At 42.9% G+C, this 72,089-nt stretch overlaps 1 long non-coding RNA gene across 1 annotated transcript; it reads right to left on the reverse strand.

The window, feature by feature from the left end:
- Positions 1–5,999: 5,999 nt before the first annotated feature.
- On the reverse strand, positions 6,000–12,909 carry LOC119258760 (uncharacterized). The gene is made up of 3 exons (XR_005128323.1): positions 12,764–12,909; positions 12,503–12,611; positions 6,000–7,966 (listed from the first exon to the last, which is right to left on the reverse strand). It is a non-coding gene; the product is annotated as an uncharacterized LOC119258760 (long non-coding RNA).
- Positions 12,910–72,089: the final 59,180 nt, after the last annotated feature.

Raw genomic sequence — 72,089 nt, forward strand, 5'->3', positions numbered from 1 at the left:
CGCTGCATTTGTGGTGATCTGTTTTTCTTCAGTGACATCTTGGCGAGGCCTCCAGTTCTCGCACCGTGACTGTAGCTGACCTCGCACTGTCTAGAAAGGCGTCAGCTATTGCATTTCCTCCTGGGAGAAATGTCCTGCTCCCTCCGATTTGCCTCCCCTGAGGACATCAGCTGTCATGACTTTTCTGTTATCCCCCAGAAGACAAAAATGTCCCAATCAACTGTTCTACCAAGACCCCAAATTTATCTCCCCTGTGCCCAAAGACCTCACCTGAGGCTGAGTCAGCCCCAGAGTTGGCCCAAGATCCAGCTGGGTCCCAGGGCCTGGCTGCGGGTCTCAGCAGTGAGGTGGGCAGACCTCAGCCTCTCCCCACCACACCCACCCCCCAACCCCCCTCTGCCCCATCACAATCTGATTCTAGCTCTGCCTTTCGTTATGCCTGAACTTCCTCAACAAATACCACCCAGGAGTCTGTCCCGTTCACCCCCTTAAAGGCCCCACGAAGAACAGTTGTTTTTCAGTCTCTGTTTCCAGGCCAAGAACTGACACTGTGTGAGGTAAACCATTTCTCTGAACTTACACAGAGAGTGATAGAGCTGAGACACGAACCTGTACCTCGTTCCTGCTGCACGGTGCTGTCTGTCCATCCTGACATGGGGAAAATTAAAAGAAAGCATTCAGAAATTGTTCTGAAGCTGCAAAGCACTAAGCAGACATTCATGACTATTATTATCCCTAAATCTTGTTTGCTACTGATATGAATTCTGCCTGGGAAAGATGAACCTATAAGCCAATACTTGCACTCTGATTCAACATTCAGCTCCTTGATGGCCGCTGACAACAGGGCTTGATGCTCTCAGGCTTATTCAAATGCAGGAAACCACCCTTTAAAAATGCCTAGCTCTTTGAATTTGTGCGTTGTGTATTGGGATGTTTGCCAACTGCGGTTTGACCAGAGAGGCCAGGGGGAATCTGAGCTATTGCCGGGTCGGTGTTGGGGTGCTGCCAATGGAGGAGGGAACGGTCCTGAATGTGGGTCTCTGAAGTCTGATGTGGGGTCCCTTCCCTCAGATGATCGGGCTACCCCAGTCTGTGGCCCTGTGAGAAGGGAGTCCTTACCAAGCTCTTCTCCAGCACGTGCTATGGCTTAATGAATGAACTATATTATCCAGACATGGTGAGCTTCATCCGCTGAAAGCTAAAAATAAAAGTACTATCTAATCGGTTGATTGGAAAGAAGATAAAGGATGGATTGGAGTGTTATAGAAGCACTTCACAAGTAGCAATCAGTAACATTTATCAAATGTGTGCTTTATATTAGCCAGAGCATTATCTCATTCAATCATTTTCTTCCTTTAATCTTCACAATAACCTTCACTAGGTAAATACTATTGTTATCTACATTTTACAGGTGTGGGGGGAAAAAAAGGTAGTTATACAACTTTCCCAAGGTCAAGATCACACTCAGGATCTCCCAGTCCAAGACCACTGCTGTTCTCACCAGCGTTGTTGTTAATGGCTGGCCAAAGACAACTCCCCGTGCAGGTGGATGGTGGTCTCCTGAGTGCTACAAGGGCAGGAGGAGTCAGGGTTTACCTGGCCACTCTTGGGGGGGACTCACTAGGTCCTGATCTCTCAGGGTGGACCCCCAGATCCTCTACCCCAGCGGTGTGACTTCCAGACTTTATTTCCATAGATGCTTATTTATTTTTCCATATGGAATGACTCTGAAATTGACTAGAGACCTGAAGCTTCTCAAATGCTAAAGAAAACCTAATTGTGGCTACAGTACAAACTTTCAGATGATTTACAAGTGAAGAAAAATAGCACAAGCAAAGAAAGCGGAATACAGGGGGAAAAAAAAACCTTTAATTGGCAGAGACACATGGCAGATGAGTAACAGGACATGCTGGGAGGCAAGGTTAAATGCTAAAAAGGGAGCTTCTCAGGGGAGATCCTTATCAAGCTTCCTTTCATTCTGGGTTCTGAAAGCTAAAATAAGTACCCTGGGCTCCAGACTGTCTTCTTAAAGGGCAAACAGAGATACTGAAGTGTTGTTAGTACCTTTGGCACATGACCGGAAGGGAAGATCCTGCTCCTTCTGGAGGGATGAGCCCACCGTCAGGGCATCACAGACAGCACTAGACAGCAGTAAAGGTGACACTTGACATCTCAGGGAATCAACTTCCCAGTGCAAAACCTCCATGTAGTCATGCTGAGAGAAGGTGAGACAATGTGTAAGGGACACCGCTGTCCAGAGTGCAGCTTGGCAGTTAGTTATTCATTTGACCTAACTTTTATAAAAACTGTGTCTTGAGTATTTCAGACTGTCAGTCTGAAGTGCAGTGACCAAGCCTGGTAATCTGAGGTGAGTATCATGTGTTGAAATATTTCCGGTCAGTCTGTCAGTCTTGTGGCAGGCAAGAGCCCCAGCAAGGGAAGGTGGGTGTTCCCCCTTAACTTACTTCCCTGGAAAAAACTACAGGAATCCTGGGTCTCCTGAAGGAGGTGGTAAAAGTGACGACACAGGTGTCATGCCGAATAATCGTGGTGCCCCATGCAAAATATCACCACAGAGTTACTAGATTATCAAGCAGCATGAAGGTGAGTGCATGAAAGTTAAAAATGTTCCTTTCAAAATAGTTTATTAATTTCAACATGTAAAAAGATAATAGTGAGGCAAAATTAGTTACATACCTAGAAATTGCAAAACACTGATATTTTAGTGTCGTGATTTTATACAATAAAAATACTTTATTAATGTGATGTCTTCACTATTATACTTTTATACTTTGCTTTTCTGAAAATTCATTTCTTCCCTCATCATCAGCTTTCATTCATTATTTGTAAAATGAAATCAAAACCACAAAGAGATATCAGCTCAGATGTGGTAGCATGACTAAGTATCAAAAACCCAACAATAACAAATGTTGCGAAAATGCAGAGATACAAGAACGCTTGTGCACTGTTGTTGGGAATGCAAATTGGTACCATAATCATGGAAAAAAGAGGTTCCTCAAAAAATTAAAAATAGAACTACTGCATAATCTAGCAATTTTTTGTCTGGGTGTATATACAAAGGAATTAAAATCAAATTCTCAAAGAGGTATCTGGGCTCTCATAGCCACTGCAGCATTATTCACAGTAGCAAAGATGTGGAAGAAACTAAATGTCCCTTAAGAGAAGAATGAATAAGGAAAATGTGACATAAATTCATAGAGTGGAATACTATACAGCCTTAAAAAAGAAAGCTTGTCATTAGTAAGAATGTGGATGAACCTTGAGGACATTAGGCAAAGTAAAATAATTCAGGCATAGAAAGGCAAGTGCTTGTGATTGCCGTGTGATGTGCAATCTGAAGTGGACAAGCTCATACATAATAGCAGACTGTAGATGGTGGTGGCCAGAGACAGAGTGGGGAGAAGGAAATGAGAGGTATTTAGTCAGGGGAAATTAAGTCTCAGTTGTGTAAGATTAAAGGTACACTATGGTGAGGAGAGTTGACAACATTGTATTGCAAAATTGAAATTTCTAAAAGGATTGGTTTTAAAGCAACACATACACACACACTCAATGGTAATGTACAATGAACATAAATCTTTAGTTTGATCCTGGTGATCTTTTTGCAATGTGCGCATATATCAAAACATCAAGTGGTACACCTTAAATATAGACCATTTTTAAAAGTCAAAGATATTTCAATGAAGTTGTCAAATAAAAACCAAAAAGGGTACTTTATTTTTAATTTAATTAAATAAAAGGCAAATTAATTCTCTGTGGAGAGATCATTTGTAGAAGATACTGTAGGTTATTTCAATGACTTCGCAAAATGGGACTGCACACAGGAGGATAACCACACACTCAACTTGGTTGGCCCAGGACCCACGAGTCTGCCCCCTGGAAAACTTCTTAGTTCTGGGAAAACTGAGGTTTTCTGACCTTTGCAAGCCAAAGAATGGCTCTAACCTAGATGATCTGTGTATTTCGAAGGTTTCTCTTGAGACTCCTGTTATAATAAAGCATAATTTAAAAACTGGACTCCATTTAAAACACAAGATTATATGATGGTATTTGGATGTTGCTCTGACATTTCCTACAACTTGTGGAGGTCAGAACCTGAAAGTTACTTTATGATTTATCCATGATTCAAATCATTTGTTCATGTATCTGTCACTAGACGTGCTAGAATCTCCCTCATCAATGCTGACCCATTAGAGCTTCCTCAGTGGTCTTGCATGATGGTGCAGATCCCACTCCACATGCTCAGTCCTGCACCTCTTGCCTGTCCAGAGACCCTCTCCTAACACTAGAAATATTCCCGGTGAAGAGTTTTAGTGGATTTTGAATTCACCATTCATAGTCAATATAAAATGTGGCAATAAAAAAAAATTGCTACATCTTCAGATGAGTTTGCAATAAGAATTGATTAACATCAGGAAAGCCTGACATTTAGAAAGCAAATTTCTAATATAAAAATAGGGGGGGAAAGAAAATTTATATTAGGAAGTTGGAAAATTTGCATATCAAAATATAAATAAAATTCTAGCATTTATTTCTTCAATTTGATTATGTGTCCTTATTAAGGAAACATTTCAACTATGATAATTATTTTTTAAAAAATTATTAAATAAAGTGAGACTAAAACCAGTTTTCCAATATTACACAAGACTAAACAAGATCTATAACATTTAGCATGGTCGCTCATATTCTCACTAAACTTGGTTTTAGTAAATAACTTGTTAAAAGTATTTTTGAGCTGGAAATAGAAATCATTTGAAAACTATGTATATTGCTTTTTAGTGCATTTTTGCAAAATAAATGATAATTAGTTAAAAAAAATACAGTAGTGTATCAGGATCTAGCCTCAAGTATTCTCTCCTAACAGTGTTGAAATTCCAGAAACATCTAAGCTTACGTTTTCTCTCTCCTATTAGACCATATAATCAAAGAAATCGGTTTTCATTTCTGATTCTTTTTCTTCCCCTACAGCACATGGTACAATATCCTGCACGTGGCAAATGATCAGTAATTATCTGTTGAACAAGTGAAAGGATAAATGCATGACTGCATTGGGCTGATTTGCAAGTCATGATTGAGAACCCAGCTGCCAATTCTTTTTTTTTTTTTTTAAGATTTTATTTATTTATACAAGAACTGGGATACAGGTCAGAGGTGTGGGAGGGTGAGCGAATTCACCAGAGACAGAGCGGGGAGCAGAGCAGGCAGATGGACCGAAGACACTGCTGAGGGCAGCAGCGGGCGAGACAGGAGAGGTCTGCTGCGCCATGTGGGTTTCTCCCTGGCCAGCCAGGAAGCGAACCCGCCCTGCAGAGGCTGGGGACAGCTTCACAGCGTGGCGCTCAACCCGCTGCACCACCGGGCAGGCCCCCAGCTGCCAGTTCTTATAAAGAAATTGTTTTCACTTTCCCAGGCTATTTCACTGAAAGTCAGCTAAGATCATGGCACCCAGAGGACCTCCCTTCGACTTCCTCGCTGCTCAGCCATCCTGTCATCAACTCTGCAGAATTCCCTTGGCCCAGGTGGTGCTTCCAAAATACATGTTAATTTAATGCAGGAACACTCCCATAATGAGGCAAGATTTGAATACTTTCCTAGCAAACAACAACCATTACAAATTAAATGAATATGCTCCCCAAAGAAACAAATAAATTACCAAGAAGAATGTAATGGACATATCTTTTTTCCTGCCTTTCATTTATGAAGCTTTTCAATGAAAGTCTTTTCCCTTTTATCTTTGAGTGTTAGTGAATACTCCAAACCGACAACTCTGATAGCTGTGGGCCAGCTAAGATGAAAAGTAAAAAGACATGCATTTGGGACACAGGTGTGAGGTGGGGGCTGTTCTGGAGCATTGTGTAGGCAACAGGTGATGGTTGGAGGGAGGAAACCATTTTTACATTTTCGGTGTGATTGTTTCCCAACTCCCTTTGCCCACACCTCATTCTTAAAGAGAACAAGATACAATGAAGTATTTTTACACACACACAAAATACATATTTCTGCTGGTAAATTCCTGGTAAAGAAGATTTCTATTTTCACCTTTGGTGAATTAGATTACTTGAGTCAACACTCCTACCAGGGACAACTAGATTAACAGCCTTGAAAGCATTAAAAACACTCTCAAATGATGAAATATCAATGTACATAAATGAAAAGACTCAGTTTAGAAAAGAGATAAGGATGTCAGCACACTTAGCAAATTATCCACAATCCAAAATCCTATTTTCTGAGACCCTGATTCTCAAATCATTTCTCCAGATGATCTGTGCAGTTTCATTAAGCCGAACCATGATGACTTAACGATTTTCAGCGTCTCCCCATTGTCCTCAAGGTCAAGAACAAACTCCTCAAAATGGCTTCCCTGACATATGTCTGCTCCCTTTGTCAGTCTCAGCTAACCTTTCTGATATCAGCAAGTGGTACCTTGTACAGTCACTATCCCTAGCTCCCTTGCCTTTGACCTCCTAACTGGTCTCTCAGAACTCTGCTGGAACATCACCTACACACAAGGCCGTTCTAGAAGCTCCTTCTCTACAGGATCAGGGTGCTTGTGCCCCGTATGCATGCTCAGTCCTGTCTGCACCGGCTTTTGCTCCTCTGCTCCACAGCCTGCACTTGATCGTGGGCTCTCTGCTCTCATTCAGCTGCACACTGACTGTCACACAGCAGAGGAGAAATAGTCACCGAAAAGGTCAAAGAATGAAGCAATGAATGAATCAAAGAGACAAAATTATGCAGATTTGTCTTAATGCCATGGACTAAATGCACCCTGGATGCCTGGCTTCCTTCATTTATTCCTCCAGCAATGATATGCTACCTGCTATGATCCACGTGTGTTATTAGATTGAAACATAAATTGCTGAGATGAGATTTTTTTTGACCATTTTCATATGGTCTATCCCCCTATAACCACTGGTGGGAAAAAGTGTCTCTGGGAGAAGTTAGGGTGTCTACACCAAGTCCTGATATATATTAAGCACTGCTAAAATGATTCTCTTTTTGAAATTATATCAAATAGAATGCCAACAGCCCTTGAAGCGATAAAATGTCTGCTGCTTCTTCATCTGGAATCAATTAGTTTATAAATGGTGGTCATTGAAAAAAGCCAGCTTGATCCAAGGCAGACACTGGAAAACACCAATATCTGTAAACCGATGGAGAAAACATCTGCCTAGATTTGCCTCCTGAAAAAGGAATGGTGGCACATATTTTAAAGCTGAAGTACTCTAAGTATGATGCTTTATGGAGGACATAATGAGTCCTGACAGTATGACAGATGTTGTATGTGGATTAAGAGCAGACCCTGTCCCTGTTTAATGAATCCAAACTCCAAGTTCTATAGACATTGCGAGCAAAGATAAAAACACCCCAGAGAGAAGCGAGTGCCTGTCTGAAGAATCCCAAATGGCTTCTATCACAAATAGGTCTCCAGGAACCTCGGACTGGTTTCTGCATAAAGCCAGCAGAAATGAACTTAAAAAGGTGTTTTTCTTATTAAAATCATACCATAATTGCTCTCCAAGTTTCCTTCCAGTCCGCTACCTCATGGACACAGCTGGAAGGTCTAGAAACAGGTCTGTGCACTTTCTTTTTATCCCCCCCTATTCCCCACCAGAATGCTATGAACGCCCTCTTGCAGTGTAAAATGATTGTATCCTCCTAGTGTGAGCAGGAGGCGAGGCAAGCAGATCACTCTCTGTGTTTGAAGACCCTGCAGGAATGATGGGAACTGAGCCTCTGTGGGCACAGACTGGAGTTGATTTGACAGGCCCCCGAGCACAGCCAACCACTCAGTCTGTGACTGAGATCTCAGAGTTAAAATGGTAAGCACGTATCATGCTGCTTGAGTGAAGCGCGTTGTGTAGAATCAGGTGTGAGGTTCAAGTTCTTGCTCTGCCACGTAATCCTTTTACAGCTTGTACCTTGTGGGCTTTAGCTCCTTGGCCTGAAAAAAAGCACAAATAGTCATGAATATTAAATAAGATCATTTATTTGAGACATTTACCCATAGTACCTACCACGAGGTAACTGAGTGACTACTGAGTCTCAATAAATGTGAGCTAAACTCAAATCACCGAAACTGACAGCCCTATGGATCAAGGCGCTCTACGCACAGCAGCCCTCCTTGTCCTGAAGCTCAGAGGGGGAGGCGTGACAAGAGAGACAGTTACAATTAGCAGTGGTCACCTGACTGGGGTGTGAACTGTTTATAACTGTAAAGGATCCACTACTTCTTGCTCCCATCTTTTGTTGACAGAAGGCTTGCCTGGTGATCTGAAAAGGCTTGAAACTGCCCCCTGTTTGCATTCATATTATTAGGATATTATTATGAAGCTCTTTGAGGTCAAACAGTCATTGACGGCTACGCCACCATCACTCCTGACAAACATCCAGCCCTCACTTGCCTTGCATTTTTTATTCTGAACATAAAGTTCTACTCCAGACACACCTGCGCAGGTAACAAAACCTCTCTAAGCGCCTATTCTTTCATCTTAAAACAAATATGATGGCAGAATTATGAGGAATCACTAGGGTGAAGGGGATGAAGTCCCAGGAATGTTTTGGGCACATTCAATACTCAGTAAATGGCCAATATTTTCATGATGGCATTGAAGGCAAGTAAATGTAGATGCAATCTCCGACCTCACAAGCACTAGCCCCTTGAGACTGGGCACACAAAACTTTCTGAGTCCCTGTTTTCTCATCTGTAAAACGGGATCCATCATGGTGACTCCACAGGATTTTTGCAAAGACTATTGACGTAAAGAAAAGCTCAGGGGTCCCTGGACCTGGGTCTTGTTTTCTTCCATTGCCCCCTAATCCTGGGTGTGCTCAGTTCCTTTCCCTGAGGACATCTTTGAGAAAGAACTCAGCAAAGGCAACTTCCTCAGGAGACCCCAAGGACACAGGTGAATGCAGATAAGGCTAAGCCATTTCCTACAACATCCCAGAGTCCTGGATTTTTTTTCTCTCCCTTATCTTATTTGCACTGGTATGTTCTAAAAGGTTGGTTCCACTTGTGTCTGCCTCTCAACTATTCTTCAAGCTACGAAGGTTTGGCTCAGGGTTAAAAAATAATATTACGTTCTGATGGTTTAAGAAGCAAAGCATGCCTGGAAAAATACCCAGAGCAGGAAGGGGAGAGAAAGCCTTCGCGGGCCGCAGATGGGCCTTGCAGCTGGGAGGAAGAGCCTTAGCATCGGGCACAGGAAAATGTTGACTGGGAAGCCCCAGTTTCCCTTAACACAAAGGTCACCCTCGCCTCCGTGTGAACAGAATCATGTTTAAGGTACCATGTTGCTTATGCAGTTTATCATTCCGCCATCCTGAAAGGTTTTCCGCTTGGCAGCATTTTCTCCTCCGCTAATCCAACTTTTCTTGGAAAATGTCATTCCTCTTGAATTTTCATAGTTCTGCCCCTCACTCAGGCACCTGGGATTTCCAGATTAAAGCTACCGATCCGGTGGAAGGAGGAAACCGTGGGCGTTGGGGAAGCAATTCATCACCATGGGTGCCCAAGTGGGTTAATTTCAGAGAAATGCCAGCCAGGTTCTCTTCTGCCTGCTTCACTTGTCTGCTTTATCTTTGTATGCAGGCAAGAGAGTCTATCTCTGGCCTTCTCTCTGGTTTATGAGGAAGGTAAGCTCCTGCCTGTGCCTCCTGCAGTAAAGGGGTCGAGGTGCAGCTGCCTTCTTGCCATGAATGTGGGGCACAGCGCAGGACAGAGGGCACCATATGATCATTGTGGATCACCCTGTGGGCAGATAAGCTGTGAAGGGACTTGGTATTTGCTGAGCTGCCTGCCCAGCTCTCCCCAGGGGAGATGGGTTCAATCAAATGCTGGTGGATAGAGAGCAATGAAGTGAGGAAATGCTCTGACAAGCTGATCCCCAATCTCATGCTTTTTCCCTCGTACCATAGAGTCAGGATCCTGTGGGACAGATATTGTGGGGGGATAATAATCTGATGGCAGGACCTTAAGTTAAAGTGCAGCATAATCCAGTGTAACATTCTGCCCATCTGGATGTGTTTTTGGACTTAAAGCGGACTCGCAGGTGCCACACACCATGCCTCTGAGATCAACATTATTGTGAGCTTGGGAGGAAACACTCACTTTGATGCCATTTGTTTATTCTGAGACTTTGTCCACTGCTCCTTAATGAACACTACGTAGCTTTGTAAGGCATTTGAGAGACTGTAGAGGATTGTAAGTAACTATCAGAGATCCTCTTGCAATGGGTAATGATTTAAAAACAATTAGTCTTAGAAGAGAAGCCAGGCAAGATGTAAGAGACATGATGGAGGATCTTGGGTATTAAAAAGAAAGTAGTTCTTATTATTCACCTGCAAGCAAAGTTGCCAAAACTCATCCAGAGCAGCCCAACGGCCAGCAAGAGCCCCCATCTGAGCACCCCCTGCAACTGCCCTTCAATTCCCACCTTTCAGCTTGATCTCTTTTCTCTTTTTTGTCCAGTTCTATCCAACTTTTCAAACTTACTAAATGGGGCCTCCCTGGTGGCACAAACAGTTAAGTCCCAGCACTATCAAGCTAACTGCAGCCATGGCAGCACCAGCACAAGTTCAATCCCTGGCCAGGGAGCTGACCCACATGGCACAGCAGACCTCTCCTGTCTCCCCACTGCTCCCTTCAGCAGTGTATTTCAGTCAGTCCACCTGCTCTGCTCCCTGCTCTGTCTCTGATGAATGCTCTCACCCCCGACACCTCTGGCCTACACCCCAGCTCTTGTATGCATAAATAAATAAAATAAATCTTAAACAAAAACAACTTACTAAATGGATGTTCTAACACACCAACCCTACAACCCACTTACATGTTTAGTGGATTTTCATTATCTATAGGGGACTGTCCAGGGCAGGAGGGATCCTCGCCAAGCTGATAACAGACTTCCACCCATCTTTATGATACATTTTTATAAATAATTACTACTAAAATGAAACTGAAAAATTGTCTCAAGTAGAAGGATCGTTTCGATGAGATGAATTGCATCAGTGGTGCTCTGTGTGATGTTGGAGAAGCTGCTTCACCTCTCCGGGTCTCATCCTGCACCCCAGCCAAGTGAGGTGCCAGCACATTTAGTAGTTATGTATCACACCCCTCTTATCTTTGAAAAGTGCACTATGATGAAGTCTTGAAACTACATTCCTTTTCTCCAGATTCACCCTGTACTTTCATTGTGTTAACGACTCAATAAACCTTTATTGTGTTAATGACTCAAAATTGCTGTTCTGTGCATTACATACTTGGGAGTATATTCCAGATAAAAATAGTTCAGCCTCTTTAAACCCCAATTTCTCACTATTCTTGTAAGACTAACAGAGAGCCTGCTGAGTAAGTAGTTTCATGAACTATCAGCAGAAATGCCTACAAAACTGAAATCTATTTCTGGTTCATATATCCCTTGGATTTAATAGGAAATTCTCAAAAGGGAGAGAGAGAGGAAAAGCTCCATTGATACAAACCTTATGAGGCGGTGGCTTCAGTGAAGGCAACTGTAGCCTAGAGGTTAAGTGACCTGCCCCGTGTCAGAAACAAGCTGGTCAAATAATGTCCGGAGAGCACTAATGGAAAAGAGCATTCTGGGACCTTCCAGGCCTCAGAATCCCAGTTCCAAAAATGCCAACTGTTCCCAGAGTCTTTCCACAACCCCATGCTCTTGAAAGAAAATTCCCGAGGGCGTATTTACAGGGACACAGATTTGAGGAGCCCCTTCTCTACAGTGACAGCATATGACCAACTCAAAAGAAATTTTGCTGAAACCCCAAAGGGCTCAAGCATAGAGCAAACTCACGCAGATCAATCAAACAGCTAAAAGCTGTCCTGGAAACCACAGGGAAAGAGTTGCAATAAGCACAAAAGATGCTGCTCGCATTAAGTATCTGATTCCAAATGCACAAATTCTCCACAGTGAAGAAAATGATGTAAAATATATATAAATAAATTTTTTTAAAAATACATATATCCTTTCCTCTTTCTCGCGTCAAGACTTCATCTTCATTGTATAGGAGCTTTCTAACAGACCCCTCCCGATATGTGAGCAACTGCACTGGAGGTGTGCCAAGGGGATGTGTCCTCACGTTGCCCTTGAGTGCAGGTGGATATGACAAATGGGATGTGATGACAGTGATGGGATGTCACCCCCGTGATGATGGAGGCAGGCAGCCTTAGTGGACTGGCAGAGGCAGACAACCAGGCTGTGACCCTCCCACGGAGAGCCACATGGCAGGGCTGCGGTGGTGACCTCTTAGGCACACAAGGGCAGCTGACAGCCCACAGTCAGCAGGAAGCTGATGGGTCTTACAGGTGCAAGGCCGGTCATACGGGTGCAACATTCTAGAATGAGCATGGAAATGAGTCCAATTGAGCATACAGCGGGTAATGACACCTGGTTAGCACCTTAACTTCAAACTTGCAAACCCTGAGCACAAGACCCTTCTAAGCCATTCCTGGAATCATGCTCACCGTGGTCTAGACTCTTGCCGCAGATCCCCCTCTAGACCCCCTTAGGAATGGAGCAACGGTGGAGAACAGGAATGGAGGGCAGGAACGTCAACAGTGGTAAGTCCTTTGCCTATATGAAAAGATATAGAACAGATGTAGAAAAGTTGAGAGGAGGGGCCATTTTAGAAAGTATGGCTGTTACAGGACAACAATCAAAACTGACAGAGGTGAGATATGTGGTTCATAGAGAGACAGGAGAGGACCTCAAAGGTCAGAGGTCACCTGCATCACCCCAGGTCTTTTCAGTAAAGCTTCATCACTCCCAGGGTTCAGAGTCTCTTTCACTTGGGTGGAGTTCTGTGGTGAACAAGGAGTAGGAAAGCGCCACGAGCCTCTGATGGCAGAGACTTCCGACTAGCGGAAGCGGAGTAAGATGGCGGCTGCCCGCCCGGGTGGGTACTTCCGGGAGTAAGATGGTGGCTGCCCGCCCGGGTGGGCACTTCCGGGCTCCTCACCGTGGAGGAGATGCTCGACACCTGCCCAGTTTATGTTCTCTGGAGCTTTGGTGTTGGGAGTTGGCTCAGTTTTCAGTGAGGGAAACTCCAATAAACAGCTATCTGTGGTCACTCAGCTCGAAGGCGATGAAATGCGAATTAGATCTAGATCCTCTGACACCAAACCCTGGACTTTCTCTCCAGCACTGATTCCCAACCCACAGAGCTTTGGAAAATTACCAAGGAACTCCAGGCCTCACTCCAGACCAAGTAGCCAGAATCTCTAAATGTGGGGAGTGTGAATTGGGTTTGGTTTTATCTTTTTTTAATTTAACTTTTTAATTCTCCAGGTGATTTTAATATGAAGCTAGGATTGAACATTTGCCTCATGTGTGGCCCATAAGATAACAGTTTCAAAAGTTCATAGTGGAGCCAAACCCAAAGTGGTGTTTGAGGGAGAGGAATGATAGAATTTGCTACTTTTAGCATTCTTTTCTCCTGTGACTCTGCTTCTCCCTACAGCTACACAATCCAATATACACTCGCAAACATAGTTTAGCAGACTCTGGATCACTTAACATTACCTTTCTCACTTCTATAGTTTATCTTCCAAAATTAGCAGCCTAGTAGATCCCATATAGTGTTAAAAAAAAATACAACTAGGTGTCCACTCGTGCACAAGGCTTCTTTTCTTTTTAAGAGATTTATTTTATTTATTCATACATGCAAGAGCTGGGATGTAGGCTGGAGGTGGGGGGAGGTAAGAGGATTCACAAGAGAGAGAGTGGGGAGCAGAACAGAAGGATCTACTGAAATACACTGCTGAGGGGAGCAGCAGGGAGACAGGAGAGATCTGTTGCACCATGCAGATAGCTTCCTGGCCAGGATCGAACTCGTGCTGCAGTGAATGGCAATAGTTTGATAGTGCTGAGACTTAATACTTTGCACCACCAGGGCAGTCTGTAGGCTTCTTTTCTTGACTAAGATCTTTTACTAATAATTCTTGTGATCTTGGGGAAATCTTCTACAGTAAGTTGAATTTCCTACTCAGTAAAATTAGAAGGATGACCTTGAGGCACCTCAATCTCTCCCAGCTCTGAATTTCTGATAATTCATATCATAAAGTTATTTAAATGTTATAGAAATTATGTAGCTATGTGGCAGATAATTTAATAAATGGAAAATATGCTATAAAACATGAATTGCTTAAAACTTTATTTGGATACTGCTGTTTGTTGTATGTGTGAACATGTGTGTGTGTGTTTTCTTTGGGATTGTCAATATTCCACAAAGGAAGAAAAGGACCCTAGAGCATCTGAAGTTCTTCAGGGCACTAGTGAACTTGCCCAGAGATGGAGAGTAAATTCCTAACTTTGAATAGTGTGGAAATCCAATGAGGGAATCAGGAATTATTCTGTATCGTTCCCAACACAGACAGCAGTAACTCCCAGTTATTATGTGAACATGTTCTGTTTGGATCGCCTGACATCCCAAGACTGTCATGAGGATACAGAGGTGAGAGGTGATGACTTGACAGAGGTAAGAAAGATTTTCTAGATGTTCTCTCATTCTATATTTTGTCTAAGACTCAGAGAATGAATTCATCCACTTTCTCTGCTAAGAAGTACATCGAAGCCTGTGTTTGCAATTCCCATAACACAAAATAAGAAGAAAAAGAGGAATTATTCACCAAGAGTCTTGATTTTTCTCAAAGTCATGAGAAGATATGGCCCAGCAGTTCTTGAAATGTGGTCTGTGTATCTGGGATGCCTGAGACCTTTCAGGTGATTTACGGTCCAAACCATTGCCACGGCAACACTAAGACACCTGTCATTCTCTCACATGAAGTTTTCTAAAGGCTGTCACTGGTGCTTCCCCCTGCTCTATCAGCGGACAGTGCACTTGTGTCTGTAGCTTTTGTTTCTGGCAGAGCAGGCATCAGCAGCTATGGCCACAATCACAGGGCATCAGTGGCAATTCTGAAGATTCCAAGGGGTTCTAAAACCACCACTTTTGATAGTCGCTGTTCTAGCTCATCAAAGTAAGTCCATGTATATACATTTGTGGTGGTAGAAAATAAAATCTGTAAGCCAAGCCTCTCTGTTATCACACACCTCCCAACCCATTCTAGGTCAGCCAGCTTAACCTGCACATGCATCATGAGCGCTTTAAAAATTACAGGTACCCCAAACACCATGACCATATCCCCTGAAAGTCTGATTTAATAGATGTGGGGTTTTCAAAGGTCCCAAAATTATTTTGATATGCAGCAAAATTAGGGAAGCACTGTCATTGGGTGTCTGATGTACTCTCAGGGCAATCTGGATGCGCAGGAGAAGGAAGAGGATGCCCTCCACCCTCCTGGACTCCAGGAGGAACTCCCATGGAGCCAGGGAATAGGACAGGGGAGTGTGAGCTATTCTGGGGCCTCCCGCACACAGAAGCCCCTCAGAAACTGTGCACTTCGACTTAAAGCAAATGACAACTTCTGATCTGGATGTAGGGAGCAGGCATCCCTGGGGTCCTACTTTGACACTTTCTCAGGCTTCCTTGGTTTGGCAGTTCAAGGGAAACCTTCCCCATAGCAACCCTCACCCTCCCCTTGAACTTTCTCATCTAAACTGATCAACTAAGGACCCACATGGAACAGGATCTTTTTCAGCCTTCGAGACCAGCTCCCCTGCCAAGACCACGGCGGCTGAATCATCCTATGGCAGGTCTTCAGGGCTGCTCCCCAGAAATCACAGCCAGGCCTGCAAACTTGCTGTCTGTGTGTCAGGAGGTAGAAGACACCTGGGCCCAATCCCACGGTTGCCATGACAGCCGAGTCTAAAATAGACTTTCAGATACAAGAGCTGTTTGGCTGACTCTGACCTACATGTAAGCATAAATATTCTTCGTGTTGGAGAGGAAGTGATCTTCCCTTTTATTCAGGGAGATATTTGGAAGTGCAGGCTGTGGATTTGCTCCATAGGATTTTAAGAAAGTTTGAGAGGGTTCCTAAATCTTGACAATTATAATCACTTGTACCTTTTGCAATTATTTTGTCCAAGATGACACTGATGTCCCTCTTTGCCACCTGATTGCACATTATGTTTGCAGGCATTTGTAGAGAAACGCAATGTTCATGAGCCCTAGGGTGCAAAGGCAAACACTTATTTGTATCTGGGCTCAACCTTTATTCATCCACAATAAAAAGGGTACAGAGAGCTGGGAAGAAATTGGGGGGGGGTGACAGCAAGGAACGGTGGTGACTACAGAGGAGACTCTGTTTCCCTGGAAATAATAGTTGGGCATTAAGTAATCAAAAAATCCCTTGTTTCTTTTCATCTTGTTCCAACTCTTAAATTTTGTTACGTTTGTTCTGTCCTTACACTTCTATTGTCAGTAACAACATTTTCACAAACAAAAATTCTGGCATTTTCCTCTAGAACATTCAGCTGAATATAGTATTGGTAAAAAGCTCAGACTTCAGACTAGTGTGGCAGAAGTAAGACACAGGATAAGTGTGTCATACATACCAGTGTCGTGATAAACAAAATAAAGCCTAACACTCATGTTTTTATATTGAATACATGTTGAAATGAAAAAAGTTCAGATGTCTAAATAAAATATGTTCCTTAAATTGATATCACCTCCTTCTTTTTACCTTTTTAATATGGTTACTGCTTGTCTTAGCCAGTGTTCTCCAGACGACAGAACCAGTAGATCTGTTACCGGTTGACTCATGCAGTTACGGAGGCTGAAACCATCTGCCATCTACAAACTGGAGATGCAGGAGCTGTAGCTCAGCTCCAGTGCAAAGGTCTGGGGACCTCAGGGCGGGAGAAGTTGAGATGAGACATCCCAGCTCAAGGGGGAGGCAAACAAAGGGGTGAAATCATCCTTCCTTTACCTTTGGTTCTACTTAGTTCCCTAGTGGATAGGATGAGGCTACCCACACTGGAAAGCAATCCACTTTATTGAATCCCCTGACTTATGCCAATCTCAGGTGGAAACAGCTTCACAGACATGCCCAGAAATAACGTTTGATGTGACACATGAAATTAACCACTGCATTGCTTCATTTTATACTTAAGTGGCCATTAAACTCTTTAAATTACATACATGGTTTACAATATAGATGCATAAATTGACATCAAAGACAGGAGATGAGAGGGGTGATAAAGAAGGTGGAGGAGGAGCAAGTCTCTGCCTAAATATCACCTTCCTGAGAGACCTGAGGGACCTGCTCTGTGAGGTGGTGCTTACCTCCTCCATCCATAAGGTATCAACACCCTTTTCCATTTTCCTTATGAAACTCCTTGGCACTTGCTACTCTGAGATGACTTTGCCTGCTCATACCGTCATCCTGTCTTCTCTCCCTAGAATATAATAAGGCTCTAGACCTTGTCTGACTTAGTCATCTCTTCATGTCCAAGACTGATGTTGAATAAATAACTTCTGAGTGAATGAATGAATCAATGAGTGAGCGAGTGAATTCTGAGCCTGCAGTCATGAGGAGGCTTCTCTCAGTATCTCATCCTTCTTCTCTTCTCTTTGGGATGCAACTCAAGTCATAAGCCCAGAAGTCTCCTTCCAAATTCAACTCCGACTTTAATCTCTGGGTGACCCCATCACACTTGGGCACCTCAGTGAGCCAACAGCATCCTGGGCTTAGGACCTCACCATGCATCTTGGTGATTGTTCTCAGCTTCTTCTTCTCCACTCTGAGTTCTTCCAGGTTTGGAACCACATCCCTATTGCTGAATTCCCATCGCTCTGAATGCCTCAAAACCTGACATCCTAGCTAGGGAGAAACACAAAATAGTGCACGCCGGGTAATGGGTTTGATGTCTTGCTTTGCTAACTGGTTCATTTTGAAGGTGATTCATGACATTTCTGATGTTCCTTTTCCCTACTTGTTAAATGAAAGTTTCCTGGTTGAATTTTGCTTTGGAGTTGCTTTTGTTTTCAGAAACATGTTCGGACAAGTTCTTTTTGGTTTTGCACAAATGGAGACACACCGTGTCTATCAGCTCGTTCCCTTCTTTCACTTGACAATGCATTGTGATTAAATTTTGAGATCTTTCCATATCTGCAGTATAATGCTAAGTCATCATTTGTGATGGTGCATGTTACTTAATAGTACAGACTGTCATGATTATTAACTGGTCTCCCATTTGATGGGCTTTTAACTTATTTTTAGACTTCTATCATGCCAAAATAAAGGTGCTGCAACTAGAAACCTCGAATGTGTGTGTGAAATGTGGCAAATCCATCAACAACACACAATTCTAGAAATAGAAATACTGAATCAAAAGATTTGTGCATTTTCTGTTTTGATATATGTTACCAAATTATTCTTCGTGAGCTATGCTCTCTGACTTCCCACCAAAAATTCGCAAAGGCATATGTTGTTGTCCATACCTAACAACATCATGTGTTATGAGGTTATTTTGATCCCTGCCAATTTGATAGGTAGGAAATTTTATGATATTATAATGTCAATATGTATCTTCTGATCATGAGAAAAACTGAACGTTTCTATGTGTTTAACAACCATTATCACGTAGTTTTCTATAAATTATCCCATCTTTCATTTTCCTACTAATTTACTATATTGTTGATCTAATCAGTATATTGAAACTCGTTCTATGTTAAGGACATTTTATCTATGATGGCTGTACAAATATTTTTCTTGGATTTTTGCTTGCTCATACAGTAAAATTTATGGTTTGTGGATTTTTTTTACTTGAAAAGAACTTCCCACTGCAAATTTTATTTTAATTCTCTAATATTTTCTTCAAATATAGAATTTTATTTTTATGTCTAAATCTTGGATCCATCCAAAAATTTATTATAAGTTGTGAAAGATCAGCATTAATTTTCCCAGATAGTTATCCAGTTGCCCCTATGCTATTTATGGGATAATTCTTTGTGTACTGTAATCATAATATTCAAGTTTATTATAGTCTCAGTTCTATAGTTGTCTCTGCCCCTCCACTGTTCTCAGAATTATTCTGAGGTACAAATTAAGGTCAATTAGCCTAGCATGAGCTAGGTGCTCCATGACTATATCTCTATTTTTATCAAAAGCCTTGTTGAATTATTTTATCTTAATATATATTCAAGTTCCTCTGTTTATTTAATAAAGAACTATGATAATCACCCAAACAGATAATTGCCATAACATTTATTGGGTAATTATGTAATTACACAAGCTTTGAAGGATTTACCTAGGCAACTGCCTTGCTTGGTGCATGGAAGATTCTGAAATGAATGAGACAGAAATTCTTCCTGCAGAGAGCTCACCGGGCAAATCCACTGGCATTCGTTCAACAGCTAACTTCCATGGTAGGCTAATTGAAACAGAGCCATAATGGAAGTGAAGAGTAGTGTTTGTGAAAGTAGAGGAAGAATTCATTCTCGCCGTCAGAATGGGGGCAGGGCTAAGGTGGGTGATGTCCTTCAATCTGGACTTAAGGATAAGGAGGATCGCAGCTGACGGAGTCAGGAAAGAGCAACATTTCGAAAGAGCCAACTGCTGAACAAAGCAACACCTGTGAGCCTATAAAGGGGACAGAATGGGGAATAACGTGACCCAATTCGAGTGTCTATCCCTCTGCTGTTCTGCCAGCAAAGGATTTTGTGCCAGGGGGATGGCTTCATAGAAGGCTGTTTGCCGAGATCTGGACCAACAGTGCCTCTGCTCCGGCCACTTGGACCCGGTTACATTTGAGGCCCAAAGGATGCTGGGTGACTCAGGTTCTGTGGCTCTCCAAGTGATTGTGAGTCCCTTAACTTCTTTGGTCTCAGCTTTCTCTTCTGTGTCATAGTGTGGCCTGAGCAGGTTACACAAACCCTTCTGCAGTGCCAGGCCCCCAGCTGCTTCTGAAATGAGCAGCAGCCCAATGGTTGTATTAAAGGCACCAAAACAGAGAGAGGGGAAGTGTAGTTGAGAAAGAGAGACAGAGACAGAGAGAGAGAGACAGAAGAGAAAGAAAGGGAAGGGAAGGAGGGAAGAAGAGAGGGAAGAAATTGGGATATCTAGAAAAACAGGATAAAGAAAATGAAAACATCTACATAGTTTTTATCAAGCTGAGATAGTCATTTTTAACATTTTAATCTAATCTTTTTTAAAATGCATATATTGGTAGTTTTTAGCAAAGCTGGCTCATACATTAATACATTCTGTAAAATAAGGACGTCTGCATCAAAAATTTCAACATTTACTCATCAGACTTACCATGTTCTGGGGCCTGGCAGAAATGGTGAACCAAACAGAAAATCCTTTTGTCCCGTTGGGTTCATACTCTAGAGAAAGCAAAAGATAATAAGCAAACGAAAAAGAAGAGATGGTGGCAGCCTGGGGCACATGTGCTGGGGCACAGGAGGGCTCAGGGCCAGGGGGTGCAGCCCAGTAAGAGGGTGCTGTTCTTTTATAGGGTGGTCTTTGTATAGGGAGATGATATTTTACTGGATTTCAAGCAATAATAAACAAAATATGGCATGATTTTTCTGGATTGTTTTATTTATGGTGTACTTCAGCTCTTTGTCTAACTTGCGATTTCTTTTTTTTTAATTCTAAATTAACATTTGACTTTGTCTCTAAAAAAAGAAAGAAAATTACCTTCATGACAACAAAAGAGACAGACAAATGAGCAGACAAGTCTGTGGATCTATTGCAGGTGAGACACAGCGTCTGAGCTAAGCTAAGAGAAGGACCTGGGAAAATACATTAGTTGACATCTAAATCAAGCTTGAGTCACTCACACAAAACAGGTGAGGAAGGATATTGGAAGTAGAGTAAGCCGTGAGCACAAGCGTGTGCTGGTATGTACAGATGGGAGTGGCTAAGGCAAGCCAGGGAAAGAGCAACTAAGAGTTCAGCATTGAGATTGGGGAGTAGAAAGAAAGGTGTAATTATATTAAAAATATGGAGCCCTGGGCCTCCCTGATGGCACGAGGGGTTAAGACGCAACCTATGAAGCTGTCCGCAGCCTCTGCAGCATGAGTTTGATCCCCCTGCCGGCCAGGGAGAGACCCACATCGTGCAGCAGACCTCTCCTGACTCTCCCGCTGCTCCCCTCAGCAGTGTACTTCGGTCAATCTGCCTGTTCTGTTCCCCACTCTGTCTCTGGTGAATCCTCTCACTCCCCGCACCTCTGGCCTGTACCCCAGCTCTTGTATGCTTTAATAAATCTTTAAAAAAATATATGGAGTCCTAATTATCATTGGAAATTTTAACAAAGAAAAAACGTAAAAAAATCAGTGGTGTTCTAGAACTTACTGATGCTGAAGAGCACTGCTTGCTGTCCTGGCAAATGCTGTCTTTTGCTCATCATTATCCCATAAGCAATCACAAAGCTTGACTAGAATTCTCTTCCTAACAAGAAAATTTTTCTTTCAGTGGTTTCTCTCTGACCAAGGGGCTTGCTTCATTTTTAGAGGTGAGTCAATTAAAGCAAAGGTTCATCTTTTGTCAAATGCTTCAACTACTGTTAAAACCTGTGTGTTGTCAAAGCTTTCTCATTTACCTAAATAGATTTTCCATCTAGAGAAATCATGATCTATTAGTAGAAAGCACCAGCATTCTTAGGATCAATTCTGAGCTCTGCCCCAGCTCTAAGACTTATGGGTAGGCAGCACTGGACTGACTCATAGTTTGAAAGCCACAGTCTCGATGTCTTCATGTGTGCATGTGTGCAGGAGGGGAAAGAATCCATCCCCATCTGACAGAACTGTAGGAGGCCAAGCCAGATTGTGGATGCAAACAACCCCCGTGACCCGCGAACTCGCATACCCAGTTTCTTTGATTCTGTAACCTCATTCTCACCACAGCTTGAAAAGAGAATTTACATTCCACTTGTGTTGATGTCTTTGTTACATAAATTCTTCTGAGCAACACTCATTTAGAATTTTGCAGGACTGGATGATGAGATCTCCCACTCCGGGCCACGGCATCTCACAGTAATGCCACATCTGCCATCTTCTGATCTCAAAGATATGAGGGGTGAATCCTAACACTCCATTTCAGGGGGTACTTCTCTTTCTTGATTCGTGGAAAGTTTCTGCCACTACTTTTTTGGTTGCAATTAAAATGAAAGAGAGACTGCCCCTTTGTAACAGAATATGGTTCTGCCATAAACTGTAAAGATGTGCCATCATCTTTGGTGTATTTTCTTTATCCCTCATAAATGACATGTAACTAAAACATCGCTTTTCTAAACCATTTTACTTATGGTGCCAATAATTATCACTGGGTACTTTCTACCCAGAAAACAGTGTGTTTTGTATTTTACATACATCATCAGAAAACTTCATATAGTAGTATTATTGTGTGCCTGTCACATATAGGGTGCCTAAGGCTCAGAGATGGTATGTTATTTTCTCAAGGTCACACAGCAGAAGGGTATCTGAATAGCATTTAGATATGATATTATCTGAGTACAAGACCAGATGGACAGAGAAAGTTTAGCAATGCTAATAATAACATTTGAAAAGTCTTGTACTCAGAGTTGTGGAGCTGCTACAAGCACAGAATCTTTGAAGTAAAAGCTGGGCCAAAATTCCATCTTTATCAATAAGCAGTAGCTCAAACTTGGGCATATTTATTTAAACTTTGAGCTTAAATTCCTCATCTATAAAATAAAAATAACATCTACTCATTTGTAGGTCATTTCTTGGCTGAAAATTCTTTACTTCTGTGCTTCCTTAGACTGTTTTGAATTGTTAATGCCAGGAAAAAAACAATAGTCGTACCTATTAGCTAGTCAGATATCACCGTTATTGTTCATTTTTAAGATTAAATAACAGGTGAGCTAACTAGAAACATTCTCATACAATAAGTGGCAAATCTGCTATTATAATTTTTTCCAGATGTGTCACAGCCCTTGAAACTTACCATAGAAACATATAATATGTCAGAAGAGTGCTTTAAAATTGGAATTAGTTACCTACTATACAACTTAACAAAATACAACTTTATTCTTCTTTCAAATTATAGTTTAATACCACTATCTTGGTTTGAGGATAATTTCTCTCCTGCTGATTCAAGGATCCATTCTCCTTCCATTTTATCGTTCTGCTAGGGTCAAGTGATTTTCAACGTGTTACTACTAAAAGGAAAGGTGGGAACACAACTGATATTCCCACTTCTTAAACTCTGTGGCCCAGAAATAGTGCACACAGCTCCTACACTCATGTCATTGGCTAAAATGCTCCCATGGCTGTTTAACCGGAAAAGAGGCTGGAGGCTGGAGACTCTGGAGGAAATCACCCACATTGGTGAGCTGTCAGCCACTCCGCTCCAGTCCACACCTTGACCAGCATGAGTGTGAACCTCCTCCTCGCTGCACACAGGCACACTCACTATCGAGCTACCTCATTACCTCATTCAGCAACTTGATGTCCACAATGGTCTGATCCAGGTGGCCTCTCCCTCAAGTCAACACCCACTTACCAGATGGAGCAGGCCCCATTTCAACACAACGAAAACCCAGGAAGGACAGGAGACTCCAAGAGCTCACTAGGCTGGGTCATGATGGGTCCAGCTGGTCGGGGAAGTCTCCTTGCTCTGTCTGTGGAGGAAATTCACTGGGATTTGACCCTGGGTATGACCCCTGGAGGATTTCTGTTCCTGCTGTTCGTGACCCTGGCTTGGGCTCACAGGAAATGGTTCATTATCATTATCCTCCATGGTCACCTGGGTGTCAGGGCTGGGAGCATTGGCTGCCGACTTCCAACTTTTGTGACTTTTGGGATCCAAGAGTTGTTTTATTAGTCACAGGGATTCGTGTGTGTTTTCTTTTTTTATAACTTACAGGATAATTATTTCTTTCGCAATGCAATTTCCATGAAAATTTCCTGTTATGGGTTGAATTTTGTCATTTGTCAAATGAACAAAATCCATTTGTTGATGTTTTAACTATCCATGCCTCAGAATGTGAACTTATTTGGTGTCAAGATCTTCATAAGTTAAACTAAGGTCATTAGGATAGGTCTTAACCCATTACACCTGTTGTTTTAAAAAGGTGGGGAAATTTGGAGAGCGGGATGTGGGCCTCACACCATGTGAAGAGGAAGACAGCCGTCTCCAGCTAAGAAGAGAATCCTGGACTAAATCCTTTCCTCAAGTCCTCAAAAAGAACGAGCCCTGCCAGCCAACACCTTTCTTTAATAATCTAGCCTTCAAAATTGTGACATAACAAATTTATGTGTTTTTTGTTTGGTTTTTTTTTTTTTGTTTTTTACAAATTTATGTTTCTTAACCACCCTAATTTGTAGTATTTTGTTATGTCAGTCCTAGCAAACTAATACAGGTCCTTAAAAAGTTGTTTTCTACTAATCAGTTCCATGTACAAAACTTAATTTTTTTTCCAGACACAATAATCAAGTTTACCTTATTTCTCTGCTTCCTAATCCTCATGCCTCTATCTCTCACTTTATCTTATTTGATACCAGGGAACCTCTGAATGGAAAGGCTTTAGTTTCCCTTCATCTGATCTTTGTCCTAGGACTGAATATCTGGGTTGAGCTGTGTAGACTCAGTTGGTCTTTTTATTGCCAACAGTCTTTCCTAGAATTCTCTTACCATTTGGAGTCCAGATGCCATACTTGTTTCAACCCAGCAAGAACCCAAGTGTCTGAGCTCCCTATTTCCATGTTTCTGTCCTCAATCTAATTAACCCTTTCCTGAGCTTATCTCTTTCTTGTAATATATTTCTACAAAGTAAAGCTAAACACACAACTCTATGGTTCTAACTACTTCCCTTAGAGAGTCAGAGCAAACAGGAATGTGGTCTATTTCCAAGCAACAGTCTAATTTCATGAACAATATTCTAGGCAGAAATATCTGTCCTTGGTCCTGCCTAACTAGTAAGTCAATGCCATGTATGTATTTTCAGGTATTTACTAAGGCAAGATTTTATTTGCTATAGCAATTTTTATGTTAGCTATGGTAATAGCAGCTGTGGCAAATCGATCCCAAAAGTTTGTCAATGTAACATAATAGAAGTTTATCCCTTTCTCACATGAAGGGTGAGCAGGTGTTTCTAAGAGTAATGGTTATCATGCTTGCTTCCCATAAAGAATGAATACCTGAATACATTCCTAGTAGAAAGGTTTTCACTTTTGTTGTTTAGTTTTCCCACCAATCCATGAGGTCTCATTGCCTCTGCAAACAGCTGGTAAAAGGAAGAACCCAAAACATGGGGTGTGAGGGAGGTAGAGTTATCCAAATGCCACATGCCACTTCTGTTCCCATTTCTGCTTACAGTTAACCACGTGGCCATTCTTAATGGCAAGAGAAGTTTAGACATTTAGCCTAGCTATGTGTCCAGAGGAAGAGTATGCCCAGATTTCAGTGAGCAGGTATATTCTTTACTATTAGTGCTGTTATTCCCATTTTAGAGATGATGAAACAGAAACTTAGAGAGATAGTATAGCTTGTCCACAACTTCTCAATAATAGACATGAGACTTGAATCCATGGGTGTCTGAATCCCCAAAGAAAAACCAGAAGGGGCCAGTAGGATGGTTAATATTTTGGAAACTAGCCCAAATTTTCTAAATTCCACCAATAAAAATACAAAGCAATCAATTAAATTTGAATCTTAGATAAACAAAAAATAATGTGCAGTATAAATATGTACCATATAAATATTTTAACTAGACATCCTGCAATAAAAGAATGTTATAATAATTGTAAAGTACAAAGCATGAGGAGAGCAAAGAAACATGGAGATGGGCGTGCAAAACAGGTTTTAAAATACTTCATGTGATACCCAAGAAAACAGAATGCTTGAGAATTACAAGAACTCTGTCTTTGACTCAATCCAAGAAGGAATTACCAATGAATGAAAGCTCCTTTTCACATATGCCCTTGCCACTAAAGAGTGTAGGATGAACTGTGAAAACTCTCAGATCTGAGTTTTGCCTCTGGGAGATATTTGGACATAATAACTGTATGTCAGACGATGCTCTGAAAAATTGACGTGGATTTGAGGTGTGGCCCTGACGTAGTACAAACAGACTACAATTCTAACTGCACTAACATTAAAAACAAGTGTCTTCTGGATTGTCAAGAATATAAATTAAATGTCTATGTTGTCTAAAACTTGAGTTTTGTTGTGAAATAACTGAACAGATCAATGGGTCTTTTTGCTGATGAGAATCTCCTTAAATTAGGTCTTACCATGTCAGGTCCAGACGCCATTAGCTTTTCCAATCCCTGCATATATAATTTAATACTGAAGTAAATCTCTCAGGCTCTGTTTTCCACCTGTTATTGGAAAAATGAGGCTCGGAGGATTCCAAGGGCACATTTTTCATCAGATAGTCATCTTGTAAGGCCTCAAATGGAGATTTCTCGAGTCCTAATCTGCACATCTGTCCATCAGAGTAATGAAAGGACTGTTCCACCCTCTCGGTGGCACTTTCCCTACTGCACCAACCTCAGTGACACATAAACAAGAGCAGTAACTTGATACAATGTGGTCATTAGATAAGGAAGATGCAGGTCCACTCACCAGCTGTAGAGGCTTTGTTTCTGGGGTGAAAGTGCAGCCAAAGTTGCAAGAAGACTAAACCTCAGTTTTCCTCCTTTTGGTTCCCCAAACGAGAGACATCTGAACATGATGCTCATCTGTAAGTTAAAGATGGCTGGCAGGGATGCTGTTTTGCTTTTCTGTTTTTGTTTTAGAATACAAGTGAGTTAGAATGGAAGTAAAATACTATCAAATCCCCAGCAGATGCGATCTCTGGCAGTGGCATAAAGCAGACCTTCATCTTTCCATTAGAGCTGATTAAGCAATGAGCCCCAGTCATCAAAAAGTATTCCATTAAGCCCTAAAGTTCTCTAATAATTTAGTCAGTGTGTTTTTTCAATACTTGGAAAATCCACATGAGTTTTCCATTCAAGCCCTGCTGAAGTGACTCATCCTTTTATTTTAGCAACAGTTCAGCAACAAATGGAGAGAAGGTAGATGTTAGGGGATATTGGAGGTGACAGTGTGGAAAGGACCAGAGAATGTGCCAGACCATCTTTCACTGCTGAGCAGTGAACGTTTCATCAGGAAACATATATCTCAGTAATTTAAATGTTAATCTTGGGAAAGAAAGGAAGCTACCTTTGGGTTTAAAAGCAGCCTATTATAGCAGAGCTGGTGCAATGAAGTTGGTGTTAGCTTTATCAGTCGAATGAGATTATTTCAACCAGAAGTTACCGACCCTGGTCTCTAATCATTCTTTAAAAGAATTATTAACAAAAGCTGCAGTTCCCATCTCTGCTTCTTTCACCTGTTTCAATTTATATTGCTTTACCAAATGAGATTTTGCAAGTGGATTTTTTCCAATTATTTACTCATATGGGGGCTGGACATTCTATTATATAAAAATTAAAGCACATGATTCTAAATTATCCAAAATTCTTCCCACATATTATCAGTAGGTGGCTAAAATTGTGTGCTAAATGAAAGTGTTATGGGCAAAATGGGAAATGATTACCTAACTGTTACTATTTAGAAACCAGAGCCACTTTGATTAATTCTCCCGCAGGCGCTCAGACAGGAGCACTCTCTATTGCTCTCATTGTTAGAATCTGCTTAGAATTCATGGATTTTAGACCTTTCATTTTTTTTTCAAAGCTCTTTGCAGATCATTTGGAGGTTGTAGAGTATAGTGCCCTGGAATCAGGCAAACTTGAGTTCAAATCCCAGCCGGATGTTCACATGGCTGGACGTTATTAGGAAAATTGACCTCTTTCTTGCACTATCACAATTTTTGGTGACTTTTTCCCCCTACTTTTGTGAAAAATAAAGTTAATCTATGCAAAGAAGCCAGCAAAATATCTGACATCTAGGAAACTTTTGCTAGATGTTTGTAATAAAAACTATATGGCACTTCAGAATTCATAAAGCAGTTTATACATTATTCCTTCTGCTCATTACTAGTTTGTATAACAATTGCAATCACCAAGGCTGACTGCATCTGAAAATTACAGTTTAGCTATAATAAAATAGTAAAGATGATGAAAGACATAAAAATAATAAAATGTTAGTACAAGGTTTTCACTTCTGTCAATAAAAAGATTTTCTGGGGTGAAAAAATGGCTTCTCAATTCAAACACAAAGAATGAAGGATAAAAACTTGAAAGCATCTTTTTCAATATACGACTGAGACAGAAAATGTAAGAAAAATTCCAAAGACCAAAAATAAAAAGATTGATGGTAGTTAGAGTACTCAGTTAATTATTGAGTTCGAGGTTACAGAAGTAGCATTTGCTGTACTGAGTAACCCAGACCGAGGAGAGTCAGTAGCCCGTTGGGGGAGAAGAGAAAACACACTCACTTGATAAATGATGGGGAAGCTGAGTTGAGACCCATTGTCACAAGTCAGTAACACAATGACTGAAACTTGGTAGAAATGATGGACAAACCATCCCCATCTCTTTTCGATTCTTACCTTAAAAAGTAGTCATCATCATGACCATAGAGAAAATTCTGGTTGTGGCAGAGGAACAGTGACCAGAAGTGAAATATTGTAAATTCTTTATATTTGGGGGATGGTAAAAAGATTTATTAACCATGTATTTTGTATGACAAGACACATTATTATTTTATCAGTGATCACTAAAAGAACAGAAATATGAGCTATAACTTTGAAAGTTGTAGACAAGTACAAGTAGAAATTTTTTGAATCTTCCAACAGTTCAGAAAAAATAATCAGGAGGCAATAAAAAGCAGCAAACAGATTATGGATATAAATTCAAATGCATTACAAATAATTAGAAGACATGAATTAACTGAGTTTTTGCTTGTAACAGAGTATAAAATCTTAATTGTGAAAAATGATATCAATTGATACCAAGTTAATAAGAATTTCAACACGTTAAAGATGATGTACACAAAGACTCAGAAAAAAAAGAACATCCAAAAACAAACAAAAAAAAGAATAGAAGAACACATAAAACATACAAAAACAAGAAAAGAATTAAACAAGACAATTAAAGGAGCAATTTCAAAATTCATCCAACTCAAGAAATTCTGCAAGCACAGAGTAAAGAAAACAGAAAAGGTAAAAATAGCAGAGTATAGCCTAAAACCCCATCATTGAGGAGCTACAAACTGATCTTTAAAGAATTCATAGTTCTATATTTATGGACATTTATTTTACATAAAAAATTTTGGATGGTGGAATTGTTTTTAAAAATGGAGACTGCAGTTAGAGAAACGTACAGTTTCGTGCATGTACGGGGAAAGAAGTAACAGGTTAGTGGGCTAAGTTTCCACCTAAAGGGGGGTGGAGGAGACAGATAAATTAAGTCCAAGAAAACAGAAGGATGTAAATAACAAAGTCAAGAGCAGAAATAGAAAGCAAAAATCAATGGAGAAAATCAATGTAACAAAGCTGAGTCTCCAAAGAGCCCAATACATGAGCGACAGTGCTTGTCAGACAGCTGGGACAGGGAGAAGACAGTCACCAATATGAGGAGAGAGGACGCATTGTAGCCTTTGTTCTGAGAAAGCAAATGGATCCATGGAAAAGAATACAACACTCAGAAAAACATCCCACATATATAATGGATACTCATTTAAAAGATAGAACTGGTATAGTAAGTCAGGAAAAAAATGGAAATTGTTCATGGATGATTTGGGGACAATAGTGTAGCCAATAAAGACACATGCAAAGAAATAAGAAACTATAACCTATACACAAGAAAAATTTACTCTATAGAAACTGTCCTTGAGGAAACTCATTTGATGGACTTTCTGTTTAAACACTTTCAATTAATTGTTATAAATATGTTCCAAACGACTAAAGAAAACCATGACTAAGAATTAAAGTATGAGAATGAAATTTCCTCAAATGTACAATATGAACAAAAAGATAAAATATAGCGAAAAAACAGAAACTCTGGATGAAAAAGTCACCAAAAATACAAATGAAAATTTTCCTACAGGGGTGAGGAGCAAATCTGGATGGCAAGAAGATAGACTCCGCAGACTTGTAGATAGGTCAGGTAAGATAATTCAGTCTGAAGAAAAAAAAAAAAAGAATGAAGAAAAATGAACACAGTCAGCTGTATCATTAAGCAAAGCAACATTTAAATAATGGGAATCCCAGAAGGATAAAAGAGATGAAGAGGTGAAAAATATTTGCTAGCATGATGGCAGATTTCCGAACATGAATGAGAAACACTAATCTGCACTTCTAAGCTCAATGAATGCCAGGTCTGATAAATTCAAAAATATCCACACCTATACGCAACATAGTCAACCCATCAAAAGACAAAGACTAATATAGACTATTGTAAACATCAAGAGAGAAGCAACTCCTCAGGTCAAACAATCCTATATGAGCTTAATAACTGATTTCTCATCAGAAACCTTGCAAGTCAGAAGTCAGTGAGATGACATATTCATCTAGTGCTAATCGAAAAGGACTGTTAACCTAGAATTCTCTACCTAGCAAACTATCCTTCAAAAAGTAAAAACATAGCAAGACATTTGTAGACAAAATAGACTGCGATAATTTTCCAGTAACAGACCTGAAAGTCTGATGATTTGGGGACAATAGTGTAGCCAATAAAGACACATGCAAAGAAATAAACTATAACCCGTACACAAGAAAAATTTACTGTATAGAAACTATCCTTGAGGAAATTCATTTGATGGACTTTCTGTTTAAATACTTTCAATTACTTGTTATATGTTCCAAAAGACCATCTTTATATGTTAACCTAACAGACCTTTTTAGACCTGAAAGTCTAAAGAGAATTTAATGAAATTAAATAAAAGGACAGTAGACAGTAAATTGAATTCACATGAAGAATAAAAGAGCACCTGTAAAGTTAAGTACATAGGTAAGTATAAACAGCAGTTTCTTTTTGTCTTTTGTTTTCTATTCTTATGTGATTTCAAAGAAAGGTATAAATAAACCAATAACTATAAAATTGTGCTGATGCCTTGCAATATAAAGATATAATTTATATGACAGTAATAGCACAGAGGAGGAGGTAGGAAATGGAGATATATTGCAGCAAAAATTTTATCTACTATGGAAAATAAGTTGTTACTACTCAAACAAGATTGTTTCAAATTAAGTTGTTGATTGTAATTGTCAGCACAACCAATAAGAAAACAACGAATGAAAAATAAATGACAAGAAAATAAATGACATTAAAATGGTACTCAGGAAAATACAAAATACTAAGGAAGACAGAAATGAAGAAATAGAGGGGTACAAATGGCTAATGACATAACAAAAATAAATTGCAAAGTAGATGTAAATCATAACTTCACAATAATTTCATTACATTATAATGACTAAAGATTCCTATCACAAGACAGAGATGGGTAGATTATTTTTTTTAAACTACCAATCTGTTATCTAAAAGAGAAACATTTTATACTTAAAGAGACAGATTGAAATAAAAAGGATAGAAAGACAAAATTAACTTAAAGAGAACTGGAGTGGCTACACCTACAATAGGAAAAAAGACAGACTTTAAATTAAAAATTACTACTAGAGACAAAGAGGTACATTAATCAGTAAGTAAAGGGTCAATTCATCAAAAAGACCTAACAACTATATATGGTTCTAACAACAGAGCCTCTAACACCATGACAAAAAGGGACAGAGTTGAAGTAGTTAAAACCAAATCAATGTCAATACTTGGTGATTTCAGTACCACAATTTTTTTTTTTATTTATACAGGAACCAGGGTACAGGCCAGGGTGAGAGGATTCACCAGAGACAGAGCGGGGAACAGAACAGGCGGATGGACCAAGGACACTGCGGAGGGGAGCAGTGGGTGAGACAGGAGAGGTCTGCCGCACCATGTGGGTTGCTCCGAGGCCGGCGGGGATCGAACCGGCACTGTAGAGGCTGCAGACAGCTTCACAGTGCTGCGCTCAACCGCCTGCGCCACCAGGGAGGGCCCCCAGTACCACATTTTCAATAAGTAATAGGAAATCTAAGTGAAAGTTCAGCAAGGAAATAGGTAGCTGAACAGCCCTGTAAAGCATCTGCACCTGAAAGACCTCTGCAGCGGCTCCAATGACAGAGCACACTTCTTCTCAACTAAACATGGAACATTTTCCATGATGGACCACATGTTAGACCACAAAACCACTCTCAATAAACTTAAAAGGATGGAAATCAGGCAAATAATGTTCTCTGACCACAATGGAATGAAATTAGAAATCAACAGCAGAAGGAAATTTGGGACATTCACAAATATGTGAAAATTAAACAACACACTTCTAAATAAGCAATGGGTTGAGGAAGAAATCACAGGGGAAATTAGAAAATTCTTTGAAAGGAACCAAAAGTGAAAACACAATATACCAAGATTTACGCAGAGAAAACAGTGCTTCAAGGGAAACTTATCCCTATGAAGGCTGTGCTAGGGGCTGACACACGACAGGGGAAGTTAAACTTCTGTAGGGAGGGCAAATTGAAGAGAAAAATGTAAGGACTAATCCATTTGAAGATCTAGTGCCCTGTGTAGAGGCAGGATGGCTCAGGGCAGGATCTCTACTATGTGAGCAGACGGGGGAAGGAGTCCTGGAGCCCTCAGTGGCTTTTTCAGGGTTTTATTGGGATTTACCAGGTTCACGGCAGGCAGGGGTGCTGGGGGGGCCCGAGGCTGGCAGGCCTCCCAGCCCCCAGCAAGTCTTCCCTCAGGGCTCTCTGGTGTCCCTTCATGGCCTTTGCTTCTCTGCTCTTTTAGTTCTCCTTTCGCTCTTCCGTTCTGTTGTTCTGCTGGCGGCCCTGTTACGCCACACTTATAAACCCAGTCTTTCAGCCCAGGTGTGCCCACCTACGCCTGCCCACACCCCGCTCCAGGTGCCGCCATCAGGCCTGCATTCAGGACCGCAGGGATCCATCATCAACCTTAATGGCAGGAGAGCAGAAAAGCCTGATACTTTTTATTTACCCTACACCTGAGATCCAGCACTTTCTTTCTTGGCACATACACTCAAAACAATATCATGCATATCACAAAAAAATATGTGTACATGACTTTGACATTAACTTTAGTGGCAAAAATTCAGAAATTAACTGTTTACATCTCAAAGTTTTTCATTTAATAAAAGCAACGAGGTATTGCAAAGAAAGAGAGTAGAGGAAACCTTGTCTACATTTATTTAAATATTTATGCAGATACAGATATAAAAAACAAAAAATATACCTACATTCAAAAGAAAATATTTGAGTATGAAAAATCAAGTTGCAAAGAGAACATTGTCCTAAAGTGATTTTTTATATTGTTTTTTAAAGATCTAATACCAGATTTTTTTTTTTTGGTGGCTGTAAGGGCAGAACTGGGCACAGTGCAGGTTTTCTGATCCCATGCAGACCGGGTAAAGGAGGAGTCAGAGTCCTCAGTAGTTTTGCAGGTTTTTTATTTGGGGTTCACCAGGCATATGGCAGGCAGGGGTGCTGGCTGGGGGCTGGGAGGCTGGCAGGCCTCCCAGCCCCCAGCAAGTCTTCACTCTATCTGGGCTCTCTGGTGTTCTCTGCTTCTGCTTCGGCTTCTCCTTCAGGTTCTGCTGCTGCTGGCTGGGGCTGCTGGCGTCCCCCCGTGACGCCGCCCTTAAAAGCACAGTCTTAGCTAAGCTGAATCCCATCTACATATGCCCACCCCCTATTCCAGGTGCCCGCCATCAGGCATGCATTCAGGACAAGGATCCACCATCTATCCTGATGGCGGAAGGGCAGAAAAGCCTGACATTTTCTTTACCCTACAGTCCACCCCCTCAGGGTTTTCTGCCATATAGTCTATACATATATATACAATTTTCTAAGCAAACAAACAATGCAGCCATGGCCCACAAAAGCAAATACATCAAATATAACAAAATACAACAGAACACAAATAAGTCCAGGCAGGGCCCCAACCTAGTGCAAAAGACAATTATTGGTACCAGCAGATGAGCCACCAAATCTGCTGCCGAAGGCACTGCTCATACGAGGGAGGGGAATCACTCACGGCATCTACTATATCACACCAGGAGCTGTCAGGCTTCCTGGCCTTCTCTGGCTGTAGTCTCGGCTACAAGGCACACACAGCATCCACCCCCAGGATGCACTAGCTCTGGGATTGGCAATTTTATTCTGTTGGGGGTAATCACCAACCCTCAGGGTTTCTGTCTGCAGTCGCTCCAACACTTGGCCTTCATAGCCACCCATGCGACTCACAGACCCCTGCACTCAGGCCAACCCACTGCACAATCACATGGGCCGAGGATCCAAACTCTACATTCGGCTTGGGCTCCACCCCAAGCCACGTTCCCCACCCGTCCCCCAAGGACAGGTTCCTCAGCTCCTCACCCTCACTCAAGAATGAGCAGGGCATCACCCACAGGTGATTTTACGAAACTCACAGGGCTTCAGCATACCCAGGCTGCTTAACAGCCACTTAGGGCTTCTCAACTTAGCATCAATACCAGCTTTTGCCTTCTTAGGTGGCTTTTCTCCTCCACCTGGCTGCTGGGCATGCACAGGCTGCTTTTGGCCATCAAGGCCCACTGGCCACCCCCAGATTCCCATCTCCTGGGGCTTACAAACAAAACTGTTCCACCCCCAGGGTCCCAAAACATATCAACCTGCAAGGTCCTCCGCCTTCTGGCGGGATTGTCAGTCCTAGTCCATCAGTCCATCAGTTCAAGTCCATTGGCCTCTCCCTGCGTCAGCAACGGCCTGCTGCCTCAGGGGTCATTGGCTGGTCCTTTCCGGTGTTGTTGGCTGGTCCTTTCTGGTGTCGTTGCCTGGTCCTTTTGGGCGTCTCCTTCACGCCAGGTCTCGTCCTGTAGCTCGTGGACGTTGTCCACCTTCTGTGCCGCCATGGCGCCTCCAGCATCATCACAGGCAAACAGTCTGTTCTCCTTAGTCCCTCCAGGTCTTCGGAGGGCTCCAATACCCGTCTGCATGGACCCTGCCGACTTACGCCAATTGTAAGGGCAGGAACGGGGCACAGTGCAGGTTTTCTGATCCCATGCAGACCGGGTAAAGGAGGAGTCAGAGTCCTCAGTAGTTTTGCAGGTTTTTTATTTGGGGTTCACCAGGCATATGGCAGGCAGGGGTGCTGGCTGGGGGGCTGGGAGGCTGGCAGGCCTCCCAGCCCCCAGCAAGTCTTCACTCTATCTGGGCTCTCTGGCGTTCTCTGCTTCTGCTTCGGCTTCTTCTTCAGGTTCTGCTGCTGCTGGCTGGGGCTGCTGGCGTCCCCCCGTGACGCCGCCCTTAAAAGCACAGTCTTAGCTCAGCTGAATCCCATCTACCTCTGCCCACACCCTATTCCAGGTGCCCGCCATCAGGCATGCATTCAGGACAAGGATCCATCATCTATCCTGATGGCGGAAGGGCAGAAAAGCCTGATATTTTCTTTACCCTACAGTGGTACAAACACATGTTTTATAAAGTTCATGGAAATTCATGTGAAGGATAAACACCTCATCCAGTTTAGCGATTGTATTTGGTGTGGATGGGAGAGAACCGTGTTGTCAAGGTAGGACTCCCAGAGAATGTCAGTACATCTAGTTCTTAAATCCCTGTGTGAGCACATTCCTTGCATATTTCATATGACAGAAATAATTAATCATTTCATTTTTTAATTTAAATTACAAATTCTTGGGCCTCCCCGGTGGCGCAGCGGTTGAGCGCTGAGTTGCAAAGCTGCCCGCAGCCTCTGCAGCACCAGTTCAATCCCCGGCCGCTCCCCGGCCACCGGAGGAGGGTCCCACATGGCGCGCAGACCTCTCCTGCCACCCGCTGCTCCCCTCAGCAGTGTACTTCAGTCCCTCTGCCTGCTCTGCTCCCTGCTCTGGCTCTGGTGAATTCTCTCACCCTCCTGCGCTTCTGACTGTACCCAGAGCTTTTATAAATAAATAAATAAATCTTTAAAATAAATAAATAAATATAAAATACAAATTCTTTAATAGTTGAACTAAGCAAATGAAAATGAGTCATTCAGTCTCACAACTAATTGTAATGCCTGGAGTTTGGAGAAATTTGGTGAGATATTGGCCATGATTTTCTAAGACACTGTGAGGGAAAGAGAAAGACTATGGAGAAGAAATTCCAGAATTAATCCATGACTAGGGGGAAAAGAGAGAGACAAAGATGTGTGGGAGAAAGTTGTGGGTTCCATCCAGCACTTGTGAAGGTGGTGAAGTCTACAGGACACCCCAAAAGGTGATTATAATTGTCATCTGTAACTAAGAACCTGGCAATGTTTTGTCTCCTGCAGTATCGTGGTACTTCCCGGCGTGGGAATAGAGGATTCCTTGAGACATGTTTTGGGGGTCAGTGGGATACTCTGGGCTGACAGTCACTGGAACTGAGAGGAAAGTGCTCAAGGAAGGCTCACCTCTGCCTCTGAAGGATTATGAAAGAGGATTGAAACTGCTGCTTGGACTAAGCGCTCTGAGCATGTCAGCTGACTTCAGGATGTGAAGATACAAGACCCTAAATTACCTTCAGGGATAAATTAACTCCAAAATAGAGGAACATAAGGACTCCAAAGTCAGGAGGCCTCAGAGAAATTAAGTCAGCTTTACTGGGAAAGTGACCTGACTCGGGGCACCAGCTTTCTCTTTGTTCCCAATATGTGCGGCCCCAAGAAGAGGCATTTACGTTGGTGTGGATGGGGTGCACTAGCCAACATGGATGGACTGCTAGAGGTGGTCAGCGCCACATCACATGGGGGGTTTTTGGTCTCCCATGGGTCCAGGTTGGTAGTGCCTCCCTAGCTTTCAGCTGCTTAGTCACCAGCTGGGAACTGGGGGGTTTCACTGCATCTCAGGGTCATATGCTGCATGATATATGCAGAGAAACATTTCCTGGGTCTCCACTGCCTTATTTGGTCACCTCTCAACCTCTGAAACAACAGGACTACAGGGTCTCAGACTTAGGGCCTATCCTCATGGATAAAACACCATTCCCAAAGAGTTTCCTGACTTTTCACTTTCTGCAAATACTCTCTTTTAACCATCCATGTATTTGGGGGAAAAAACGCTAACTTTATCCTTTGTAATTTGTGCTAATTTGAACCCCTTTAAAACGTGCAGTGATTTGTGCCTATTTTATAACAGGAAGCAAACTTTGTTTCCTTTCAGATTTCTGAGCATAAAAGCAATGTTAATATTACTTTTTTAGTTGGTGCCCTTAAACCACAGGTGGAAAGTTTTGAACTAATTTCTGTAATTGCCTGAGGTTTATGAAGAAAGGCAATGAAGACATGCAAAATTTGACTTGGAAATTACTTTGGCTTAGGAAGCAAGTGTACGCCTTATAACTTTAGAAGATATCTTAAAATCCATGCGAAACAATAATTATTATCCATTGCACTTGAAACAAGTCAGTAATTTGTTTTTCCTATTTGACCAGACTGAGTGAGAATCATTGCTATTATGTATATGTTTTAATATAATTTAAAGTAATTATCTTGGTTAATTTCTTATTGGTTCAAGGTGTTGCTTTCATTTTTTTCCTAATTCAGCAGTCGCTTAATTATATAGAGGAATTATAAGACGGTCTTCAGCTTTTTTGTCATGTCTTTGCCATCATGTGTCTAGTTAGTGTTCATTGTATTGCACTTGCAGACAGAAGCCTGGGTGGCTTTTCCTAGATTTCCCTTTGAAAGTAAACTTTTGTCACTAAGCAGATCACAAATCCACATCGATAAGTCAAAATGGAATATTACACATATGACCCAAGAATGAGCCTGAGTCTGAGCTGAGAAAGAGAATTTAGTGGCTAGAAGAATCATTTAACATTTGAAGAGATGATTTTTCTAGATGTTTTACTCCACATGAAGGAAATTATCCTTCCCACTCCTGGCCACTCTCCACTGTCCTCCAGGAGAAGGTGGTGAGCTGTCAGATTGATGTGCTTGAGCGTGAAATAAAACCTTCATACTCCTTCCTTGCCCTCTTTCTCGTGGAGGCAAGAAGACTCTGAGACACACATACACCTTTGATGCCAGAATCTAGAACTTGACTCACCATTAGACACCTGCTGTTAGGAGTAGGTGAGACTCAGTAACTTCAACATTTACTAGGCTCAGTAACTTAGGCATTTACTATCAGGAAGCACACATATTTTGGTCTCCATATGATAAATCTTTGTCCTATTTGTCTTTTGATTTAGAACTAGAGTAGAGAAAAAGGAATGATTTTAGTGGGGCCATTCAAAGACACTATAATTTTTATGGACAACTTCTAGGCATGTTGTACACTGTTCTGAAGCCCTTATATAACTTATGTAATCTTTGCAACAGCGTTAGGTGACAGATAAATTACAATGCACCCTTTGAAGGTGAGAAAACAGGGCCTCCCCTGGTGGCACAGCAGTTGAGCACTGGGCTGTGAAGCTGCCCACAGCCTCTGCAGCACTGGTTCGATCCCCGGCCGCCAGCAAGGGTCCCACATGGCACGCAGACCTCTCCTGTCTCACCCGCTGCTCCCCTCAGCAGTGTGTTTCGTCAGTCTGCCTGTTCTGCTCCCCATTCAGGCTCTGGTGAATTCTCTCACCCTCCCGCGCTTCTGACTGTACCCAGCGCTTGTATAAATAAATAAATAAATCTTTAAAAAAATAAATAAAGGTGAGAAAACAGAAGCACTGAGATGTTAGATGTAAGGAATCATTAACCTCAATTCACACCATTAATGAAAAATAAAACAAGCAGCCTAAGTTTGATATTTTTTACTCCCCAAGCCCCTGTTGTTAATATTATATAGCTTGCTCTTTGGCAACAAAAGTGCAAGCTAATAAAATGGGACTTTCCTTACTCTAGTCCAGTTTCTTGATATGAAGACCTTCACGATTGTTTAAAATGCAGTCATTCTTGTTAAGTGTGTTTTCAAATCAAACACAATCTTTCTTAATGCTGAATGTCCTTCATTACTTTTATACAAGAAGCGGTCATCCAACATCTAGTTGAGGTATTTATTAAAAATTGAATGTTGATCAGCCAAATGGGGATGTGATTTAGGCTCAAACTTTTATTCAACCTCCTAAAATATTGGAATCTGAATAATATTCATTTATGCATAAAAGCACAATGTACATGAGACCTCCAATCCCAGACCAAAAGTATCAGTGGATCTGCAAAACAGATACTTTGGCTTTAAATTTGAGCAAATTTAGTTTCCAGAATAAAGCTGGTAAGTTTTCCTGCTTGGGTTCTCCATTTTATCTAAAGTATTCCTCTCCTTTTTATCTCAAAAGTGTTATTGAAGCCAGAGCCCCAAGATCTCAAAATAACAAAAATTATTTAGGGAAAGAAGAAAAAATGCAAAGTAAAACAGCTTACTGTTGGAATTTGTTCCAGCAGAGAACACAAGACGATGAACATGAAGTAGAGGGAAGGCAAGAGATTGGACATCCGCGGCTGGGGCGGAGGTCCCTTGCTCTGTTTGTCATCACCAGCACACGTGCCTTGAACTCTGGGACCATGGCAGAGCTGAGGACAGAACTATTTCCCTTGACAGGTCTGTTAGTATGTCCCAGACACTATACCCTATGTGGATTCTCTCATTGAATATGCTCACAGTCCCAAAAGGCTTCATGGGCCCCACCAAAGTCTCTTGTGGGACCAGCAGGCTCAACTCAAAGTGACTGTCATGGTCACCTTTGTATAACGCTGGGCCTTTGCACACACTTGAACTTTGATAAACATTGTAGTGAAGTAGGCACTGGGGCAGAATGAAGAGCTCTAGAACCAAAGTCACAAGAAACTGGAATCTTCCATGGAAATGTGATAGTTTCCTAACCACTGTTAAAACTTGTTAGTTGCAGCTGAAGACAAACTTAAAGGAAAAAAAATAAAGTGGAGGTAAGCAACTCATTATACAAGACACAACCGTTTTGGAAAGAAAAATATTTAACACATATTCCATGTGATATGCCTCCAGATTGTAAAATTACTTTTCTGTATTGGAGTTCACTCAAATCCATCTTGGGTACAATGTGCTTACAGATCTAGTTCTAAAAATACCTCTTTGTATTTTGGAAGTAGTGGGGGTGGGGAGAGGGGCTGAATTTTCTCGTTCTCTGATTGTTCCTTGGTGAATGGCTGTGCTGACCATCTCTATTATGCCAGACAGGTAGCATTTTTGAAAGGCTGAGAGAATCACTTGAGTGTGCCACTGTTCAGCGATCATACTCAGTGAAACATCCTCTTTCCATAGCTGTTGAAAGAGCAGATGTTTCACTTCTCAACAGGTATTTCTGCACTCTTAAATAGCCTCTACAAGACCCTGGAGCTCTTACCAGACTCTGGAAATCCAAGATCAGCCAGAACATAACCAAATGGTCTTCTAGGAAGCTCGACTCTCTGGAAGCTTTGGTGAACTTTGGACGTCTGTTTCTTGTGTTTTTACTGGTTCTCACTGTCATCTTTGTGTATTTCACAGTGGTGCAAGTAGGAATGCATTGAGTGTATTTCACAGGAGTACAGTACAAATGCAAAGTATGGTAAAAGGTGCCACTCATTTAAAACAAACAAATAAAATGCCTGGTGTCTGACAGGTGGCCTCGTCTTGAAGAAAGGGTAGGAAAATCAACCAACACACTTAGACAACAAGAGTGTCAACTCAAGCAGTAGGAGGGTTTGTAGTAATCAGGAGTCCTTAGTAGACTTACACTGCATGTTAAAGTATATTCCAGGAAGAGAGTGATTCTTCTTCCCAAATCTGAAACTGACAGCAGAGAAGAGGCAGCCCTTTTCACTTGCTCATATCCTTCCATATTGAAATTTTAAGAAAATGTTTCAGGGAGATAAGGATTGTATCCCTTACCTCTGAAAATTTTGCCTTTATAGTCTATGTTCTCCAGAGACACACATATATGTGGCTACTTAAACTTAATATTAGATTAATTTAAATCAAGTAAAATTAAAGATTCAATGTGCCCACCCTAGTAGGAACAATTCAAGTGTGTGTTAGTCACATGTGGTGGGAGTGGTCACCACACTGGGCAGTGCAGATACAGACAATGCCCTTCCACGCAGAAAGGTCTTATGGACAGTGTTGATTATAGGCTGAGCATCTTGTGAATGTCAAGTTTGCCTGATGGTCTGCCAAATCTGGTGCTCTCTTGTCCCGACCCGCGGGATTCGTAGGCACGAAAAGAGAAGGGCTGAGGATTGAAATGAGGGGCTCGAGACAACTTGACGCTAGCGTTTACTTCTTTATTTTTCCTTTACCTTTCTTTTACTTTTCCCTGTCTTTCTACCTTCCCTGACCTTCTCTCTGCTCCTCTCGCAATAACCTCTCTCGCAATAACCTCTCTCGCAATGACCTCTCGACCTTCTCGTGGTTCTCTTCTTATATCCTGGTAGCTCCTCCCCTCGGACCTCCCAGTCGCATTTGATTAATAGGAAACACCTGTGGTTTCTCAGCAGGCAAACGGTAAAGCGAAAACTAATTAATGGCACGTGTGTTGCGCAACACGGCGCATGCTCCAGGCGGCTCCGGACACTCTCTTGTCTCTCTTTTTAATCACATTGAGACAAAAATGGAAATATCCAAATGATTAAAATCAAAGATTTCACTCTTCAATTATTCCCTATGAATCAAAATTTCTGTTAAATTATCACTCATCATAGGCACGCTCAACCAGAAAAACCACATCAGCCTGAAAAACGTGTACATCTCTGTGTAAACTCATAGATATCGAGGCTTGTTACAGGAATTAGCCTACCCCATGTAAGAAAGACATTAGCATCACAAAAATAGAGTACATAGCATTGATTTCAGTCTGTGGAGGGAGAGGACTCTGTCAGAAAAAGGTGGAGGGCCTCTGATCTTCACCAATGGGAAGAAAAGGAGATAAGAACTTTTACTGTGTTAAACCGGTTGGAACTAGGAGTTGTTTTTACATTAGGGAGACTACTCTGACTACTGGACCAAGAATGCGGCTCCTAATCCTCTAAAAATAGGTTTGTGCTATTACGAGAGAGCTGGTGTGGATCATTTGGTGATAAGGACATTTTTTCCCATTTGTCAGACCAACCTGCAAAAAAGAGATAAGCAATGAATCTGTTTTCCCCTTTTATTAATTCCCTAGGGTAAAAATCATGGGTTCACAGCGAACATATCTTTTCATAGGGGGAGCAAGAGGCAGAAGGCACGAAGTTGGACTAAACCGCCAAGGCAGGCGGCTCCCCGGTGTCTGGGAAGAATGACTGTTTACCAGCAAGCCAGGGAGTGATTTGCTCTTTGACCATTGCATGCCAGCGCTTAGGGTGTGGGTTAGCCACAGGTACACCCATCAGTGAATAAACTACCAGGAAAAGTCAGGGCAGGATGATGGACACTGGCTTAAGGTGAAGGTCATGTGGGGTGTGGGCTGCAGAGCTGACCTGGGTCTGGGAGAGCACACGGCGAGCTTCTGGGAACTCACAAAAACATGAGGTCACCAAAGCGAGCCTCCCTGTGACTGTTGTTTCGCTTTTCCCAGGTCATAGACCCACCTCGTTATTCACAATTTAAGCTATAAAAAAAATGCAAAAAAAAAAAAAAAATACTGGAAAACACCAATGTATTATTTTAAAGGTTTTTAAAATAAAAGTAGTTTAAAATATTGTGATTTAAGTAATTTTAGATCAAGAAAAAACCCATTTGGTGCAGCTGTGGAATCATAAAAAGAAAAATTTTTGAGAAAAATTAGGTTCTCGCCTGGTTGTGCAATTCTGGGCAGGTCACAAAGTCACTTCTTGGGTCAAACAGAGTCACCACCATCTAACAAGGAGCTTTTGCAGCAAAAGTTAAAGTGATTGCCTTGAACACAAGCCTTAAACTCCAAGCCTCACACACTCATGTGCACACTCACATGCACACACACACACACACACACAAGTGCACACATGCACAGAGGTAGGGTAGAATTGTTCTGGTTGTATTATCTGTTCTGAGTTCTTCTGCCTCCTATCTCCAGCTTTGAGGATTAGAAGGCAAGAACATAATTGTCTTTCCAGACCTGCAAGGCCAGCAGCACAAACACATTTGGGCTGGAGATATGGAACAGTGAAAAGGGGCTCCTGACCTTGACCCTTCTGGTCCCCACAATGCTTGACCCTGTGCATCAGCAGGGACCGCCGCCTGAGTCACAGGCCTGCCCTCCTACCTGCTCTCTCCCCTCCGTACACTGCTTCTCTTTCTTCTCTGATTTCTATACCACAGGGAAGAAATTAGCCTGGTTTTGAAAGGTACCACATCAAGAAGCAAGTTGCTCTGTCAAAAAGAGAAGTCCATTCCCGGTCAAGCTTTGTTTTCAGAAGAAGAAGCCTTAGAAAATTGCGCCAGCAATTACGGGCAGCAAACTCTCAGTAAATGATACTTGATTAACAATTTTTGTCATAGGAAATGCCAGAAAGCTGCAGAACTCTATTCAAAGACTTGACTACTGTTTCCCTTTTTTATTATTTGACTTCAGTAATTTTCACGGGGAAAGCATTTATGAACATAAAATTTGCTTTTGGAGGACACCCAGGCTAGCACACTAGCTTATCATTGGCACTCGAAAGGTGTGAATTTCTTTTTACTTCCTTTCTTCACTGCTTCTTTCATTGCACAATACTGTTGAGAAGCAGAGTGTTTTGACCCTACCAATTTCACATCGGAGCTCACTGTGACCCGCTGTGCCTCCAGATCTCAGCAGTCAGCATGCCAGATGGCTTTGGCTGATGTGACATTGTCCCAAATATACCTATTTATGACTCCCAGGGAATCTTGGAAGCTAGAGGCCTGCTTGTTTTCCTGTCTAGGTCTAGTCAGCATGTGAAAGATCAAAGAGAATTAACTAAATGAAAAATCTATTAAAGTTGCATATTATCTACACCAATAGGAGTCGAGGTGGGTATCTTCTGATCTAGAAACTAATGGGCCAAATCCAAAGACTGTTCCAGAAGGAACTAAAAGCACACTAATGGGATCAAAATGATCAATAAATTAATGTGCATTATAAAATTTACATGGAAAATAATGGATTCTAGTGAAATCGTTTCAGAAAAAAAGAAAACAAATGATTGGAAACGGCTCATATTGTATTCATCCTCTTTATTGTTGCTGCAATAAATTATCACATACTTGGAGGTTTAAAACAAAACAATTGTATCATCTCTTAGGCCTGAAGGCCAGAAGCCCAGGTGGACATGAATATTCCAGTGTTCTGGATCTCACTGCTGAACTCGAGATAGCAGCAAGCTGGAGGTTCTGCGGGAGGATTCACAACCAGGTCCATTCAGGTAGTTGGCAGAATTCAGTTCCTGTGGTTGTAGGACTGAGGTCCACTTTTTCTATATGCTATTGCTGGTGCTTTCTTTTCTGTTTGCCAGCTTCCTTTTTCCAGATATTGAACACAATCACAGCTGCAGGTTTGGGGCAGCTTTGCAGAGTCATTTTGCCTCCCACACACAATGATCGTAACCTGTAGCCTTGATTATGTTGTTGAACCAGCAGCCTGCTCATGTGCTCTCTGCAAGATGGTCATGCCAGGCTGGTTTTGCTGGAGCTGGTGGCTCATAACCACACATCTTGCTTGTAGCTTTGGAACACAAACAGAGAAGAGAGTACTTTTGCTTGAGGATAGCATCAAAAAATTAATCTTCTCTTTCTAGCTGAAAGGAAACTGGAATTTTAGGAAATAAAACCGTAGCATCACTATACTGCCAATCACATCATAATTTGGCTTGGTGAATACTTTCAGCTTAGTGCCTGAATTTATTTTCAATCCCTGCTTCTCAAAGAAAAAAAAATACACTAAATGATCTGTTCTGAATATTTAGATCAATAGCATCTGAAAAGACTAGAGTTTGTCAATTACTGATAACTGCACAAAAAGAATTTTTTTTTTTTAACCAAGGCACTTTGTTTAGATATTCACTGAGTACCATCCTGTGGTCTGCACTGACCCTGGCTTGGGGGTTCACGACGTATGATCTTATATGGAATCTATGTGTCTCGAGTCCTCATGTTTCAAAAGGAAATCCTGATGCTCTGGGGTTTTAATTGTCATTGGGCAGTGGGCTTGCCAATGCACAGCATTTTCAGGGGTTGTGGTACTACAATGTGAGGAAGATCCCCCACTACTCATCAAGAAACCAAGGCTCCGAGTAATTTACCTCTGGCCCTCTAGCTTAGAATTTAACCTCCAGTTTCACCGACTCCAAAGACAATGATCCTTTTACTAAATCAAATCATACTGGAAAATAGAGGTTGGCCTGTTTTGAAGGCACTAAGATGTCACAGGACTCCTTTGGAATATAACCCTGGATATGTTTATTTCTAATTCTTATAAGAAATTAAGGATAAAGGGGTGGGAAGATACAGTCAACCTTCCACCTTCATTTCTCTGTTTTTTTTTTTTAATCAAAGTAAACGTAAGCATGTAGCTAATTGTCCATTTTTCCTGCTTCGTCTATGTTTTTTTTTTTCTTAGAACTGAAATGATGCAGAAAAATGCCTGCTGTGTTCTAGTCTAAAGCAGCAAAACACAGCTGTTGTTCTGTTAGCATATGTACATATAATATTTAATTTTGTGGTGTTGATAAGTAGCATCTATTTATTTTTAAGCAAGTACAAATTCAGAAATGCATACACATATCTGAGGTATATGAGTTGAACTGAATTATTAAGCTTACATATAGGAGGATAAACGTGCCTTTATCTTTGCCTTCGACTGATACCACCTGCTCAGAATTGGGGCAAATAGCCAAGCCCCATGCATTCTTATCTAAAGGAGGCATTTTTTCCTAGCACATTTCTACTTTATTTTTTTTAATTATTTATTTTATTGAGGTGCGGTCACCTTGGTTTTCCACGCTGTATATGAGCAGGAGTACAGGTTCACACCTCTGTAGGTGTATGTCACCACACCACACTTAGTTTCTTGCTCCCAGGAGGTAAGAGACTGACAATGGTGATCTCATATTCTTGCTGTTCTTATGATTCCTATTAACTAAGCGAACAGGTAAGCTAAGTTCAAAGATGGACACAGTTCTCAAAGTGTAGGTACAATTCACAAAATAGAGTTAAAATAGTTTAGTTATACAAGTATATTAAAATATGGTGCAATAAAACAAGCAGCCTGTGTCACTAACTGGAATATACAAATATACAACTGTGGAAGATTTTACAAACATTTTTGAGAGTAGAGAATTTTAAATACATATACAAGTTGAGAGAGCAGCATGGTGAGCTCCATGCATCTGTCCCTCAGTTTGGGGAAAATTGACCCCAAATTGGCTGATCTTATTTCATCTAACTCCACCACTTTGAATCTCCTTTGATTCTTAAATCCCAAGAATAAGGTCATGTCACCGATACAAAATTCAGTACATATTTCTAAATGATAAGATATTTTTAGAAAAATAACCAAGGTCCTCCCTAGTGGCACAGAGGTTAAAGTCTCAGCTCTGTCAAGTTATCACCAGCTACTGTGGCCTAAGTTGTAAGTTTTATCCTCAGCCAGAGGCTGACCTACATGTTGCAGCAGACCTCTCCTGTCTCACCCACTGCTCCCCTCAGCAGTGTATTTCAGTCAGTCTGCCTCTTCTGCTCCCCACTCTCTCTGGTGAATCCTCTCACTCCCCCCAACCACTACCCCATACCTCTGATCTATACCCCAGTTCTTGCATGCATAAATAAATAAATCTTTAAAAAAATGATTAAGAAGATTTTAAGGAACAGCACATCTTCCTCAGCTGAACCAGGAACACACACTCTTGTTTTTAGAGGAAGCTGGTCACCAGACCACCAGCTTCAAGGATATATGCTGTTTTTTAAAGCATCGGAGTTTGTGATACTATTTTGAAAGCAAGACTTGTTTGCCTTCAATTAGATGGAATGAAGATAGTTATTCACTAGTGGCCATTCATCATTTTTGGGAAATTTTCATCTAAGCCTCTATTCTCTACAGGTTCAGAAGGCACTGGGTCAGAAGCCAGGACTACAGAGAGCCATGAGCCCTGGCCCATGACATCCAAGATGTGTTGGAACTCTGGTTCCAGGGGAAACAACCCATAAATATCACTTTCATGTCAGGTGACAACTATGACATCAGATGTGATGGGGCGGGCAGGGAGATTTTTCCTCCTGGCACAGGGAGAGAAATGATTAAGGAGATACGTATTCAATGTACTGGAGTTAGATTTGTAATTTTGTCAATAATTTAAAACCTTGCTTCAGAAAGGATTCACTATATCCCAGTAGTCTTGTTTCCTGACTATATTCAATTCCTCTCTTTGTCCATAAAATTGTACTAACATAATTTTTTGGTCTATTTTACAGCAGTGAATCACAAGTTATCCATTAACAGGACTTCAGCTTAATACATTATTTTCTTTGGATCATCAATGTCCACTCTTGTCAAGTGATTATTTCTCCAAAAGGAAAAGGGTCGTGGAAGTAAGAAACTTTGTGTGCTAGTCAGTTTCATCAGCGCCTCCATACAGTTTCTCTTCAAGGTGGAAGGTGGACTGGCCACCTTGCTCTCACCCCTCAGCCCTCGAGGCAGAACTGACATCACAGCCTTACCCGCCTGAACGGACACCTGGAGTCATAAGCTCCCATCTCCAGCTTCCAGATGAGACAATTCTGAAAACATGCACGACAGCTGGAGATATTTTAAGAAATTCCAGAACTTCAGTCTCAACCCATCCTCCCCTGCAGTTCTTAATCAGACTTGAGGAAGGGCTCCTCCTGCTCGCTCACCAAACATGCTGGCCCCCACCCTCCCTGGAAAAGCCAATTGAACGGTATCCTCCCTCTGGAACACTTCACTGAGGCCAGTTCTTTCCAGTAGCTTTAGGACAGCAAACATCTGACAGCAAACAGCTGACGGAGCCTGAACCTTCGTAGTCGAACTTGCAGAGCTTTTGTCCTTTGGCCTCCTGGAACCTCTCCCTCGGGGTGACCTCACCTCCCCAAAGCATAGTGGGCACCCCCAGCTCTCCACCTACCGGAGCGCTCATCATCTAGCTTGCCCATGGACCTGTGGCAATTCCTAAGTCTTCTGTTTTGTACAGCAAATTAAATTTGCTCCCTTTAGTCTAAAAATGGCTTGATGAATATTTAGATAATCCAAGTATAAACTCACACTAATCAGGAAATTAGAGAATTTGACGAGGAGAAGTGTGTGTTCATCCCTCTTCAGTAGATGATTCTGGGTTTTTGAAATGGCTGAGGACAAGGATAGAAAAGGAAAACCTCAATCCTCTACCCACCAACCCTCAATCTAGGCCCAGTTTCAGTGATTCCACTTCCTTAGAGAGCAGATGTCTCCTCTCCAGTTTTACCACCACTGACCTAGGACATATTCGTGTTACCTGTACACAACAGTGGCCACCAAACACGCCTCCTTTCTTCCTTCTACTGATGCGAGAACAATCTTCCTCAAGTCCAAATCTGACTCTGCCTCCTCCCTTTGTGGAAGAGCTCTTGCTCCAAGTCTACACTTGTCAACATGCATGTGAGAGGCTTCACGGTGAGACCATTTAAGCATTTCATACTCATGGCCAACACCCCTCTGTGACTTAAACCCCAGGGACATTGAGCTACACCTGCCCTCCACCTGGCTAGGCTGTCTGCACCCGTGCCACCTGCTCCAGAACCCCTTCCAAGCCTATGGTTTGGCCAGCTGCCCCCAACCCGGGATGTGCATATAACATCACAGTTCCAGTAAATTCTCACCGTGCAAATCAAAAGTGCCCCCTTGATAGCCCAGCCTACCCCTGACTCCCAGCAAATTCCCTGTTTGGGGTGCACAGGCTTGAGGCCTCATTTCCTTCCCCTTGGCTGCATCACATGTCACTGGGCTCATTTGTCATCATGCACAACTGCTGGAACAATACACAGTTCTTACAGAAACATGGATAAAAGTGTATTAAAAAATGTTAATTTTTACAGTATGTATACACACTATGATCATATTTTCAAGAGTCATTAAAATATTGAAAGAACATAAAAATGACTAAAAGGCTATTACAATTGTATTTTTAAAAAGAATCATGTATAGTTTTCTCTTTTTTTGCTTAGCCCAGATTTTTCTCTTATAAATGAAACTATTTTTTTTTTAAGTCATGATGCTAGTATCAAAAAAAAGTCCAGTTCTGAAGCCTTCCCATCATAATAAGAAGTTCCATTGGGCGGTTCTGGATTCCGTGATGAATGAACATCCATCGGGGCTCCCAGCGCGCTCCCTGCTGCTGTCTGAGCCTGTGGATCAGCTGCGTAATCACTTGCCTAATTTGGAGATCAGCTTCCCAGGGGGAGTTTCACAGCTTGGGTTGTTTAAGAAGAGCTGGGGAGCAGCTAGCACCTCCCGCGGGAGGTGTGCTGGATGCCTCTCCACGGACCCGTCACCCCATTTGACAGCAGTGCTTTCCAGCTCCAATTTGTCTCATTCTCGGCTGTTCTATTAACAAAGAATCCCCGGCCAGCGCATGCCATTCACTGCTGACTGCTCTCTCCTTCCAGAAGCTCAGAGAAGGATTTCAGGAAGGGAAGCTGCGCGGGGCTCACAGCAACATCCATGCAATTGATGAGTCACTTTTTTAATCATAATGTGTGAAGCTAATCATCCTGATGATGCACAGAGAGCATTTGCCTTGAAATCTCGACGTGTTCATCACTGGACCTCGCTACCAGCGCACCATGCCTTGAAATGTCCCTTCAGCTGAGACTCGAGGTTGGCATTGGGCGCGGGCAGCTCCCCTTGTGGAGGGGAGGCACCTTCACCTGGGAGCTGTCTCAGCCCAAGCCTTCCAGAAAACAAAACCCAAGACTTCATCTGGGAGATACAAACCCAGTGTGGTGAGGCCAGGGAGGTCCTCTGGAGTCCTGCCTCCCAGGCATCCTGAGGTAACCCAGGCAGCCCCACGCTGCAGCTCAACAGGCACGTGGGACTTAGGATGTTGGCAAAAATCTTTGCCCTGGAATAGAAGATTGGAGAAAAGACGAGGGAGATTTATCAGCCTCACACCTTCTCATCCTGTTTGCAGGCCCTATTCACCCTGGTCCAGAGAGCAAGGAGCCCCTCCAGCAGCAGCTCAGGACTCTAGACCTCAGGCCCATGTGGGGAGCTTCAGCCCTGAAAGCTGTCCTGGTCTCACTGCAGACAGGGTGGGGTGCATGGGTCCCCAACCCCCTCAGGTGGTCTTCAAAGTCACTGCCCATGAGTGAAGTCAGGACGGGCTGGAAACAACAGGACTGTCCAGGGGACCCCAAGGGGCACATGAAATGTTGGCCCAGTGCAACTTCTCCCTTGCATTTGTTTATAGGAGTCAACTTTAGTGATGATTAAAAATTATTGTTTTAACAGGAAAATATTTCTCTCTTCAAGGTAATGCTATTTTGATAAGAAAGACCCTGGGTTTTTTGATGGGAAAGACCTCCCAGTTCCTGCTGCATACACAAAAACTATTATGTAAATTTAACTTATTATTTGATATCAATTTAAAAAACATAGTGATTCAGTTATTTGAAAACTTTAAGTATGTTTGGAACAAGTTGAATATATGAATCTATACTTAGAACTGTAAATTTGATGAAAACTAGGTATATTTCAAATATGGCCAATGAAAATTTAACATGTAAATTTAAATAAAGTACACCCTGGATTTTAAAGACTTGCTACGAAAAATAAAAGAAAGTAAAGTAGCTCATTAATAACTTTAATATTAATTGCATATTAAATAAGAATTTTGACTACATTGGGTTAAGAAATTACATTATGACAAGTAATTTCACCTTTTTTTTGGACTAGTTTAATATGGCTACTCAAAAAAATTACATTAAAGACTTTTAAATATGTCAAAATTTCGATGCAGAACACAGATGCATTCTTATTTTCCCACAAAGGATGTCTGAATGGGGGTGTGTCATGGTGGAGAATCTGCCTCCATCCAGTGATTTGCTTCTGCTCCCTGTGCCCACACCCCTTCCTGAAAGCCAACAGAACCAAAAACTGGTTTTGAACAACCTACTCTGACCCCAGCCAGGGATACCTTAAGGCAGTGGGCAGCCTGCAACCAGCTCTATTGCCGTGCAAAGGAAGGTTACACAGGTCCCAGAGAAGGTGGCACAGCCCAAGACAAGGCAGCAATGGTGCTGCTGCAGTGACCCCACCTTCGTGCATGTTTTGTGGGGGCTGAGAGGAAATTTTGGGGAAGAGAGAGCTATGCTCACCTAGCCACGACCATGCTCTACTTTCTTTTCAATGAGGAAACTGCAGACAGGTAGGGCGATTCTCAAGGTCATGCAGCCAGCGACAGGCACAGTCAGATACAGAAAACTGGGTCCCTGCCCTTGGGATTGGAAGGGCAGCAGCCGGATCTGCAGGGAAGACGCAGGCTTATTCAGCACGTGGTAAAAGACCAAGGTCGTCAAGATCGCATCCTTGTTTCCTAAAACCGTGCCATCCCCTGCTGGCTCAAAGAAAAACTGGACTGTATAGAATGATTTATAGCGAGGAGGGCACGTGGCCTTTGGAGAGCCATAAAAGTGATTGCTATCCCCTGGCGGGGGCAGAAACCCTGCCTGCCCAAAGACCTGGCTGGCAGGGGGCTCTGCTTGCGGGGCTGAGTGCGGGTGACTCCAGTTTGAGGAAAGACGGCCACCTCTCCCATCAATCTCCCATCAAGCCTTTAGCTTCGAGGGTAATGACCATGACCTTCAGAGGTATTCTCCTTCCAGGGAGCTGATGAGGGCCAGGCCAGAGGCTCCTCTCAGAGAACTCCCAGCACCAAGAGCACCACAGGCGGGGAGGGGAGGGAGCGGCACTTCCCTGAGGTTTCCCAGTCACTGGGTTATATATATATTCCTTTCTGGGAAGTGCTTCTAAACTGGAAAGGCTGTCAAGGTTTAGCTCTGGCGTTGTTTCCTGTTTTCTACCAGCTTTGTTCCAGGTTGCTTTCACTCAGTCTGGATTTTGTTTACAGTGTGCTTTGTCTTTCTTGCCCAACCAGGCAAGCTTGGTAATTAAGGGGCAGTAACAGCTTGCAGATTTCAAAGCACTTTCACAGGCAGTGTTTTGTGTGGTCCTTATAACCACCATGTGAAATGTGCATTTTTCTCCATTTTCAGGAAACCTCCATTCACAAAGTTTTAGCAGCTGCTTCAAGGGCCCTGGGTTACTCTACAGCACATTGGGTGAGGCCTAGACCTCCCCCGGGCTCCCAGCCCAGGCTCCTGTCCTCTGGTGTGATGCTGCCATGGAGGAGAGCTGCATCCCCCTCCCTGCACCTGCCTGGTGCATTCCCACTTTTGTCAAGATGTGAATTGGCTCATTTCGGTCCTGTTCTTTGTTTCATAATCTTCCATCACTTCACATTTGGCCTGTTTCTTGTTTTCTCCCCTTGACGGTTGGGCCACATGTCAGACTTCGTTGCTGGCACTCTTGCCAATATGTCACCCATCAGCCGCCGTAGAGGTGCTGAGGACCACTGCAGGCAAGGCCCAGAGAAGTGACGAGAGGACTGAAATCAGAGCAACTGTTCTGATTCTTGGGGAAGCTCTCCTTGATCACAGAGAAGCAACAGAAGCTCTACGCCCACTAAGGGGACTGGAGAGTTGGGGGAAGAACCAGGAAAACAGTGGCAAAAACAGCCACAGGGAGGAAATCAGTTCAGAATTCAGGGTGACAGCCAGCCTAGGAGGACCCAGGGAGGAGCCTCCCTGGAAGGGCTGGGTCCAGCTACCAAGCTTCTCTCTTGTCCAACTGGCCACAGCCAACCCCCTGCAGGCATTAAGGCTGACCCACACTTTTTTTTTTAAAGATTTATTTATTTATGCATACAAGATCTGGGGTACAGGCCAGAGGTGTGGGGGGTGAAAGGATTCACCACAGACAGAGTGGGGAGCAGAACAGGCAGACTGACTGAAATACACTGCTGAGGGGAGCAGCGGGCGAGACTGGAGAGGTCTGCTGCGCCGTGTGGGTAGCTCCCTAGCTGGCTGGGTATCAAACTCATGCTGTAGTGTCTGCGGATAGCTTCACATCACTGTGCTTAACCCCTTGTTCCACCAGAAAGGCCCTGCTCCACATCTTAACATAAGGGGTCTCTGCCCCCTGCCCCAGATTGCCCTTACACTTGATCCTCTCAACCCTTCTCATCCTTAAACACCTGTTGCCTCCACCATCTGCTCTTGACCACCAAAGACGAGTCAGATGCCATTGTTCTGGATCCCTGTGCCTTCCTGCACTCACACCCTCCATCACAGCCTTACTGCGTGGCCGTTGCCTCTCCTGCCATAAAAATAGCCACGGCTTCTTCAGATATCAACACCCCAATGACAGCAACTTAAAGATAACAAAACTAAGGCCATTGTCTGCACAGATAGAATTGATTTGCTACTCTGTAATTGAGAATATTTAATTTCTATATTTAAATGATCAAAACTTTCTTGTTTGATGCTAGAATTACATTGGTTGATAACAGAAGTGAGGAGACACTTTCGTGTGGTGTTCTCTGCACCACTTTATTTAGCCTGGAGATTTCCTGCTCCCTGAGGAGTCAGTAAAATTCGCCAGAAAACCATAAGAGCCTGACCTCCCTTGGTTGGAAGACTTGGGCTATGAATTTAATGATAGTTGTGGGTTTATTCAGATGTTTTCTCACTTTTTTAAATATATATAATCTTCTTCTGTAAGAGTATCTGCTTTATCTACATCTTTGAGATTGTCATAAAGTTGTTCACAATATTTTCTATGCATTTTAAAACTTTATTGTTTCTGTTTCTCAGTCCTTTGTTTTGCTTTTAATATTTTTACAAATGGAATTTCTTATTTTTCTAATTGCTGAAGGTGTATTTTATAACCATTCTCTAGTTGTGTTAGCAGACTGTTTTTCTCTATTTTTGAAGAAAGAAGACAAATATGTCATATTTTATGGAGAAGTATTTACGAGGGGAAAGTCATGGAAACAGGAACAGGGCCAGGTGTTTGCTACTACATTTGTCAGGGTTCAACAAAGAACCAGAACCAGTAGCATGTCCGTGTGTGTGTGTATGTGTGTGTGTGTGTGTGTGTGTGAGAGAGAGAGAGAGAGAGAGAGAGAGAAAAGGAGACTGATTTTTAAGGAATTGACTCACATGATCATGGAGATTGTCAAATCCAAAACATTCAAGGTAGACCAGCAAATTAGATACCCAGGGAAGATCCAATATGGCAGCACAAGACCTATGGCCATGGGCCAACAGAATTCCCTCTTATTTGAGGGAAATTGGTGATTTGTTTTGACTGGATGAAGTCCATTTCCATTATGGAGAACAGTCTGCTTATTTAAAGTCCACAAATTTTAATGTTAATCTCATGCAAAACACTCTCACAGAAACAACCAGAATAACCATTGACCAGACATCTTCATCCCTTGGATACACGTACAACAAGATGACACATGAGGTTCACCACCCCAGTGCCCATTTCCTATTGCACTCTGGAACAGTGCACAGGAACTGGGCATTTGTCCAGAAGGAGAGGCCTCTAGCTCTTGAGCTGAAAGGCTGTTATGCTGTATGATGGGAACACACAGTCCCTTCCCCGGCACTAGCAGGGACTGGCATCCAACAGCCACAGATGTGCAGAACTTTGGCCACTATGGCTCTTTTTCTGCCTCCGTATTCATCAGTTAGAAAACTGCAGCTTTTTCCCACATGATGAGAGACCTGGGGTTCAAGTGCCCTCTGTGCTTTTTGTGAGTCAACATTTATATGTTTTCTCCTTTCTGGACTTACTTTGCAGTGATGATAATGTTTTAATTAATTAAAAATGTAATTATTTTATTTTTCATTGAAGTAACATTGCATTATAACATTATATAAGTTGCAGATGTGCATCATTGAAAATCAGCATTTATATATATTACTTTGAGATCACCACTAAGAGTCCAGGTCTATCCTTCACCATCCAACTCACCCCTTTTACCTGATTTACTCACCCCTCTGCCCTCCCCTCTGGTAGCCACAACTGATTTTATAGTCCAAGTGTTTTCATTTTATTTAGTTAATCTGCTTGTTGATTTTCTCTATACTCCACATATGAATGAAATCATACAGTGTTTGTCTTTTCCATCTGGCTTATTTCATTAAGCATAGTATCTCCCTGGCCCATCCATGTTATAAATGGCAGGATTTAATTTTTTTATAGCTGAGTAGTATTCCATTGTGTTTATATACCACATCCTCCTTATCCATTATCAGATGACAGGAACTTATGTGTTTCAGATTATTAACTGTTGTCAATAGTGCTGTAATAAATATAGGGGTGCACATATCTCTTCAAATTAGTGTTCCTACATTTTGAGTTAATACCCAGAATGGGATAGTTGGATCATATGGGATTTCTATTTTTAATTTTTTGAGGAATCTTCATAGTGATTTCCGAGAAGTCTCTAAGGCTGAGGAACCCACACTCGTTGTCACTAATCCTTATCTGTATGCATTTACCCACTTGCTATACCTCCTTGCTTATAGGACACTTCCTGTTATTTTTAATTCTTGCTATCAGTTTATCATAAAGTTTGAGATTTACATATGGTATTTGTAGAAATAAAATAAAGAAAAATTTGAACCCCAAAATAAACATACTCCATGAAAGAAACTATTGGTGTGACTGGTAACTCATGGAATATCTCTTAAATTGAAATGCTACCTGTATATAACTCTACCATCTAAAACAAATAAAAAAAAATCAACAATTAAAAAAGCATAGGAATAAAGGTGATAATCTTCATTGTAATGATCATTTGATAGCATTGATTTTAATAATCTAGAAAGTCCAGTCCTTTATAAATAGGTCTCTTAACCTGCCTTTAATTCATATTCTTAATTGGCACAGAATAATTGCTCTTGGGAAAATAAAGAAATTATTCATACATTTTTATTTCACTAATTCTAATATAAATGATGACTGAACTTTCTCTAGATTAAATGCAAGAATGAGATAAAATGAATGTGAAGAAATGGATTCTGCAAGAGACTATTTTTCATTAATATTTAATTGACTGCAAATTTTGCTATCTCAAAAAGTTTCTGCTCTCTGCTTCATTAAATAAGTTCTGTCATTATTCAGTGTGTAATTATAGCTTTGGGGGAAATCTCCCAATAAAAGCTTAGAAGGGGAAAAATGGAAGCATAACAATTAATGATAAAAGCTTAGTTAATAGTTCTTAGTTTCCAGACCTTCTCAGAGCGCCAATACATGTAAGTTTCTGCAACCTATATGGGTGGGTTACATGAATGTTCATAATTGATTTAGACAAGAGAGGTGGTGTCAGGAAAGCAAACAGATTTTTCTCCACTTGACAATTTCCCTATATGTCTGAGCATTTCCTGAAATCCAAGACTTGCTCGGCTGTTTAATATTTGCTGTGTATATGGAAAACATCTGCAGATTCTCTGCTCTTGACAGTTCTCATCTCCAAATGTTTGCTCAAGTCCCGAGATGAGGCCCTCTAGATCCACTGCAAAACCCCCACTTTTGATCTATTTAGATCCAATTTTGTTTAACATTTGAATTCCTGACATTATTGCTTCCTGTCATATGGTGCCCAACTGTGGATCCATGACTTGAATTCTATTATGAAAAAGCACAATGTACTAACTTTTAAAGGAAATTTGCTCTTCACTCCTCTTAGAATGTGGTGTGCTTCTGGGTTTTCTTATATATGGACTGTAGGATAGCAAATATGACCCAGAGATGTACCTTAAAATGCCTGGAAAAACATAAAGATAGGCCGAAAAAGGCTCATACAAACACCGTTCTACAATGCACAGTCAGCCTCATGAGATGCTACCAATAAAATTAGATTCTCCACATTTGGTATCAACTCCAAACCTATATTGTCTGGCATATGGGAATAATTTAATAAAGTTTGTTAAACAAATTCTTCTCCCCTGTCTGAAAAAAAAAGATGGTTCAAATCAGTTATGATTTCTGATTTTAGTTTTGAGGAATAAATCCATGGAATGTGTTTGCAATTCCCACAGAACCACAAGGCACTTTGCATTCTTGATATAATTAGCTTGGTTCTCACAGCAAATTTCTGAGGTATTTAAGAAGATGTGACCATTTTAAAGATGAGGACCTTATGACTCGGAAAGGTTCATTGGTTTTCCCACACACTTTCCCCAGCAAGGTAAAAAAGGAAATGAAAACTTCTGTCCCCTATCTCATAATATTTTTCATCATAAACAGACACCCACAAATGTTGTAGCAGCATCTTTCTTGATGTCTCTTTCTGAAAGTATGGAGACATCTCTCAAATCAGATTCAGGTCCACTAATACAGGCCAGAAGATCCAGTTACCAACTGATAAAACTCTACTTTTACAGACTGCCAATCTTCTCGAAATATTCCTCCATGAATCTCTTCTTCAGTTAAGACACTGAAAGTTGTTATTAAACAGCAAAAATTGGAATCTGTGGATGGGAGTAAGTAAGTTGGTTGTGCCTTCAGCACCCAGAGTGGGTCTAAGTGCAGGTGGAGGGCTGGGTGAACCATCCACAAGGTGATTGCTCTGATGTCCATTGGGCCTGCTCTTCATTCCTGACACTATAGGTTACATACCTGAATACAGAGCTAGAAAAAAATATGGAGGGGCTGATAAGTAAATGACATATGATAGAACAATGCAGCCTGATTCTCCTTCAAGCAAATCAAATTTGATTACTCCCTGCTTTAGGGACTCTTTAGAACTCACATCTTCTGATTTCCTTGTTCCATTTCTGGGGCTGCTTTCCCAACACAACAGCAGCAGAGTTGACTGACTGCAACTAAAATCATATGTGCCCCAGAGCCTAAAATATTTACTATCTGGCCTTTACAGAAGGCATTTGCTTATCTTTTGCTCTAAGCCATGATTATATAAGAGCAACATTAATTCTCTATTTTTTCAGAATCCCCATGTAATTCCAAGTCTTTTACAAATCCTTCTCTCTGCTTCCACATTACTTAAGATTGGTTTCAGTTGTCATGAATAAATTCCACAGTAACATAAGCTGTGAAAAGATTCAAGTTTGTTTCTTCCTCACATAAAAATCCAAGACAAGTGGTCCAGGATACCCACTCTGCTCCAGAAAGTCTTTCAGGGCCTCAGGCATTTTTTTCAATTTCCATCTGCCATCTGAAAATGTGGTTGGAGTTTCAAGATGGCAGCTGGAATCCACTGTTCTTCCAACAGAGCAGAGAAAGGGGTTAAAAGAAAAAAAATGGGAAAAGGAGCATACAGATAGTTCTAAGGTGTTTCTTGAAAGCAGCGACTTAACGCTGACCTATGGGTTTCCTTGACTAGAGCTCAGTCACGAGTCTCTGCTTCTCTAAAAAAGTTGGCAGTTGCAACTTTACCCAAACCAACTCAGAGATTCTGGGACTGTAGCACATGACTCAAGGGATCTAGGGGCCCTTCTGCCTTGGCTCTTGTTCCCTCTCCACAGTGAAGGGCCATTGCTAGAAATGGCCCCCCAAGCAGGCACTTGATCCCAGCCCCCTCTGTATGTAAAGGTGACCGACAAGCTGTGAGCAGAGATGAAGTGGGCATTTCCATGCCAAAGTAATTCAGGGGCAGGCACACACTTGGAAGCCTCCTCTCTACACTTGGAAGCCAAATGTTAAAGATGATGGAATCGCAACAGGTTAAGAACCTGGATTCCTGAATTACTGATGAAAGGAAAACCTCAGCAGAAGAGAAACTTACATTTTAGGCTTTGTCTATACAACAAATGAACTTCTATAATGTTTAGCCACTTAGATATTCAGGTTTTTGCATTTCCCTCAGCGCATTTTACCATTATAACATGTGCTTAATAACAGAGAGACGGGCTTAATAACAGAGAGACGGTTGAGTGCTGGGATGCGAAGCTGCCCGCAGCCTCTGCAGCAACGGTTCAATCCCTGGTTGCCAGCGAGGGGCCCACATGGCGCGCAGACCTCTCCTGCCGCCCGCTGCTCCCCTCAGCAGTGTACTTCGGTCCTTCTGCCTGCTCTGCTCCCCACTCTGGCTCTGGTGAATTCTCTCACCCTCCTGTGCTTCTGACTGAACCCAGTGCTTGTATAAATAAATAAATCTTAAAAAAAAAAAAAAGAGAGAGAGACGATCATGTCAATTTCTCACTAAATCTCTGTGCCCTCAATACCACTATATTGGCCTTCACCAGGGCATGCACCCCATTATTGCTGAGCGATATGGCCACGCACACATACTAGGAAAGCACAAAGCAAATAGTGTTTAAATTAACCTGGGAACATTATATTTATTTTTTCAATAATGCTATATGAAGCATGAACATTCCCGTGGATAAACTTTCTAGTTAATCTGACATGGAACTTTCTGTTCTATCCTATGCTTTACACTCAAATAGCGTTGTCTGTGTTGGCTTGATAGACACCTCGTATATTCCAAGGAGGAGGCCCTGGATTCTGGGAGAATTTATGAAGAGAGACTTTAAGGAGAAAGATCAACTTACAGGCAATATGGGGCTCTCGTTCAAACTCCAAAGTGGTGACTGCAAAGAGAACAAAAAGGCTTTCTTCAGGCTGTCATTCTAGAATATCCACACCCTGTTCTTAGGACAACCTGAGCCTTTCCCACCAGCGTGGAGACCCAGGGTGCTGATAATTCTTCATGACAAGGCGAGTTTCCAGACAGAGCTTGTCCTTCATACATGCAAGTGTTAGGTGAAAACTTGGCCTGGACTGCCACCCAGCTCATTTTCCCTGGCCCTTCTTTTATTTTTTATCTTTATAAATTTATTTATTAAACTTGTCACCTGCTTACACATACCATTGAGTAAACAAATACTGCTAAATAATGCCTAAGTAAAGCCATAAAAACAATACCTTCTGAACAGTAACTTGGAAGTTTAGGGAATTATTATTTAAAATTTTTAGCTAGCTTTTTAAAATTTTCATCTGTAATCTACCCTTTGAAATTTACTCAAGGGATATGTTTTCTGGTTTTTGTTTTATCCTTTGTCTTTTAGCAAAACTTTCCTGTCCTTGCACTTAAATAGTTCCTAGCTTTCTCCTTAGCACTCTACTAACAAGTGTCTCCTTCCCTGCGCTCCCCTCTGGGCTAAGTCCAGCCCCTGCCCAGTCAGGGCCCAGAGCACAGCTAACTCAGAGCACAGCCCCCCGAGTGGGATCGGTGAGGCCTGTCTCTCTGAAGAGCGGTTTCGGTCACTTGTGCTGGGAATGACCAGAGAGGATATGAGAGACAAGGGTGAGGTCACCGAGCCCAGTGACCAGGTCCTGTCCCCAGACCAGGGCTTCTCACACCACACGTGTCAAGGGCGTGTCTATGTTTTCCCAGTGCTCACCAGACCAAAACTTGGGAAATATATTCCAACTGAACCACCAAGAGAAAAGAAAGAAATGAAAAGATGCAAAATGCCCAATTAATATCTAATTAATCCATTAGATTAGGTTGCTATGACTAGACAATAAAATTGCTCTGCTAGTTTCTTATTAAAAGTTTCTAACAACAACAACAACAAAATGTTTCCAACAGCTGCCTCTCAATTTCTACCCTTATCCTATGGCAGGGGAGAAGCACGCAGACCTACGGACCACACGTTGGGTAGCAACGCCCTAGACCAGGCTGGGCAACCCGAGGCCTCATCCAGCTGGCAGCGGAGGGAGTTCTGGGAAACACAAACTCAATCCAAGAGCACAGACAGCACGGAAGGGGCACGGAAGGGGCACGGAAGGAGTAACTCACTGTAGCGGCAGGATGGGCACAGCGCAGGTTTCTACGACTTGGAGCAGACAGTTGTTAAAGGAGGGTCCTAGAGCCCTCGGTGGCTTTTTCACGCTTTTATTGGGATTTACCAGGCACGTGGCAGGCAGGGGTGCCAGGGGGCCGGGAGACTGGCAGGCCCCCCAGACCCCAGTGTTATCTTCACCCCTTCTGGGCTCTCCGGCATTTTCTCGCAGCCTCTGCTTCCCTCTTTCCTTCTGATTGAGTCTGGTCTGGTCTCTTTCACTCTGCTGTTCCACTGGTGTCCTGTGATGCCACCCTTATAAACCCAGTCTCCCAGCCCAGGTGTACCCACTTACGCATGCCCACACCCAACTCCAGGTGCCCGCCATCAGGCCTGCATTCAGGACATCAAGGATCCATCATCCATCCTAATGGCGGGAGGGCAGAAAAGCCTGATACTTTACTTACCCTACACCCACCCACTGACAGCAGCAAGAGGGAAGCAGACCCCAGCCATGGAAAGGAATGTGTAAATGAACAGAGAGCAAAGGGGAGGGGGCAAGCTGAGCTGAGGGGAGCCTCACCCCATGAGCCCCCCAACATCTGATCACTATTCTAGCATCCAATCAGCTGTTTGATTACATGTGAGCTCTGCATTTAGCCTCCAGCTGGAACTCAGGCACCATGAGCTCCTTCGACTGAGTTTCTAAGAGTAGGAGAGAATTCTTCCCTCTTTACCCACCCAAGTTTGAGTGGGAACCCAGAGAGTGAGATGCACATTTAGAGAGAAGAGTGAGGATTCTATTTGACTTGATGGTGCTACCGGTGCTGTGTAAGGTCTCCGCGTGCATGGTGGCCCCTAGTGAATCTGTCCTAGAGATTTCTGGATGCTGATCACTCAGTGGTCAATGCAATGTTCTTGCTCCTCCTATTATTCCTCGGCATGCTAGTTCCAGCCATTACCAGTGGTTTTGCAGGAATTCTTAAAGTGACAGAAAACACTTCCCCCCAGAAAATAGAGCTTTAAAGTCCCTTTAAGTTCAAGTCCTGCCGTTTTTATTTCTCTGTAGAAGGAGCAGGAGCACGTTCCCAGGGACTTCACAGCAGACATCTGAGAGCGGTCAACTGTGTACAAATGACTAGCCAGGATCAGCCCCACGACAGAAACCATCTTTTTCAGCTCTCTCCCCTCGTCGGGGAGGTTAGCTGCTTCCCTGCAGCACCCCGTTAAGCATGAGCATCCTTGCCTTCAGCCTTCTGATGGGAATTTTGTTCTAGAAGACAATTAACAGCCTCAAATTCAATCACATTGCAACAAATGTTGGTGTCAACGTTCCAAAAGAACTAATTCCCACAGGACCTGTCCAGATGGGCCAGTATCCCGAGGTGAGCACGTAGATTGAGTTCTCAGTCCATGTCCGCCCCTGAATACAAGTGACTGAAAGAATTGATACCCGTGTGACGAGGAACCTTGTCAACAGGCCTGTCCTCGATGCCTTTGCCAGCCCATTTCTGTGCATCTCTGACGAGCTCTACTTAGTAACAGCAGACGCTGATACCTGATGAAGGTTCAGGAAGTCTCATCTGAGGCTTGGTGAGCCACGGCTTAGAGAAAAGGGAATTCAGGAAATCTTTCGTGCAGTTGTTCTCAGCTGAGCGTGATACTGGCCCTCCCACGAGCCCACCCCCAGGGATCTTTGGAAATAACTAAGGTAGCTGTGACATTCATGACTGTGGTGGAGGCGATGCTTCTAACATCTAGAAGGAAGGGCCATTGCTGCTACTAACCAAGCTGTGACACCCAGGACGGCCCCCAAACAGGGGGTGACCTGACCCAAGATACCAACAGAGCTGGAGCTGGGGACCCTTGCTCTGGGCATGCCTTTGAAGGGCAAGTGACACATAATTATGATTCAGACCACTCTGATACTTTGATTTAGTAGGCCAGTTTCCTGGTTTTTCCAGAGATCAAAGGGCAGTTCCTGGACTTGCTTTGATAAATAGGAAACTAGCACTACCTTGGGAAATAAACCATGAAGGCAATGGATTCAGAACAAGTGTGTAATTATTTGATCTTTGTGGACACACGTCTTTGTGGCAACCACTCTTGAAGTGGAAGCCATTCTCCCCTCTTCTGCCTCCCAGCGGAGGTTTCTGCCCTACCACGGGATCCTGGCCGAAGATGGCAATTCCACGAGCTTCTAGGCGTGTCATGTGGCCTCTTCTTTCTCCAGACACCCAGGCCAGGGTTCATCAAGCTTTAAGTGCAGATAAAGCCTCTGTGCTTCGGGGGGGAGGGTGTGGAGCCTTGAAAATACAGATACTGATTCATTAGGTCCTGGACATGGCCGAGGAGTCTAACAAGCCCCCAGATGATGCCAGTGCGCTGGGCCAAGGACCACACGGGAGTGGGGATCCTCCCGGGCGCTGCCGAGTTCCCGCTCATGGCCCTGCCTCAACCTTACTCCCAGTGTCCACACGTGCGCTGACCGCCCTGAGAAACCTGGGCAGACCCATAAGTAGTGGAAAAGCACGTATTTTGGAATCTAAAAGTATATATTTAATCCTAAAGCTTCCTCCTAATGGTTTGTGACCTTTGACAAATTCACAAGTCTTTCTGATGTTCATGTTCTCACCTTAACATGGATCCACTCATCACTGCACCAGATGGTTGGCAAAGATGACCTGGGATCACAGGCCCTCCATCCTTTGCCCAAAATACTTGGAGCCAATTGTATTACTAAATCCAGAATATTTTCAGATTTTAAAATAAAAGTAATATGTTGCATATACAATATATTATGTCACAGTCCCAGAAGGGTCTGGGGGAGAAACTCCTAATCACTTATGTTACTATTTAGGGAGCACAATATGATACCAAAGAGGAGGAACAAGAACTATAAATAGTTGAGGTTCACATTAGGTTTTGCTGTCAAATATGCTCAAGTCAGGTATGAATTACAAAAGGCTTTCAGTTTTCAGAGCTTGTTGGATTTTAAACTATGGATAAAGGGGCAGTGAGCCTGTACCTGGCGTGTGAGTGCACTAGTCTTTCTGCTGGAGGAGTAAAGCACACTTGTCCTCCCACGTGTTACAGGCTATGCAGGCAAAGCCTCTGAGGCCGGGAGTAGACGTGGAGCAGATAACCATCAACCATCAAGGGAGGAGTCCATTAACTAGGGCAAGGTAGGTAGGATTCAAGGTCAAAGCCACTCCAGCACCTGGAATGTCTTCATGTTGAATCCTGTTAGTATGCTTTAAACCACACACACACACACACACTCACACTCACTCACACTCACACACCCAAGAGCATCAGAATATGGGTCTAGCAGGAGGTAGAGGCAGGAAGCCAGAGAACTTCTGAGAAAGACAAACCCTACTTCCCCCTGTACCTCCCAGAACTAGATGTGGATTTCTCCATGGAAGACTTTTGACTGTAGTTCTCAAAAACAGAGTCAGAAAACGGGCACTGAATGGAAGAACAAGTCATCTCATACCTCTTAACCTCCAGGGGCAATTAGATATTTGCAGGTTATAGTTTTGTTTTTTTTTTTTTCCCTCTCTCTCTCTTTGCTCTATTTATACAGTAGTCAGTAGGGGAGATATTCCAGGACACCCCAGGGGATGCCTGAGACCAGGGACCTCTATATACACTGTTTATTCATTCATAGAACAATTAGGACCTCCCTGGTGACTTAGGGGTTAAGTCTCAGCACCACTACTGTGATGGCCCTTGGCCTCCCGCAGCAAAGTGGGCAGGGAGCCGACCCACATGGCACTGCAGACCTCTCCTGTCTCCCCGCTGCTCCCCTCAGCAGTGGATTTCAGTAGATCTGCCTATTCTGCTCCCCACTCTGTCTCTGGTGAATCCTCCCACCCCCTACACCTCTAGCCTGTCCCCCAGTTCTGATATGCATACATAAATAAATCTTTTTTTTTAAAAATAGTATTAGTTATCACCATTTCATAGATGAGGTAACTGATGCTCAGTAATTTAAAAGATTTGCCTCAATCCACCTGGAATGTGGAAACCATGTCTACCTACCTTCAAATACCAGATTCTTTTCACCAATTCCCAGCTCCACAATGTCACCTGGAAAGTTTGAGGACACACATATATTTTCAGGAAGAAGGAAGCTGGACAAAAGAGGGGATTAACCATAAACCAAGCAACCACAACGTACAAATCACAATCAAAAACTGTGTGACCTATTATCACTGCCCTGCATAAAATCTAAGCAAACCTCAACCGCTTGAACACATTGTAAAATTTTCTGGAGCACTCCCCCAACCTCCCAGTCTGGCAGGTAACAGAGCAAAGCCATCTTCACAAACTAAAGTCCTAACAGGCTCTATCCTGTAGCCTGCACAGGAATCTGCCACCTGAAGCCAGACTTTTCACCCCACTGATGCTCAAGGAGCCAGCTAAAGAGGCTTTGACCACAGGGACCCAGCCTTTGCGTCTCTGCCGTGCATTCTTTAGAGAGGAAGAGATTAAATCCTGCTTTGCCTTTCTCTAGCATCAGCGTATCTTGAAGTCAAGACAACTAAAAACTAAAAGGCCTTCCTGTCAAGAATTTACATTCTCAATGTCAGTGACTCACTGTTCCCACCTATATAAACTAAATTGACACTTGAGTTTATTGCAACAGCTCTCGCAGAGCGAAAGCTGTCTGACTGCTCGCCATGAATCCTCACTTTGATTAGCAAACGCTCGTTGCCTAATATCACTGAGATTTTACTTCCAGGTAAAAACAAATAGCAGAACTCAGGACAGTTCTTTCATCCAGACCAGTCCGTCTCTGCAGACCTCTGGCCTCCAGCTTTGTCTCTCTCATGCCCAGTCCAGGCAGCAGCCCTCCAGGGGCACGTGAGAGCCGACGGCAGCTGACACTACAGTCGTCTCGGGCACCGGCTCAGAGACTCCCTCGTGGCTCTGGACCCCCATGTAGTCAAAGAAAGAAAAAAGTTTCCCCTTTCAACAGCTGGGAACTTCAGCTTGGGGCCCCAGAGAGGTGTGATGGTGTCTGTGTGGCCTAGCAGGAGGCTTCCTTGGCTGTCATGAAAGGGAGACTCTAGCCTGTCGCTCCTCTGAGTGGTGGGGAGACACCTGCAGACCCCACCTGTCCACGGTCCTGTGTCCTGTGAGCTGGGCAGAGAAACAGAAGCAGCACCATTCAGTGTAAACCTAGGGCTGCGACGGGGCTCCCGCCCAGGAAGCAGACATCTGGCGCAGAATGAATGAGAGACCACACCACTGAGCTCCAAGTTGGAAAGAAGCATTTAAAATGTGGCCATAATTTCTCTGCAGAAAAAAAGACACATTCAGGGTCATTCTAAAATAGACTTTGCAAAGACATCTGTTCCAGTTACAGCTTCACTCAACCAAATGAGCCTTTTGGGTTTCCTGTTAAGCTGATCAAAGGGTGTTTGCGTGCAGAATAATACATTTTAGTAACAAATGCCCTGCAGGTCTGCAAATATTAAATTAGAGGCGGAACAGGTGGGGGTGGGGAGGGAAGGAAGGCATGTGGCTGAGCTGCTGGCCTTTCTGGTGCTGCTGCAGGTGACTGGGGGACCTAAGGAGGCTGGGCGATGACTCACCAGCCTGAAAGCATTTGCTCAGAGCTCAGGGTCAACCAGGGACTGGAAGATTCCTTCCAGAAATGAGAGGAAGAGGCCTCTGGCACCTTCCTTGCATTTCAATGACTCTTTAGACAAGTAGAAACTGGCTTGACAGGACCTTGAATTTACATTCTCCAAAGAAAAACTTTATAGCAGCTCACTAGGGATGGTTTCACAGATTTCTAATAAGATGCAGGGAATTCAGAAATTCTAGGTATTCCCTTGACAGTTGGAGTTCTTTCACTTCATGTACTGTTTTGATCTGAAATGCTGGCTCCTGCACAGACATATGCACAGAATTGGGGATCCACCTGTCTATGGCAAGCCTGCATGCCCCGGCTATATGATACAACCACAACCCACCACCTGGTAACAGCAAATGCCCAACTGGCATTTGCTTTTTTGTTGTTGTTGATTGTTTTTATTTTTTTAAGCACTCTTGTTTATTTTTTCACAATATAGGATTTCTCCCCTCAGGTGTGGTCACCATAGTTTTCCTACCACCAAAGCACCATAGTCTCCACCATACTCCATGGTACTCTCCTCCCCCACCCACCCTGTGTTCTACGCTCTCCCTCTCCCTTCTGCACCCCTGCCTTTGTTAAAGTCTCAGATCTATTGTCTGCCTTCAAAGGCAAATAATAGATCTGAGGGGGAAAATGTAGTATTTGGATTAGAAGAGCAGTTAGAGAACCACAGCTCTCCCTCTGAGGGTGGAAATGGCTTGAGCTGTTCATCCCTAGTAGAATCTGCTCAGACCTGCCTGCCTCTCACTGAGGGGGCCTCTCTGCAGGACTTGACCTGTGAGTCCTCTTCCCTCAAACTCCCTCTCCATCAGTTTGGTGACACCATTCATGTCTTCTTTTCCTCTTGCCTTCAGATCATTCCTTCCAGACTTTTCTTGCAGGCTCTTCTTTTTCTGCATCCCTTACAACGGGCAATCATGTGGCCCTCTGCCTGGACCCTGCTATGTGTCCTCTGCATTTCATGGAATCTCGTCTACTCCGTTGGCTCCAGTGCCTGTCTCTAACCACCTCCCCTCATCACTACACTACAGACCTGTCTTCTTCCAAGTTCAAATCTCAGGGAGCCAACAGTGGTGCACAATTTTATTGGGGTACCCCCCAATAGGCCCTTTACCTCTAATCTTGCTATTATCCTGCATTCCCATCACCCACTTTAGTACCCAAAGTAACAAAGAAAACTGATTCTAGGCCATCCTCACTCTTTCATTTACCTCAAATATTGTGACCCTGATAGGTGGTCTCATGCCCTTCCCCATTCTCTTTAACATTTTGTAAAATGAAAATCTAATCACATTAGCTAATAATTTGGGCTCTTTGGGGCTTCTGGGTGCCAGGGGGGCTCATTTCCACAGGATCCATGATCAGGGGCCCTATAATCTGGCCCCAGCATTATTTTGATGATGGTGTGTTGAGTCAAGCCAAACTATTTAAAATTCTTCAGAATTGTCATTTTTCTCCCCTCTTTGCTACAGCCTTTCTTATTCACATGGTCAGTCTCATTTCCTCTGCCCTAAATTCCCTCCTTTTCTGAGAGAACTACTCTGTTCTGGATCCTTCCTAAGCCCTGGCTCACAGCATGGAGTCTATCAAACTACATTGCACCTGTGTACATTTCTGCTGCTCCAGCACATTCTGACTGTGTGATCTTGATTAAGAATTTCCATTTGCCTCACTTTGTTCAGCTATAAAATGGGTTTAGCACCATCTACTTCAAAGGATTGTGCTCAAGCGTAAACGAGCTGGTACGGTGAAAGCCCTCAGAAAAGCATCTGCCAGAGTGATTGGCACATAGTAGGCCAATGTGTCAGAGTGATGGGCACACATTCTCAGTGGACAAGGTATTGAAGAGATGAAATAAATAAATGGATACTATCCACCTATGTCTGCTGGTATATTAATTTATTAAGCCTACCTGAATGAGGTATCACAGCCCGGGTGGCTTAAACAACAGAAATTTATTTTCTCATAATTCTGGAGTCTGAAAGCCTGAGGTCAAGGTGTCAACAGGGATGTTTTCTCTTAAGACTTCTCTCCTTGGCTTGGAGAGAGTCAGTTTCTCCCCATGAACTCACATGGTCTCCCATTTATGTCCTAATCCATGTTCTACTCTCTTCCTCTTAAGACACTACTCATACTGGATTATGGACCACCCTAATGACCTCATCTACCCTTAATGCTTGCCCAAGACTACTGCCAAATGCATCACATGCTGAGATGCTGAGGATTGGGATTCCTGCATATATACTCAGTGTAGACACAACTCAGCTCATACAAGCCATATATCTCCATTTCGATAGATGCTTTGTTGTAATCCTTTAAGAAATAAATAGTAAGAATGTGACATGCCCCCGTAATAGAAGGAATTGGTGTGATATCTCAATGCCATATTAATATCTCTGACACCTGGAGTAAATCCCACTGCCCCTCCAGGCCTTGGCTTCTCACCTTCTAAAGAGAAGTAATGATGAGTTAAGTTCCTCCCAGCTCTGATTTTCTTAATTCTTTGTATGACAAATACACACCCAAAAAAACAATTTAGAAAATCTCTCCCCCTTGCACAACCGCGCCGGGCACTCCCAGGTCCACCTCTGGTTCCTCTTTGACTCATAAGATCTTAGGGCCTTGCTTCAACTGTTTAGACATTACAATAAATTTAAAATATTTTCATATTAAAATTTCATGTTTCATTTGCACTCTCATTTTGCTGTGAAGTTTCATCTCCAGTTTAAACCTACAATGAAAATTGTGTCCGAATACAGAAATCAGAACAGAGTAACCCTCGAGGGGAAAGCTGTTGGCAAGGAAGAAGCATGCAGGCCCAGCCAGGTGTGCAAGTGCTCTGCATCCTCTTTCTCAGTGGCTGGCAGCTGAACAAGGATGCGCGCACGCAAACAAGCCAGGGTACGTGGGCCAGGTGGGCACTGTCTGTGAATAGTCCCCCAATACAAGCAAGAGTCATTTCCCCAGAACACACTGCACTGGGAACAGTCATTCAAGGGGGTCCTGACCCCTCCGTTTTTCTCTGAGAAGCTGATCCTATATCATTTGTGAAAGGTTGATGCAGGAGGCCAGAATGCAAAAGCCCACCAGGAAGCCCACCTTGGGGCAGGAATGCTGAAGCCCACCTAGAAAATTCAGACAATAAGCCTCTCCCCACCTACACATCATTTTGCACCCTACAAACTTTTTCCCGCCATGCAAACCCAGTTTCCCACCTGACCTCTCCTCATCCTATAAAAGCCTGCCTCCCCCTGGCAAAGTGAGCGACTTCACTGACCCCCACCTTGGGTCTGTGAATCTTGCCCCGGGGCACAATAAATTTCCCCCACCTTTGAGAAATTAAGCCTGGCTCACCTTTTCTTTACCACGCTGAAGCTCTCAATTTGAAAAGTAAATTTTGTACTGCTTAGAATCTGAAATAGCAGGAGTGAGGAGACCAGAGGGCTAAGGCTTTCCTAGAATTCTTTCTCCACGTATATTATCTCAAGAAAATAAGAAGAAAGAAGAGGATCTAAACACGCGGCAAAGTGGTGAGAGCTTTGGGTCTGACAGACCCCAGTATCCAGAGGACAGAGGGGTGAGGTCTCCACGTGAGGACACGATGGATCTTGGGAAGTGGATGTGGGAGACAAGCCAGTTTCCATGGCGATGAACTGATGAAATTCGGGTCTCAGCAGACTCCTTGTGCAGCAATTACTGGACGCTCAGAAGCTGGTGTAAGCTCCTTCTGCCCCTTCAATCCCCTGAACTAGAAAAAGAAAAGCATATATACAGCGATTAAAACTTCTTTCAGAAGGGACGCAGTGTTGATCCCACAGGAATGGAAACCTAGGGTCACACAAAAGCCTGTACACCACATTTCTGACCTCTTTTAACAGAAATGGGGAGCAGGTCAACGGCTGCTAGAGGTTCCCGGGGAGACAGGGGAGGAAGGGAGCGGGGTGCAGGCATAAAGGGCACCAGGAGGGATCCTGGAGGTGTTTCAATGTGAAGATCCTAGTTTTAATCTTTTACCATCATTTCCCAAGGGGTTGGGGAGGTGGGCAGGTGGGTGCAGGATAAACCACGGTCTCTCTCTGTATTATTTCTTCTATTCTCGTTACATGTGAAACTGCAATGACCTCAAAGGAAAAATATTAATGAGAAAACTGAAAGAAAGAGAAAAAAAAGAGGTTGGCTCTCATAGGCCCTATGGGATCCTGGGTGTGAAGTGAGTAGGGAGGGCAGACCCCTCAACAGGGGCGCCTCCAGGCCAGGGCTCAGAGGACAGCCATCCTGCCTGAGGGCAAAGGCTCTGGGCTCGAGTTCTTGATGGAAGGAGGATGTGACAAAGGGGGCATTAAAGTTCCCCCTTTTAATCCAGGGGGTGAGGGAAGGAGATGGGGACATTGGGGGTGTCAGGTTAAAATGGTCTACACGCCCCCTCTGTCTATTTTTGTTAGGGAAGGACCGTGAACATGAAAGCCTGAGGAGCCGCCTTTCCTAACTTTCCTTCAAGAGTTCTAGAAGTTGTTAGCAACCCCGATGGGCATGAAGAGTAGAGAAATTTGAGAGGAGGCACCACAAGTCAGAACCCTGGCTCACACGGGCCCAGAGCTGGAGGTGGGGGTAGAAGGGATGAACATGGTCGTTAAGCCAGCTACAGAATTGAAAAATTCCTAGCCCACCACCCCACCCAAAGCAAGTATCAGATGCTATAGAAAGTATCCCGAGGCGCAGACCAGAGGTGAGATATGGAGATGAGACCATTGTAGAGAATCCCTGGTCCTTAGAAATCACCTTAGTTGCGGGGCCCCCCCCTGGTGGCGCAGCGGTTGAGCACTGGGCTGCGAAGCTGCCCACAGTCTCTGCAAAGCCGCTTCAATCCCCGGCCACCGGAGGAGGGTCCCACATGGCGCACAGACCTCTCCTGCCGCCCGCTGCTCCCCTCAGCAGTGTCCTTCGTCAGTCTGCAGTGTACTTCGTCAGTCTGCCTGTTCTGTTCCCCGCTCTGGCTCTGCTGAATCCTCTCACCCTCCTGTGCTTCTGACAGTACCCAGTGCTTGTATAGATAAATAAATAAATCTTTTAAAAAAGAAGGAAACAAGGGTGGATGGTGGTTCTTTTAAAAAAAAAAAGAAAAGGAAAAAAAAGAAATCACCTTAGTCGCACCCTTACCAGGGCTTCTCTTCACTGTCCTTCTCCCTTTGCAAAGCAGCAGGGGCTACCGGCCTGCGACCACGCCAGCCTCTCTCGTAGCAAACCTGTCCCTTTCAGGGGCAGCTCTTTCTGCCCGCTTGTGTCTGTGCGAACCCTTTCCTCTCTTTTATAATACACCTGCCCTTTTGGATACAACTAAGGCCTCTGTCTCAAGAAACTCTCCTGGGAACCTCACCAGTGCCGCTGAAAGGGGAACGTTGGTGAAAATTTCCCCAGAGGGAACCCAAGGACCCCGCTTTCTGAAACCAACCTCTAAAACCATCTCAACCCCAGCAGTTTCCTACCAGCCTTGGGTCTCGGGCGGTGAGGGAGAGCAGAGCCCGAGCTGTTTCTTTCTGAGTCACCTTACTGAGCTACATGGGCCGCAGATTTGAGCAGAGAATGCCAGCGTGGTGAGTAGCAGATGCTACCCAGGGACCAGAAGCCCAATTTCAGAACCCCAGCTCATCCCTTCTGCCAAACACACAGACACACTGGGCCAGGAAGAGCTGGGAAGTTTCTGGGGTGGTAGCATAGATGCGCAGCGGGAGGGAAAGAAGTGCATGAGGCACCCTGATCTCAGGGGAAGAAAATACA

This window comes from Talpa occidentalis, unplaced genomic scaffold (assembly GCF_014898055.3).
Source record: "Talpa occidentalis isolate TD23 unplaced genomic scaffold, MPIMG_talOcc4v2.1 talOcc4.5, whole genome shotgun sequence".
Taxonomy (NCBI): domain Eukaryota; kingdom Metazoa; phylum Chordata; class Mammalia; order Eulipotyphla; family Talpidae; genus Talpa; species Talpa occidentalis.